The following is a 72,089-nucleotide window of genomic DNA, read 5'->3' on the forward strand; positions in this document are numbered from 1 at the left end:
GGTGCTTATTTAGGTGGGCATAGACTTTAGAATAAATTATATGTAAGAAAAGAATTAAATTGAATTGACTTGAACTTTCATACAATTGCATAACTTTTGATTTGATTGTTTTTTTAAATGAATTATTTTAAGTTAAAAAAAAGGAAATTTATTATTTGATCCTTGAGTTTTAACCAATATTACAACTTGATTCCTGTATTTTAGAAATTGAACGATTTAGTATCGCACTTATACTTCAGTCAAAATCTGAGGTTCTTTCTTCTAATATTGTCATTAGTTTAAGTGAAAAAATAAATATATTATTTATTTAATTAACAAAAATTTATTATTTGCCCTTTGAGATTTAACAGATTGTTTGAATTATGACTCAAAATCCTAGTAAGATTTGAAGAGACATTTTCCTAATTTGAGTAGGATAAATATTTCTCAATAGGACAGATGAATATTTCTTATATAAAGTAGAACTATTATTTTAGTATTATTCCTAAATTAAGTGGGATTCCTAATCAGATAAGAATTGAGGGAATTAACACTATAAATAGGAAAATGATGAAAAATATTATTTGGCTTTTGCTCATTGAAGAGAATGACTTTCAGCTCATGGAGTGAAGTTATCGCCCATTGTAGAGAGGGGCTTTGCCAATTGCTACGGATTTGGCTCTGCCCATTGATGAGGGGGCTTTTGCCCATTACAGTGGAGAGAGACTTCGGCCTAAGGTAGAGTAAGGACATAGAATTCAAGAGGAAGGAATTCTTGTCCATTGATAAGAGAGCTCTTACCCATATAGTTGAAGACACCCTTTATGGTGTAGTGTTGTAATAGTAAATATATTGGGTTATGTCTAGAGGAGACTGAGAGGGACTAACTAATATATTTACTATAAGCAGTTTAATGTTGTATGGGTTCTCTAAGGTGTAATTGGGTTGATGGGTAGTATAGCTTTGAGCTTGTAATGATGATTTATTATTGTTGATAGTGGAAGATGGCATGCCCATGGATGTACTCTTATGTTGAGAGGGTGAACCACGTAAATATTGATATTTTATGTATTTGCTTTATTTTTTTACAGTTTATACACTTCCGCAGTACACAACACAGATATTACGATTTGACCCCTAAATTATGAAAATTGAATGATTTAATCCCTCACTTATGTTTCCGTTCAATTAAAATTAATTGTTATCAAATAAATTAATTCTTTGTGTTCTATAAAAAGAAATCAAGAAAAATTTTAATAAGAACAAAGTTAATAAGAAAAAAAAAATTCTAATAATTTTGACAATTATTAAATACAAGGACTAAATCATTCAATTTTGAAAATATAAGGACCAAGTTGAAATATTGATCAAAATCTAGAGACAAAATAATAAATTTTTCTTAATTAAATAAAGGATATATTTATCTTTTTACTTAAACTAATAACGATATTAGGTGGAAAGACATTTGATTTTGATAGAAATATAAATGATGGGCTAAATCATTTAATTTTCAAAATATACAAGCCAAATAGTAAATTACCTTAAAAAAATGAATTGCTTTGGTTATTATATTTCTAAACTTGAGAAAATGACAAAAAAAAATTAATTAAATTAATTTTTTATAAATTTTTAGTTTCTAATAAGGTAAAACGCAAGAGAAATTCTTTTCATACAATTTTTCTTTTGGTTTATAGATTTCATTACAATAATATGTATAGAATTATTATTATTATTATTATTATTATTATTCAAATTTTAGATATAGAATAATTATTTTACTTATAGCTATCTCACAATTATTATGTCATTCAGATAAATTTTGTATCCTAAAAATATAAAGATAAGAAAAATTATACCAAAATAAAATTTATTTTATTTGAAAAATTAGAGAATGGATTATCATCTCTAATGTTATTCTTCTCCTTTAAAATAAAATAAATAAAAGCATGACTAACTTATTATTTTATAATCAGAATATAGATTTTGATCATGTTTGACAACAGCTTTTAAAGTAACATTTAGTACTTTGATCAGAATTAAAATATTGCTTCTCTTATTTATATTATTTAGTGACATAGTACTTATATTAGCTTTTAGAAATTAGGAGAGCGGTTCATAAAAAGCTATCCCTCCTAACTTTTAAACGTTAAGGGAGAGTTTTGACTTAGGTCAACAAAACTTTTTTTTTATATTTAACGGCTTATCTAACAGCTATTTTTATTAAAAACTTCTATTTTAATAGCCATATAAATAGCTAACCACTAACAATTAATGTCTAAAAGCTAACCACTAATAAAATAACTGCTAAAATAACTAACAAAAATTAAAACGGTTAATATTGCCGGATAGAGCCTTTATTATTTTAAGGGTTTAATTGATGATGTCAAACACAAAGAACTTTTGAAAGGGAAGAGAAATCAATCTCAAATTTTTTATTAATTCTCAATTTTCAATATTAATAACAGCAAGTTCTCTAATACAATATCTAAATGATATAAGTATTATTATATTATTAATCAGTGATGAATCAGAAATTATACTTGAGAGTCCATTATAAAAAAAATTATGAGAAATTAAATACATATATTTCGTCTTAAAAATAAAAATAATAAAAAATATTATCTTTTTCAAAAATAATTGAAATACATATATTTCCTCTCATAAAAATTAAAATTACAAGTTTTAAAAAAAATTGATAAAAATTTCTATTTTTTATGTTGATAAATTGATTACTGACTCAAAATTTTGAGCATTAACTATTTCTTTCAATTATCTCAATTTTACTATTAAGAAATTAAAGAGAATTTTGCATAAAATTATATATCCAAATCTCTAAATTTTTTACTAATTAAATTTTATTATTAGAAAAAATTCAACATGCTCAATAGAATGTTACAATAATTAAATGAGAGAAAAAGGATGCACTAAAATTGATCTCTCGTTATGAATTCACCAAGAAATCTAAGTATTAAATTGAAATTTCTAACTCTGTTATTCTAGAATATATTTGGTAGAATAACAACTCTAAAAATCTATAACATTAAAAATTTTCATTGATTTTTAGTGTAAATATTTTTTTTAAATATATATTGAGAAAATTATTAAACATATTAATAATTTACAAAATTCACACTTGCATACTCAGATTCTAAGAATTTAACTAAATTATTAGTTAAATTATATATATATATATATATATATATATATATATATATATATATAATTTAACCTTTTTATTACATTTTAATCCCTCACGTTGAATAAATTTTATTCTTTATTTTTCGGATAAAATAACATTTTAACCTTTTTATTACATTTTAATCCCTCACGTTGAATAAATTTTATTCTTTATTTTTCGGATAAAATAACATTTTAGTCACTTATCTTTGATTTTCCTAGAAATTAAAATTTAATTTTACCTAAAAATTTAAGAGCTAAAAATGCTATTTAAAGCAAAATCTTATAGATTAATTATATAATATTTTAATTATATATGTAAATTATTATAAAATTAAAAAAAAAAACTGAGTTCTACATTTCTAAAAAAGATAAAAATGTTAATTTTGTTGAAAGTAAGGTAACTTAAGGTAATTTAACTTTTATTTTTATATTAAAATTATTATACCCTTAATAATTTTTAAAATTTCAGGAGGCCAAATGTTGCCCTTGGCACCGTACCTATTATTAATTCGACTATTATTCGGATTAAAATTCTCAAAATTAAAATTATTAAATCGATCATACTAAAAATCTAATTAAAAAATTGTGAATAAGAGAATTTCTAACTAATTAAAATACTACTTTCTAATTAAATTTTCTAATTAATAGAAGTCTAAACTTGCTAATTATTATAGAAAATCATAATTTTATAATTAAACATTAAATAAAAATAATTTCTAATTCTAGTATTCCTTAACCTTCATTAATTGGATTGTTAAGACTATATAGATTTGTGATGTAAGGGATTAATAACCTTAATGCTTGTTCTTAATTAAAGATTTGCAACTCAAATGGATAATATCTCAATCTCAAGCTGAAGTTGAAACTTCAATTGATATGTGTCGCTTTTGCAAGAGGTGAACTAACGGAGGATAAAGTATACTCTCTTATTCATCAAATCTTAATTTTTTCTACACCCCAAATTGAATTATCTAAAGGGTACAGAGGTAGAAGTGAAATCTATTACTATTTTATTTTTTAACACCTTTTGAATTTATCCTTCTTTTACTTCTTTTCAAATATAAAAAAATATATATATATATATATAAATTTTACTTTTTCATTAATTCACTCATTTTCAAATATCATTTTTTTTATGATAATTTTTTTTATCCTTGTCCGTCCTTTACCCTTTCTTACTTTCCATTAATTACCCTTATTTCATTCCATTTAAATAGAGCTTAAGAATCACAACGAGACAACATTCTAAACTTGTAAAAAGAAAAAAAATACATATATATTCTAATAAGAAATTTTTTTCCGATTTCCTCTACGACAAAAAAGGTAACGGTATATTAAAGATATTTCGCCTCTCCTAAATGAGCCTGAGCTAGAGGAGAGGAGATGTGGAGAATAGATGAAAATTTATGTTGCTCAAAGAATATTGCAAAAGCAAAAGCAAGATTTATCTTTTCCCATGAATATAGCAAGATTTTTATGTTGCTCAACACCAAATGCCTGTGCTTTGGCTAGCCTTTTTGACTTGATGCAACAACAAAAGCAATTTACATATAGGGTTCACGAGAGCTTTTCTAAACAAGCATTCCCAATGGTTAAAATTCAAAAACACTCTTCTTGCTATGTGAAATGTCATTTGCCAACATTAAAAACAATTTTAATAACTAATTAACTAATCATAGTTCAGTAATATTAAAGTTATTTTTAAAACTATAAGATTTCGAATTTCACTCTCAATTAAAGTATTAAGCTAAATATAAAAAAAAAATAAAAAATAAAAAAAAAACTTAATAGTGACTAAGATTCATTGGTAATAATTCTGAAGCCCTATTCAATAATGTTAATTGTTCTAGTAGTTGTTAGCTATTTCAATATTAGTTGTTCGATAATACTAGCCGTTAGATATTAGTTATCAGTGATTAGTTGTTTATATAGCTTTTAAATAAAAATCTTCGATAAAAATAATTATTAAGTTGACTATTAAATATAAAAATACTAATATAATCTTATTAATTTTAGACAAAATACTCCTTCAACTTCTAAAAATTAGAGAATAGTTTTTCATTAACTACTCTCTTAATCTCTAAATACGAGTATAAATATTATGCCATAAAACAACATAAATAAGAGAGATAATATTTTAATTCTAAACAAAATACTAAACTCTACTTTAAAAGTTGTTGCCAAATAGAGCTGAATATCTAAATTTTTAACTAAATAAAATATTACTTTCTAATTAAATTTTCTAAATAATAGAGATCTAAACTTGTTAATTATAATAAAACAACATAATGAAATATCATAATTTGATAATAAAAATGAAAAGATTACTATTTAATCTATGTTTTTTAACGAAACTAACTATTTGATCTTTATATTTTAAAAAATATACTATTTATTCTTGTATTTTTCTTCTGTTAAATTATTGTCTTCGTCATTTTTTTTTTGTTAATAATGCTAATAAAATTACTATTTAATTCTTCTATTTTAGTGAAATAATTAGTTAATCTTATATTTTGAAAAATATATTAATTAATCCTTGTAACACATTAGTAAAACCATAAACACATACATAACTAATGAAACATTGAAAACAATTTTAATAATCAGTGAGCATAATTAATGATATTAAAGTCATCTTAAGGATTATAAAATTCTGAGTTATCTTAAGGATTATAAATTCCTGAGTTTAAGTCTAAATTTATTAAAAATAAAGATTTATTTTTGTTATATTATAGATGGTATATTGAACAACATCAAATATGACCAGAAAATGCAAAAATTAAAGTGCCCTTTAGAAAAAAATAATACAGAATAGACACCAATGTGGGGTGTGATAATTGCTGTCAAATCTACAGAGGCACCCAAACTAAAAAAAATGTTGTGATATTAATAATCAAGAATCAACAGCACAAAGAGGAAAATGACAAGTAAATGTGTCAGCTACACATATTTTACTCTGAAATCTGCACCGACCATTCAGCATTTTATCCATTACATGATTTTGCTTGAAATTTGCTTCAGCCATTAATTGATGTGTGAATTTATGGTTTGAAACTGTATATGATATAATCACTCCCATCATTTCACACCTTTTATTATATTTTTTTTTTAATTAATCGAAATGGATATATCATTGAAGATAAATCATAAAATTGGAAGAAAAGTTGTAATTGAAATAGAACAAAAACTAGAACTGAAATTGTGCCAAAATTGCTTAGAAACAAATGGTTTTAGTTTAATATCTGGTTCCCAAAAATCATAGAATCGAAAGTTTAATTCTAGTTATAGTGACTGGATAGAACCGTAATGAAACTAAACATCCTTAATGAATCCATTGAATATACATCAGTTTTCATTGAAAAAACCAAAAAAAAATTCACCTATTAGCCATTAAAAACACACACACACTAGCATAGTCCCAAAACTGTGCATAATGAATTTGTTTTATAGATATCTGCAATCTGATTGAAGAGGACAACCACACTAGAGGCCTGATAGAATGAGAGATTTGCCCACTCTGTTCTAGAAAGTCCAAACTAGAGAATTGTATTCCATTGGCTTATTGACTTGAAATTAGGCTGGGAAATATGTCTCTGTCAACTACAATATAAAGTTGAGTCCCAATAGGCAACAGGTTTTCAACTAGTAATCCTACACTGACATCCACTCTCTTAGAATCATCATGTGGTTGATTAATAGAGTCAGACACGAATCCATTCTAGTGTTAGAATAGATTGGATAATAAAAGAAGTTTAATACTTCTCATGGATGTTGGCAATGCTAGATGTGTCAATGCGAATGAAAACAGTGTTGGTTTCCATATCAGCAAACATTAATCAAACATGGATGCACGTCTCACCCATATCAAATGAACAAGTGTTGAACCTATAAACAGAAATGTAAATATAAAGCTGCTAATTGAACAAGCTAAAGGATATGAATATCAGGCCTCTGCCTGGAAAACCAAAATTTCAAAGGCCACTAAGTAATATATAATCAAACAATGTACAAAACTATTCAGGTTGTGTGATTAGAGACAACTCCATTAGCCAAGGTGTATATGTCAACACCAAGATCAGCAACTATAATTTCCCCTATCGTAACTGATGCAGTGCCTATAGACTCATCAGAACTGATACTAAGGCCTGAAATGATAATTCTACTAAAATGTTAATGTTGGTTAACAGCTAGCTACAAGTCACTATTCATTTAAGCATTTAGCTCATGAGTATGTGTTTTTTTACATTTGTAACATAGACACAGAGAGATCGGGGGCTGGATGAAGATAATATCCTCCATCAACTCAAAATGGAGGAAAGGAAAAATAAAAGGGACTAGCTGACTGCAAAATTGAGGGCATATTCCAAACAATTAGGGGAAAAACCAAAAAGATAATATCCCCCATCAGCTCAATTATTCTATTTAATGAAATAACAGAATGTGCTTCTAGATTTGAGGTTGAGGGAAAGCCATGACAGAATGGCAAAAGGAATTAAATAAATAATGTGCTTCACCTGTGGTACGACATTCAAACTTACAAATTTGTGGCATGGCAAATATGTATTTTACATTCATTATCAAAATAAACAAGTGAGAGAACTAGTATAAACAGTAAAAACCTAAAGTTCAGCATTTCTTTTTCACAGGAGTTGCATGCACTTGTGCCTTAATCCCATAAGTTCTCAACTGGAAATTTTCAAAAGTCTCAAAGACTGATGCTACCTGTTACAGTGTAGTTGTTAACAAATGTTCTTTGGGTAGAACATAAATGTTACTGGGAATATAACAAGGTTAGATATTGTCATGAAATCACTCAACCTAAAAATTCATGCTTGCAGTGAATAGTTTTGTATCTCTAACACACCCTTACACACGAATGTCTACTAATCTTGAAGCATAAACAAGTACAGACTCATTTTACCTTGTGCTGAAAAGTTTAACTAATAAATGGAAGTGGCCAAGATTCAAACTCTTAACCTTTTGGTATGAGAGACACTAATATCATGCTAGAATTTGATCAAGCCCAAACATTTAGAGGTTGCTAAACGTGTTTGGCCAAACACTTGTTGAAGTTTGCAGGCCCAGAGAGTGAATCCACAAAACAGATCGTATCTGATGAAGTTAGCCTTGAATTTGGGCATCCAATTATCTAAATGTCCTAAGCATTTGAATCTATAGACCACTTCGGGCTTCTCTAAGTAGACCATCACTATTATATCTTGATAAAATGTAGGTAGCAAGTGACTGATGTGATCATCAGGTATGGACAATTTCTCCTCACTTTTGTAATCCTAAACAGGAGAACAGCAAAGGACATACTAATCTCTGTACAAAATCTGAGAATAATAAGGATGCTAATTTAAGACACTATTATGGTCTGCTCTAAATAATCCTGAAAATTCTATTTGGGTGATTATTGTAAGATGTGAGGAACTCTTCCAGTAATAGCAAAGATGGATGGTAACAAAGGGCAAATGCCACCAACATATTTGAACTACTTTTGTCAAAGCTCATGAAAATCACATATCCTAGCAGAACCAAGCTCTCAGAGTATGGCTTGAAAAATTCATCTTGGAAACAACACATAACTCAAACATCAATAACAGTTAGTGTGATCACAACTCAGTATGTTGCCTAAATTTCTTCCTAAAATACATAGGCTCTAACTATGGCCACAGGTTGGTTCCATTTCAAGATTTAGGGGGAACCAAAGGGTTCCTCAGATTCCAGTTTCAGTTTCAGTTCTGGTTCTAATCAAATCCAACGGCTGAAATTTTTTTAAAATTTTTTTTTTTTTTTTTTTTTAAATCTGGTTTGGCCTAGAACTGAACCAGCCTGTTCCAGTCCAGTTCAACACCGATTTTAGTCAATCCAGTTTTGACCGTTCCGGTTCCGAACTGGCCCACAGCCGGTCTAACTCTAAAGTGGTCCCACATCACATTGAGCAATGCTATAAAAATGTCATCATTTTAGTAACTAGTTAATATTGAGGTAAGACTGAATACATAGTAGGTTCAGGTAAAGATAGTGAAATGTAGCAGTAATAGTACCTTGAAAAAGTTGATGCTGGAGAAGGAAGATACATGCACCCAGGTAAAAGAGGAAACAGAGATGGAAAAATATCAGTAGAATGCAATATTCAACCAAAATTACAAGAATAGGGGATGCACTGTTTAAATACAAAAAAAAAATGCCTCATAGTTCAAGTACCTATTTAGAGGATTATGCCTTCCACAAGTCAAATCAATCCTAACATTGCTTACTGCAATATCCTCTTCCTTCAGGAACACAACACCATTTTTCCGTGAATTTGAAGCCCTTAATACCCCAGATTATTGATTACAAACAGCAGGGGAAAACATTTTAAACACATGCACGCATATGTTTATAGGACCAAGTTTTTGTGACAACCAGGGAACAAACATTATTCTGTGAACTGTGAAGTGACATCTTTGAAATTCTCTACTTTGTCCCTAGGAACAGCATGCTCATTACAAACTGACATAGAGAAATGAAACACCTTTTACTATTATCAAGTGCATAATAAAAGGAGCACTAACATCACATACACTATAAAAACATAAGATTCATAATTTACATGCCTTCCATGAGACAATAGTAAGATTAAAATGGATGCCAGATGTTTTTAATTGAGAGGAAAATGTAGGTAAGCCATTAGCAAAGCTTCTTTACCTGGTACAAATATCTCCTGCGTATGCAGGGGATCATGTCCCTAGATACCCTTAGGTGGATTTGGACCGTCATACTATGAGAAACAAGGGCCACCTATATCCAGGACAATGCCAAATTAATAATTGTCCCCCTTCCTGCTAACCATTGGGGTATGCTGTTTTGTTAAATAAAAAGTAACGATCCATGTTTCTTCATTACATATGGATTTATGTTAAATATGTGAGAACACTTATAGGGACTAGATTCCAAGATAGAAGTTCATAGGAGAATATATAGAGGGCTCAAAATATGATCATGGCATGACTAAGCCAAAAAATTGGCATGGCAAGAGTAGACCTAATTGTTAGCATGACATGGTTGGAAATTTAGACTTCCACACAATGCCACGTAGAAAAACCCAGTGGAGATTCCGACCACAACATCGGAGCAATAATCATACCTTCTTTCCACACCAAATTTAAGTATCTTAAGCTAATATTATAAATACACAAAACATATAATATGTATAAATGCATATAAATATTTAAAAATACAAAGAAATACGCAAACTTAAATACATACATATAACATGTGTGAGATATCACACAAAATAAAGCAGTCAACATGAAGGTGCACAGCATCTACATATCAGTCATTTGACATGACTATCCAATACAATTCTGAGCTTTTTATTTTACTCTTCGTTTTTCTTTTTCCTTATTTTTTAGGGATAGTTATCATGTTAAGAAGCATCATGCGATGAAATAAAAGAAAAGCTTCCAAGCATGACCGCACAACTAAAACTTCTGAAGCAGCCAGTTGATGCAAAAATGTGAAATTTTACAAATGAATTAAGATTACCTTCTTGAATCACAGTTAAGCACAATGGTGTGATGGCCTTTTTCTTTCTTTTGTTTTTACATTCTAACATCTTTTGAATACAATAAGTAATACAATTGTTTGTGTCTAAAGCTCGCATAAGAATGCTATTGGTAGTCACCTAGTCACTAGAAATGATGTGGCATCATTTCAAATTCAGAGTCAATATCAATATCATGCTCTTCAAAATATGACCAGCCATTTTCGTGGACATTTGTTCATGAAACCTGGGAATACAATTACATCAAAAACAGATAAGGGAGATAACCTGCAAACTCATAAAAGCTTTGAAATCTTTTCTATTTATTGGGAAATAGCATTTTAGATAGCAAGATTTGAGAGAATCAAATTCATCTAAGAAAGATAACAAAACAAAAGCTCTAAGGCTCCTCCAACATTAGAGATCCACTGGTTGCACCAAAAAGTAACCTCTCAAACTACGACCTTAAGGAACCTGATAATTAAATTGCAATTTAAGTGAAAGACAAATGACCACATGCAGAAGTTCAAAAACTTGTTCCAAGTTCCAACTTCGAAGTACACGTATAGATCTTACATTCATGAAATGCATAAAGCATCAACTGCTATGAAAACATACTATTCAAGCAGAAACATGTATTCATGAAATTGGAGGCTGATGTTTCATTATGTTAACTGAAACTCTGAATGTAGTCCATCTAAGACATAAAAACATTATATTTTTCACCATTTATAACACTGGGGAGAAACTCGCATTCAAACAAGTGATAAAGGACCACGGCCCACATCATGCAGCAGAAGTCCTACAATTGGATGAACAGATAATAGGACTAAAAAACTAAAAACCAGTTTCATATAGAGGCAGTTCAAGTTAAACCCAATAAATCACCTGCAAGCTTCACTGTCTGAACATCAAAGTAATCGATGCCTAGCTCCAAACCCCCTGCAATTAAAGGGAGCAAACATAAACACAGAGCCGTATGTTAGAGAGAAATGAAATTGCCACATTTTTATTTTTCCCAGATCAGTTAAAGAAACTATCATAATTATGAGGATCAAAGCATGTTAAAGAAAGCTCAATAAAGTTTTTGAACCTGGTAATTTTTCAGCCTTTCCTCAGCATCACCAGCAAGCCAATATACCATGAAGGGAGGGCTCAAACCTAAAATACAGAGCCCCAGGATAAACCATGTGGGTTGCACCTAAAACACAACGAAAGTGTATTTTACCTACATGATGTAAACTGTATAATGACATTATCATTAAACCATTTAAAACCCAGAGTGTATTTGAGCAATTCCTTGACACTAAACACATCTAACCAGAAAAATAGTCTCAGACATCACTCTAAGCTATATTCAAACTAAATACCAAAGGACAATACATTTTATGATTTAATCATAATTTTATTTTAGTATTTTAAGCAAAGAACAGAAAAGACACCTTCACCTAGTTGCTTGAGCTCCCGAAGCCTGTTATACCAAAAAAAGAAAGAGCAAAAAATTATGGCAAAAAAAAAATTGAATTATAAAAATACATTATTCTACAAAGGATGAACTTGCCTCTCAAACAGCTCGGTATCCATAGACTTCAAACAGCACTGCAAGCAAGAACCCACAAAAAGAAATAAGTAACAGTTTAAATACAATCAAAATAATACCCAATAAAAAAATAATATAGCGAGAGAGAGAGAGAGAGAAATAAGTACGGGATCGAGATAGAAGTTGCCATTGACAATGTCATGAACTTGCTCGAGTAATTGGAGATTGTGAGCACTAACGGAGGCATCAAGGGGCCAAGGGGTGCATTGGCCCTGGATTTTGGAAAATATTAAGGGTAGTCCTTTGAATAAAAATAAAAATTAAATTATTTAGAATTTCCTTATTTTTAATAATTTTTTTTTCAAAAAATATACTACTTAATTTTTTTAATTTTATAACAATATACTTATATAATTAAAATATTATATAATTAATCTTTATGAATTTACTTTAAATAATATTTTAGTCCTTAAATTTTTAGATAAAATTAATTTTTAATTTTTGAAAAAATAAAAAATAAGAGACTAAAATATTATTTTATATAAAAAATAGATAATAAAAATTACTTAATATAAGTGAGGGATTGAAATATAATTAAAAGATTAAATTTTATATATATATTTTTAAGAATAAGAATAATTTATTTCAATTCTTAAAAATTAAGTATGTAAGTGTGAATTTTATTAATTATTAATAAATTTAATAATTTTTCTAATAGAAGAAAATTCGATCAATTTCTTTTTAAGTAAACGATGTGCTTAGAGTTTTAGTTTAAAATTTTTTTTTAGCTAAAATTTTTTTTTAAAAAAAAATCTATACTAAAAATTAATAAAAATTTCTAATGTCATAGATTTTTGGAGCTATTATAATATCAAATATGTTATAGAATAACAAAGTTAAAAATTTTAATTTAATGTTTTGATTTTTTAATAAATTAATAATTAAAAATTAATTTTAGTACATCCTTTCTATTGCTTTCGTTTAATCATTAAAACATTCTATTGAGTTTGGTAAATTTTTTTTAATAATAAAATTTAATGAGTTAATAAAAAATTATAGATATAAATATTTAATTTTATGTAAAATTTTCTATAATTTCTTTTTTTTTCCTAATATCAAAATTAAGATAATTAAGAGAAATAGTTAATACTCAAAATTTTTTAAGTTGGTAATAAATTTATTAATATAAAAAATAGAAAATTTTATTAATTTTTTAAAAAAGTTATAATTTTAATTTTTATAAAAAAAAAAATATATATATATATATATATTTATTTTTACATAATTATATAAAATGAGCCCTCTAAATAAAATTTCTGACGCCGTCACTTACTGTGAGAGCTCGAAAATTCAATGAGAGTAGGCAAAGAGGTCAAACTGTGAAAGTGGTTTTATAAGGGATTTTCGGTTTTCTTTGTACTTTAAAAAAAGGAAGATTATAACGCTGGTCATAATACGCATGGCAATGGACAAGTGCTCAACATATTGTGGGATATACTCCTCTCATTTTAATTTTTTATTCAATTTAATTGAAATTTTTTAATTTATATTTAATTTAACTTAAAAAATAAAAAATTAAGTTTCTTATTTTTAAGTTTAAAATAAAAAATTAAAAAATTTAATCTCAAAATTAAAAAATTAACCCTTTTAATTTTTAATTTAAATTAAAAAATTAAAAAATTTAATCCACAAATTTTAATTTTTAAACAAAATTAAGCGAATTAATTTAAACAAAAAATTAAAAATTAATTAAATTAAATTCTTCCCATAAATATAAGGTCTAAATTAAATATTTTATCAAAAAATTTTTTACAACATTGTAGTTTATCTTGCTTAAAAACTTATTACCTGACTTAGTCTAATTAGTTTACTATAGCATATTATTAAGTTGGTAAATAATTCGTCGGACTCCTCACTTTTTTAATCTTTCTATAAAAAAAAAATTAAATTTTACATAAAAATTAATATATTAAATATTTATATAAAAATTATAAATAATCAATACAAATATACGCATGTAAATATTTCATCTATGTTGTTCTACAATTAATAAGACTAAGTACTCAAAACTTTTTAATTCGAAGACATTAATAAATTTAAAAAATAAAAAATATATATTAACAAGAATTTAGAGAATATTAAAACAATACGTTTTTTCATATTGCAATTTATTGAGATTATGGGAAAAAAATTTTCGTTATGCTTATGGAGTGGAGAAAATTTTTTCGAAAATAATGCAATTTTTTAATTTTTTAATTATGCATGAATTTTTTTTAATTAAATAAAATTTTAAAATGAATTTTTTCAATTACTAATTAAATTTAGGGGAAAAAAAAGAAAGGGAAATTTATGTGGATGACAACATATAAATGTGAGGACAATATCTCAAACTACATAAGCTGCCACATTTCACAGCCATGGTGGTTGTGAGTCTTCTGAACCCATCTCTCCACACCCAAACCCTCGCTTCCTGCAACTTCATTTCACCATTTCTGCACCATTTCCACCAAATCTACACTAATTGCAGAAGACCCACTAGACAAGAAGTGCAGAACTCTAATGGGTTGCTTTCTGTTACAGCTTACATGGAGAACCCCAACTCCATTTCCAGTTTTGCCAGCAAAGTCATTGGTTCTCTCCCTGTAATTGGCCTTGTAGCTAGAATTTTCAGCGATGAAGGTGGTGTTGGTGGTGATATCATTGATTTCGCAGAGTTTAGGAGGAGAGTGGGCAAGAAGTGCACATTCAATGATTCTAGAGCTTTTTATGAGTTCCAGGATCGGAGAGGCAAGGTAAATTTGATTCCTTATGCTTTGATACATGTGTTTAGTTGGAATTAAACATTACAATTGGTTGATTGTGCTATTGATGGCCTGAAGCTTGTATGTATAATCAAATTTATTGTCACCATTTGGAGGGTTAAGCTACAATTAGCCTTGAGTTGCTGAATTGGGTTTCTGCTTTTATTGTAATTTTGTTGATTATAGTTGTTATTTTAGTGTGTGCTAGTTTAGAATTAACTTGTTGAAATTTTGTTTCTGGGTAGTCAGGGGATCCTTTGTATGTTCTATTGTGCTGTTGGCTAGCAGCTGTTGGTGCTGGTCTTCTCAAATCTGAAGAGCTTTTGGAAGGGGCAGCAAGGCTTCGGATATCAAATGATATTGAATTTGAAGAGCAGAATTTCATTTCATTGATGAATGAGGCAAGAGAGGTTGGAAATCTTTTCTAATCCTATTTACTTTCTCTTGTTTTTCTGACTTCCATGAATTCAAGCTGGCGAACCATTCAACTCTCGCTTTGAATGGCATCTGAAAGTGCTAAGCATCATGTGATCAACCGAGATTAGTTTCTAACTCAAATTATGTACAATTATTTTCTGTGCCTTAATTCATATGTCAACCTACTAATGTATTGGCAGCGTGAAAAGATTGAGGCCTCATGAAGTAAAAGATCTATCGTCTTCAAAGCCTAGGAAATGATTTAGTTTCCTTTTCAGATTGCAGTTTGCCTGGGAATAGGTGATAAATTCGTTCAAGCATACTAACAAATTTCTTAGACTGTCTAATTGGAAGTGGGATTGGAGTAACAAATTTCTTAGCAAGAAAAGGGGGAAATTGTGTAAACCAAGATCTAAGAGTTTGAATTGCGATGAATTTAACAGTGGCTGTTCAAAAATAATCTTTCAATCATTGAACATGGGGTATATGGATGCCTCACCAAAAGGAAATAGTAGCATTCAGTTCTGGCTACGCATTAGATGGTCGATTTGTTGGAATCCAAGTCCAGGTGGAATTAGGATTGAATATGAATTAGGAAGATTTGATTATAATTTAACTAGGAAGTTTAGTTAATTCGGTGTTTTAGTGGCCTACATATATGAGTTGCTGCTGTCCACATGAAGTGTGTGAGTGTGTGCTGACCATGGAGTGTTGGTACTATAGTAACGTGTGTGCAAAGTGTAGAAGGCCACATGTTGGAGCATGGATTTAAATTGCAGTCACATTCGTGGGCAACAAAAATAGACCTATCAAGGCTTAACATAACGATAACGGCTTATTGCTATGCAAATTTTTTTGGAAAATTTATAAAGTTCACGAAATTAATATATATATAAAGATATAATTAAAAGTAAGATACATAATTAAATAATAAGCATAAATATATGAAATAATGACATTAAATCCATCATTCTTAGACATTGTTAGTATTAATCAATCTAAAGCAAAAATAATTACGTAGAATGTAAAGAGTTAACTCTATAAATTAATATATATTTAAAGATATAAGTAAAAGTAAGATACATAACTAAATAATAAACATAAATACATCAAATAATGATATTAAATCCATCATTCTTAGACATTATTAGTATTAATCAATCTAAAGCAAAAATAACTATGTAGATAGTAAAGAGTTAACTATAACTATGTAGATAGTAAAGAGTTAACTTTATAACTATGTAGATTGAGCAAACTAATGGTTCATACCATTTAAAAACAAACCTAACATCAAACATGATTTTCTTCATTAAATAAGCAAAAAAACCAAAAAAAAAATAAATAACTCACCTTTTGCATGAAACAAATGTGTAGAACTAGAAAAATTGTTGATGATAACTCAAGAGAGGAGTAAAAGATTTGTAGAACGATAGAAAAGTAGGCGAAATTTTGAGAAAGGGAGAGATAACTAAAAACACTCAAGACGGAAAAAAAAAATGAGGAACAGTTGTTGGCATTTGGCTTAAAGTAATAAATGAATGGACCGTTACCGTTATTTAACGTTAAATAACAGCTTTTACTATTAAGTAACGGGTGTAACAATTGTTATAGGAATAAATTTTTTTGTGTATTTAAATAACGGGTGTCATAGTAACGGGACAGCAAAAAATCTATAAATAACCGCAGTTACGTAACGTGATGGCCTTTATTTAAAATCATGTGCTGAAGAGTAAAACCACCGGAATTTGTGAGTTTCTTTGTGAATGATTGAGGGTGAGAAAAATAATTAGTGATTGTAAATTATTTTTCCATCGATTAGTAGACTTGTTGTGGAGTAGGTTTATCCTTTGATTTTGTGTAGGTGAATTTTTTCAACATATGTCCTAGTAGTTTATGATAAATGCAGCTACATTTAAGATCGTTTTAAATCATGCAATTAGTGGACAGAAAGTATGCTAACAGCCTGAAGTGCATAGATTAAGGGCTGATAAAATATTTAGTACCATCTAGTCTTGTAAGTTATATTGCTCATGCCTGTTGATAGACTAGGATTACCTTCTTACCAGCATAGCGTTAATGTGATGGTAGGAAGATCATATTTAATAATGCCACAGAATTCGTATAATATCTTAATCATGGCTGTGTTTTAGTTCTTCATGAATGTGGATCTCTGCTTCAGTGATGCTCCGTATTTTGATTTACTGTTGGCTTAGGTTGAATGTTGTTCTTGAGTAGTCTTGCTGATAATGATATCCACATTGTAGAAACGAGCAAAATTAAATGTTGCAACCCCTAATATCCCCATGGACATACGAGCTGAGAAGGCACTTGAGGCAATTTATGTATGCTGCTTCGGGAGGAATCCTATAGAAAAGGAAGATGAGGAATTGCTGTGTGTCATGCTGAGTGCTGTTTTTCCATCGGTTGAGCAGGCAGAAATACAAAGGATTGTCAAAGACATGGCAAAGAAAGTGGCTGAAGGTAGTGATGAGGTCAATTTTCCAGAGCCAAAGAACTTGCCAAAAGAAGCTGTACAGTTGCAAATGAAAGACCTTCAATTCCTTAAACAAAATACAGAGACTTAAATGGAAATGCTATTGTTAATGCTACCACAACTCCTGAGTGAATGCATAATGAAGAATTCCAAGGCTATGTGCTTGAAGTTTTGTTGCTTATGTTGCATGTAAAATCATAAACTGTACTCAGAAGTCAGTAGAAGAAAAAGACAAAAGTCCCACAAATTCCATTGCCATTTTTAGAATGTGGCAGGGATGTGACCTGGTAGAAAACAGTTGCGAGTTGATTTCTTTCTTAAGCTGTTGTAGCTACACAACTAAAGTAACTAATGAAATTGACTGAATGTCTTATCCTGTTTATTCTCAAGTTATCTCCCTTTGTGAATTGAATTCAAGTTTACTCTTTGCCCTTCGCCTATTGGAGCAAAATTTCACTCAATTCCTTTATCCATACCAGCATCTTCTTCTTCTGGCTTGGGCTATAACTTGATCAGACAAGGGAAGAAGAAAGTGGTGGAAGGATTCTGAATGGAAAAGGATACCCCATGTCCAAGTCTTGAAGGAATTAGTAATTGCAAATGACTATCCTCCCCACCACACTTGAGGTCAGCCATAAGATCCGTTGCAGACTGCCAAATCCTGAGAAAAACTTCAGCAGGAACTTCTCAAAACACCAAATAAGCTGAGTTTGTTTTGACAATCACAGTCTGTCATGCTAAAAAGGCTCAACTGGAATTGTGATTCCACTTGCATATTAAAAGATTGTGCCTGCTGCCGCTCATCAACTTTTGTGGCAGCTGGGTTTCATTCATTTGTAAACCAATCCCAATCCGTCAACTATCCAGAAAAAAATATTCCAAAAAATGTATTACCACAAGATTCTCTATTGAAAAATTGAAATTAAATTGCAAGGAGAAAAGTGTCACGACCCAACCTATGGGCCGGACCGGCACTAGGACCTGGGCCAGCCTAAAGCCCCCGAGGCCCGTAGTAAGCCTAACTATTCATTAACCCAACTCTAAGGCCCATTTGGGCCCAATTTTAAGAAATCAACCGGACAGAGTCCGGCCATGAAATGGACCTTTCAACGGGGAGTTTTTGACTCACCCGACCTGTAAACACAATAAATACTCAATTGGGGAGCTCAGCTAATCCTCCACAAACTCATATCAACATAAAAATATATGGGAGCTCAGCTCCCTCATCCAGTCCATCAAACATGCATGAAATATTAAGTTTATAGGTCCAAAATAATAATTTATATTACAGACCCAAATCAAATAAACATTTCTAGCACATGCGGAAATTCTAGAAATTTATAGAATTACACAAACATGAATAAATAACTTGCGAGGGAGAAAGCAGGTTAACCTCAAAAATATCCTCCTGTGGCCTGGAAAAATATTGAACAGGAGTGAGCGTTCGACTCAGAGAGTAAAATATCAATTTTAACCATAATCTCTATAACTATCTAAAACTAATGCACCCTGTAACGTGAAATGCAACATCAGTAATAAATTCACATCATAACAGTAAAAAAGTAATTTGGAGCACTCACACACCCAGTAATATCAATCATAATATATATGGGAGTTGATCCCCTATACAGCTCTCTTAAATCCAACCTGTGCCAGCGAAGAACTCAGCTCGGACTTCCACTTAATAACCAAATCGGGGTCCCAACGAAGAACTCAAGCCGTATCTACCCCGAAGGACTGGGTCCCAGCGAAGATCTCAAGCCGTGTCTACCCGTCCTATCCATAGTCCACACCACATCACACGCACGCTAACGCACGCACACTGCTCCAAATTACCACAACAACATCCATGATACTTTAACAGTTATGAATGCAACATAAATCGTGCCTAAAGTTTAACTACATAGATATATACATATAAGTGATGCATGGGCATGCTTGAACATATAATAATATCGAAATTACAATTGAAATTAATATTTTACTCACAGACTTGACAACGGTCACTGTGGTGGCTAGGCGAAGGAAGAAGGCTGTCCCGGCTCACCTGACAATTACATTACAATCATTTAATAAATTTGACTCAATACAAATCAAGAAAAGACCAAATACGTCCTAAGTCGTGCTGAAAATCCGGCAGAGTCTTCCCTATAGCTAGGACCTACCTAACTTGCAAAAGGGCTCAAAACACACTTCTATATTCACAATCCATATATCCACAACTCAATCACATCACAGAGCCCCTCCTGGGCCCATCAAATCAGTCATCCATCACAATATGTAAAATTTCAATTTAGTCCTTATAATTAATCATTTTTGCAAAAACTGCCCAAATAAGCTCTAAAAATTCTAAAACTTTACCCCGCGGTCCTTAGCAATATTACTAGGCTATTGCAAAAAGAATCATAATTTTCTGAGCTACCACAAATATTTTATAAATTTTTAATCCTATTTAAACACTAGAAAATTACGAAAAAACTAGGTTCGGGTTTACCTTTGTCGATTCCGACTTCAGGAACACGCTCGGGATGTCTGACAATGGTGGGGTATCCAAAACCTAGATCCAATTTGGAGACTTTTCCGGTAGCGGGTCTGTCTAGCCGGAAATTCACAGACCCGGACAATTGTCGAATTTCCGCGAATTGAGGATACCTACACGAAGCCCACAACACGGGGGTTAGTATAAAATTTTTACGAAATTTTCTAAGCTCATTTAATGCTCGGAAAAACACTGCGAAGTTCTGTGGGACCCACCGAAAAATGGTGTCGAAAAAATTCGAATATTTCGCCGAAGCTCTCGACGAGTGGAGCGCTCTGGTACTCTCGGTTTTCTCATGGGGTTCACGGTTTGTGAGAAATCTAGCCCAAAAGTCAAAATGGGCTAAAACTTCTCGGGCAAAAATTGGACAAACCGCTCGATAGATTTCGGTGTTCTTGGTGTCTATGGAAAGCTCTCGACGAGTAGATGAGTTTGGAGACAAGACCCGATCCGATTGGTGGCCGGATCGGCCGGATTTCGGTCGGGAAGACAAAGCTGCGCACTTGTGCGTCGCGTCACTTCGGGCGCCGTTTTCCGGCGTTCGAGCGGCCAGGTGGGAGGGCAGTGAGGATGGCGGCCATGGCTGGGAGTGCGGGAGGCGGTGGCGCGGTAGGGGAGGAGGGAGGAGAGAGAAAACAGGAGAGGAAGAGAGGAGGGTCGGGACGCGCGCGGGGAGAAGAAGGAAGAAAAAGAAAAGGCCGGTCCTATTCGACCGGTCTGATCCGATCCGGTTCGATTCGGCCGGTTCGATTCAGGATACAAAATTTTAAATTTTTACTCTGCCTTGGGACCGAAAACGAGGTTCAAAAATTTCGAAAAAATTCTAAAAAACTCAGAAAAATTTGTAGACTCCAAATATATTTTTAGTTTTGCCACATGGTCTTTAAATAAATTTTTAAAAATCATCAAAGTTTATATTTTCAGAAAATCGAACTCGATTTTTAAAATCCGAAAAATCTCAAATAATTTCTTAAAATTTAAATAAAATTAAAATATCAATAATACTCATAAAATACTAAAAATTTAAAATTTTGGGGTGTTACATTCTTCCCCCCTTACAGAAAATTCGTCCTCGAATTTTACACAAGGCAGAATAAAGTACATGATTACACATTGAACAGATAAGGGTACTTACTACGCATGTCCCGTTCTGACTCCCAGGTGCACTCTTTCACTGACTGACTCCTCCACAAAACCTTAACCATAGGGATCTGTTTTGATCTCAGCTGTCTCACTTGGTAGTCCACTATGGCTACAGGTTGCTCCTCAAATGTCAAGTTCTCTTTTAGCTCTATTACATCCGGCTGTAGTACATGAGAAGGATCTGGAATGTATTTCCTGAGCATGGAGATGTGAAACATAGAATGAACATGAGAAAGGTTGGTTAGTAGCTCCAACCGGTAGGCAACTGCTCTAACTCTATCAGTGACCTCAAAAGGTCCGATATACCGAGGTGCCAACTTGCCCTTCTTTCCAAATCTCATGACTCCTTTCATTGGAGAAACCTTCAGGAATACATAGTCTCCTACTGTAAACTCCACATCCCTCCGTCTGGGGTCTGCATAACTCTTCTGCCTACTGAAAGCTGTTTTCAATCGTTCCCTGATTAATGGAACTACCTCTGAAGTGTACTGCTCTAGGTCTACATCATGCACCTTCGCTTCTCCCATTTCCGTCTAATATAGAGGAGACCTACACTTTCTTCCATATAGTGCCTCATAGGGTGCCATCCCTATGCTGGAATGGTAACTGTTGTTGTAGGCAAACTCCACCAAAGCTAGTTGATCATCCCATTGACCTCCAAAATCCAAGACACTCATGCGAAGCATGTCTTCCAGTGTTTGGATTGTCCTTTCGGACTGTCCGTCTGTCTGAGGGTGGAAAGCCGTACTAAAGTTCAACTGTGTGCCAAGTGCCTCCTGCAACTTTCTCCAAAACTGAGAAGTGAACTGGGGCCCTCTGTCAGATATTATGGAAGCCGAAACTCCATGTAATCTGACTATTTCTCGAATGTAGAGTCGGGCGTACTGTGCCACAGAATATGTAGTCTTCACAGGCAAGAAGTGAGCTGATTTGGTTAGACGGTCTACAATTACCCATATCAAATCATATCCTCGCGTGGTACGAGGCAACCCAGTCACAAAATCCATAGTAATCATTTCCCACTTCCATTCTGGGATAGGGAGCTTTTGCAGCTTTCCTGACGGTCTTTGATGTTCAAACTTCACCTTCTGACAAGTCAAGCACTTGGACACAAAGTCTGCTATGTCTCTCTTCATGCCATTCCACCAATAGCTATCCTTCACATCATGGTACATCTTGGTGGAGCCTGGGTGGACACTGTACAGTGTATAGTGTGCCTCTCGCATGATTTCATCTCTGAGATTGTCCACATTGGGCACACATATCCTAGAACCTTGCACTAGGGCGCTATCATTGGCAAATCCAAACTCACCACCTTCACCTTGCTGTACTCTTTCTGTGATCTTCATCAATTGTTGGTCTCTGTGCTGGGAAACTCTAACTTTGACTCGCAAGTCTGGCCTCACTGAAAAATGATCCAACAATACCCCCTCATCTGAAAAATCTAGGATTAAACCTTGATCCATCAACTCATGTATTTTCTGAATCAACGGTCTTTTCTCTGCTGAAATGTGCGCCAAACTGCCAGAAAATTTTCTGCTCAAAGCATCTGCTACTACATTGGCCTTCCCAGGGTGGTACTGGATGGTGCAATCATAGTCTTTCAGAAGCTCCATCCATCTCCTCTGTCTCAATTTTAAATCCCTCTGTTGGAAGATGTACTTCAAACTCTTGTGGTTGGTGTATATCTCGCACACTTCACCATACAGGTAGTGTCTCCAGATTTTTAGTGCAAAGACTACAGCCGCCATTTCCAAATCATGGGTGGGGTAGTTCTGCTCATGTCTCTTCAGCTGTCTTGAAGCATAAGCCATTACTTTTCCATTCTGCATCAAAACACACCCTAGGCCAACTCTGGAGGCGTCACAGTACACGGTGTATCCTTCACCACTCATAGGTAGTGTCAACACAGGGGCAGTGGTTAGACACTCCTTAAGCTTCTGGAAACTCTTCTCACAGTCATCTGTCCAAATGAATGGAACATTCTTCCGAGTCAACTTAGTTAGGGGAGCTGCTATCCTGGAAAAGTCCTGCACAAAACGCCTATAGTAGCCAGCTAGGCCCAGAAAACTTCGCACCTCAGTGACTGTTGTAGGCCTAAGCCAATCAGTTACAGCTTCAATTTTCTTGGGATCCACTTGAATACCTTCACTAGAAACCATGTGTCCCAAGAATGAGATGCTTTCTAGCCAAAATTCACATTTTAAAAATTTGGCATACAGCTGGTGCTCCCTCAAAGTATGCAACACCATCCTCAAGTGCCACACGTGTTCCTCCTCGGTCCGAGAGTATACCAAAATGTGATCTATGAATACGATGATAAAATGGTCCAAAAACGGCTTGAACACCCTATTCATCAAGTCCATGAAGGCTGCTGGTGCATTAGTGAGTCCAAAAGACATCACCAAGAACTCATAATGACCATATCTTGTCCTGAATGCCGTTTTGGACACGTCCTCATTCCTGATTCTCAACTGATGGTAGCCTGATCGCAGCTCTATCTTGGAAAAGAATCTAGCCCCTTGGAGCTGATCAAACAAATCATCGATCCGAGGAAGTGGATACTTGTTCTTCACAGTCACCTTGTTCAGCTGTCTGTAGTCAATACACAACCTCAATGACCCATATTTCTTTCTCACAAATAGAACAGGAGCACCCCAAAGTGAAGTGCTTGGACGTATAAAATCCTTGTCCAAAAGCTCCTGTAGTTGCTCCTTTAGCTCTTTCAATTCTGCTGGTGCCATCCTGTAAGGTGGCATGGATATGGGATTTGTACCTTGAACAACATCAATGCAGAACTCTATTTCCCTTTCTGGTGGCAACCCTGGAAGCTCCTCAGGGAAGACATCCATAAATTCTCTGACAATAGGAATATTTTTCATATTGACACCTTCTACAGAGGTATCTCTTACCAATGCCAAATACACTTGACATCCACACCTCAACATTTTTCTAGCACTAATTGCTGACACCAAATTATATGGAGCCACGCTCCTGTCACCATCAAAGCTAAACTCTTCCACACCAGGTATGTGAAAATGCACCTTTTTGTTCCTGCAGTCTAAAGTGGCATAATGAGTTGCCAACCAATCCATCCCCAAGATTACATCAAAATCTATTACTGGTAGAGGAACCAAGTCTGCTGGGAGGATCTTTCCATCCACTACTACTGGGCTACCCGGAAAAACCATATCTACATCTATGTTGTCACTAAGTGGGGTAGCTACCGACAAAGGGCATTCTAAAGTTATAGGGTTTCTACCCAACCTCATGTCAAACACAGGGGAGACAAATGAGTGCGTAGCACCCGGATCTATTAAAACACGAGCCTCATAGGAACAGACCAGAAGAATACCTGCCACAACTGCATTTGAAGCCTGAGCATCCTGATGGGTCAGGGTGAAAACCCGAGCTTGACCCCTACCCTGAGTGGCAGAACCCTGATACTGACTTCTACCTCCTGATCTGCCTCCAAATCCACATCCCCCTTGTCCTCGGCCCTGTTGGCCACTGAACTGACTACCTGCCATGCTGGAAGCACCTAGATACAGCTGACGAGGAACATTTGCAATAGAACCCTGTGACCCCATCTGTGGCTCGCTGAACATGGGGCATTCCCTAGCAAAGTGACCTAGTTGGCCACACCTGAAGCATACTCCTAAACCCATCATACAAGGTCCTGAATGTCCTCTTCCACACTGTGCACAAGGTGCCAAGGAGGATCCCGAACCAGACCCAGAACTGCTGTACCCTGAACTGTGACCACTGCTGGATCCGTACCATGGTCTGAACCCTCGGGATTTGTATCTAAAACCACTCCTCTTATTCCTGCTTCTTCCTCTGTAAGTAGTTTGGCCACCACTATCCATAGTACCCATGTGGGGAACACCTGAAGAACCCTCTGCTCTGTTTTTCTTTGCTTTTTCGCTGTCATCTACAGCATAGCTAATCTCTATCTGTCTGGCTCGATCAACTACCACATCAAAAGACTAATCAGACATCATGGCCAGGTTTGCATACCTCCTGTCTAGCCCCTTTAGGAATCTCTTCACCTTCATAGTTTCTGTAGATACTGCTGTAGAGGCATACTTGCTCAATTCCAGAAATTCTGTAGCATACTCATTTACAGACCTGCCATTCTGTCTTAAGGCCTCAAAGGCCCACTGCTTCTGATCCCTGAAGCTTTCTGGCACAAACCGATTGATGAACAGTTCCACAAACTGAGTCCACGACAAACCCTCCATCCGAGGTAATATGTAGTCATTCATCCATTGTCTAGGCATAGGCCCCATGACATGCTGCATACACTCTATAAGTCTTCTATCAGTCAACTGCAATTCTGTTCCTGCCTGTTTGCAGGAATCCAAAAACCGATATGCATCATTTGACACATCATAAGTACCAGGCACCAACTTCTTAAAATTGATTATCTGTTTATAAGGTTCCCCTCTTGGTGCGATGGACTGCTGCTGCTGTGGAGGGTGGACCATATACTGCGCCATCATGTCGATGGTTCTCTGCAACCTAGCTAGAGTAGCTGCCATTGGGTCCATGGGACCCTGTGCCATAAAAGACTGATCCTGAACTGTTGGCAGCTGCTCTTCTACTTGAGCAGCTCTAGGCCTCCTACCCCGCCTCCTCGGGGCAGGCGTCTCACCCTGTGCTGACACCTCGTCAGGCACATCTGGTTCTGGTGCAGTGGTAGCTCTCCTGCTTCTACGCATTTTCCTGAAATTCAGCAGCACTAGCCCACAAAATTCAAAACTACACATTACACAGCTCTATAGACTCATATTTACACACAATATATATGAAGCAGAAACTAGAAGCAAAGATGATAATGCAAGACGAATGTGGACCCTATTTTCCGCATGTGACTCCTAGTAGACTCTTTCCAACACTTAAACAATTTTTCCCTATGAATCTAGAGCCTAAGCTCTGATACCACATTTGTCATGACCCAACCTATGGGCCGGACCGGCACTAGGACCTGGACCAGCCTAAAGCCTCCGAGGCCCGTAGTAAGCCTAACTATTCATTAACCCAACTCTAAGGCCCATTTGGGCCCAATTTCAAGAAATCAACCGGACAAAGTCCGGCCATGAAATGGACCTTTCAACGGGGAGTTTTTGACTCACCCAACCTGTAAACACAATAAATACTCAATTGGGGAGCTCAGCTCACCCTCCACAAACTCATATCAACATAAAAATATATGGGAGCTCAGCTCCCTCATCCAGTCCATCAAACATGCATGAAATATTAAGTTTACAGGTCCAAAATAATAATTTATATTACAGACCCAAATCAAATAAACATTTCTAGCACATGCGAAAATTCTAGAAATTTATAGAATTACACAAACATGAATAACTAACCTGCGAGGGAGAAAACAGGTTAACCTCAAAAATATCCTCCTGTGGCCTAGAAAAATATTGAACAGGAGTGAGCGTTCGACTCAGAGAGTAAAATATCAATTTTAACCATAATCTCTATAACTATCTAAAACTAATGCACCCTGTAACGTGAAATGCAACATCAGCAATAAATTCACATCATAACAGCAAAAAGGTAATTTGGAGCACTCACACACCCAGTAATATCAATCATAATATATATGGGAGCTGATCCCCTATACAGCTCTCTTAAATCCAACCTGTGCCAGCGAAGAACTCAGCTCGGACTTCCACTTAATAACCAAATCGGGGTCCCAGCGAAGAACTCAAGCCGTGTCTACTCCGAAGGACTAGGTCCCAGCAAAGATCTCAAGCCGTGTCTACCCGTCCTATCCATAGTCCACACCACATCACACGCACGCTAACGCACGCACACTGCTCCAAATTACCACAACAACATCCATGGCACTTTAACAGTTATGAATGCAACATAAATCGTGCCTAAAGTTTAACTACATAGATATATACATATAAGTGATGCATGGGCATACTTGAACATATAATAATATCGAAATTACAATTAAAATTAATATTTTACTCACAGACTTGACAACGGTCACTGTGGCGGCTGGGCGAAGGAAGAAGGCTGTCCTGGCTCACCTGACAATTACATTACAATCATTTAATAAATTTGACTCAATACAAATCAAGAAAAGACCAAATACGTCCTAAGTCGTGCCGAAAATCCGGCAGAGTCTCCTCTATACCTAGGACCTACCCAACCTGCAAAATGGCTCAAAACACACTTCTATATTCACAATCCATATATCCACAATTCAATCACATCACACAGCCCCTCCTGGGCCCATCAAATCAGTCATCCATCACAATATATAAAATTTCAATTTAGTCCTTATAATTGATCATTTTTGCAAAAACTACCCAAATAAGCTCTAAAAATTCTAAAACTTTACCCCGCTGTCCTTAGCAATATTACTAGACTATTGCAAAAAGAATCATAATTTTCTGAGCTACCACGAATATTTTATAAATTTTTAATCCTATTTAAGCACTAGAAAATTATGAAAAAACTAGGTTTGGGTTTACCTTTGCCGATTCCGACTTCGAGAACGTGCTCGAGATGTCTGACAATGGTGGGGTAGCCAAAACCTCTATCTAATTCGGAGACTTTTTCGGTAGCGGGTCTGTTTAGCCGGAAATTCACAGACCCAGACAACTGTCGAATTTCCGCGAATTGAGGATACCTACACGAAGCCCACAACACGGGGGTTAGTATAAAATTTTTACGAAATTTTCTAAGCTCATTTAATGCTCGGAAAAACACTGCGAAGTTTCATGGGACCCACCGAAAAACGGTATCGAAAAAATTCGAATATGTCGCCGCGAAGCTCTTGACGAGTGGAGCGCTCTGGTACTCTCGATTTTCTCGTGGGGTTCACGGTTTGCGAGAAATCTAGCCCAAAAATCGAAAAGGGGTAAAACTTCCCGGGCAAAAATTAGACAAACCGCTGAATAGATTTCGGTGTTCTTGGTGTCTATGGAAAGCTCTCGATGAGTAGATGAGTTTAGACACAAGACCCGGTCCGATTGATGGCCGGATCGGCCGGGAAGAAGAAGCGGCGCACTTGCACGTCGCGTTGCTTCGGGCGCCGTTTTCTGGTGTTCCAGGCGGCGGCCGTGGCCGGGCAGTGAGGATGGCGCCGCGGTGGGGTGGCAGGAGAGGCGGCGGTGCGGCAAGGGGAGGAGGGAGGAGAGAGAAAACGGGAGAGGAAGAGAGGAGGGTCGGGACGTGTGCGGGGAGAAGAAGGAAGAAAAAGGTAAGGTCGGTCCGATTCGATCGGTTCGATCCGGTCCGGTTCGATCCGGCCGGTTCGATTCAGGATACAAAATTTTAAATTTTTACTTCGCCTTGAGACCAAAAACGAGGTTCAAAAATTTCGAAAAAATTCTAAAAAACTCAGAAAAATTTGTAGACTCCAAATATATTTTTAGTTTTATCACGTGGTCTTTAAATAAATTTTTAAAAATCATCAAAGTTTATATTTTTGGAAAATCGAACCCGATTTTTAAAATCTGAAAAATCTCAAATAATTTCTTAAAATTTAAATAAAATTAAAATATCAATAATACTCATAAAATAATAAAAATTTAAAATTTTGGGGTGTTACAAAAAGCTATTAATTATTTAAAAAAAATAATTTTGTAATTATAAAAATCAAAATCACAAAATTCATGTTCAAACCCCTTGTCCAAGATAAATTTGGAACATTTTTAGAATATAAATTATTAATAAAAATATATTTTATGCAAGTTTTTAATTAAAATATGTAAATTTAAATGTGTTCAATTGTTCTTGATATTTCTTGATTTGTTAGGTTTGTTTATTCAATGAAATTATCTGGGTTTATTCGGGATTTGAGAATTTGAGTTTGCTTATTTAATTAGGGATTTTCTAGGTTGGTTTGGGGTTTGAGGCATTCTTTAGGATTTGAGGATTTTTTTTTCAATTTGATATAATTAATTTTTAAAATATAGAAATATATTTTTATTATTTAAATATTAATAATTTTTATTTTATTATTTTTTTAAGATATTAGATTTAGTTAAGTTAAAAATTAATAAATTTATAATAATTTGGCCATAAAATTTAAATTGGGCGCAAATGAACATTGTAAGGCTAATTTCAACTTTATTCTATTTTTAAAGTGAAGGAAAAGTGCAAAAATTCCAAATCTTCGTTGTGTAACAGTTACAGGAGCAAAGAACGTAATTTTTCTCCTCAAATTCTCTCTCCTTTTTTTCTCTCTCTCTTCTTCTCTCCCTTGTGTGGGCTTTTCTCACTGGGACAGCCACGGATGAGCATTTTCAAATTATATATAAAACTAGCATATTGCTTATGCCGGATAATTTATAATTTTTATTTATAATTTAATTTTTAATTATATTTTAAATAAAAATGATTTATTATTATTAAATTAATTTTTTATTAATTTTTTATTAAATTTTTATCAATTATAATAATAATTTTTTAATTAATGTATGATATAATTAATTAAAATACTTATTTAATTTTTTTATGTATATATTAATAATAGTTTTCATGATTAATTTATTTAAAATATAATAAACTTATTTTTTAAAAAATATAATTTAAATTTTATAAAATTTTTATATTTTATCTCATAATTTTAAACAAATTGATATTTATTTTTTTAGATTATCGCAAAGTTTATTAGGTTAATAATAAGTTAAATTTCTATTATATTTTATTTTTATAACTTCTGATGTAAAATATACTCTGTATCTCTCAAATTTTTTAATAAAAATAATAAAAAATATAATAATATAATAAAAATATTTATTAAATATATAAAATAATTTAAATTTGATAAAATTATATAATTATTTTTATTATTTTAAAATACCAAACATTTTATCCTTTTAATATATTAAAAAAATAAAATATTTTGAAATACTATTTTTATTTAATAATATTAATATTATTCTAAAAAATATTTCAAATTATAAAAAAGCATTAAAGTAATGCAAAAAGAAAGAATAAATAATTTATCACTTGTAATGCGGCATGGTAGGCTTTTGAAAGAGTGTAATTTTAGCACTTGTAAGCGCCTATAATGTCACATGTAAAGCCCTTTTATTAGAATACTAAGTGGCAATCTCTTAAAGGAGTTTAGCATATATATATATATATATATATATATATATATATATATATATATATATTTAAATGCTAATAAAAATCATTTTATCCTAATACACATCTAAATTTGATCTAGATCTAACAATGAATATTATTCATCAAACTTAAATCATTTTCAAACTCCTTTCAAAATTGATTATATATTTCAGTCTCTAATAACTAGACTTGTTACCGTCCCTGCTCCCAAATCACAAACCAGATTGCAATTTCAGCATCAAGATTCAATCTACATTCCTAAGTGACCAAAGAGATCCCAAAAGTTCAAATTAATGGAATTAACACGTCCAAACACACACCAGTTATGACCAAAGGAGGGGGGAATTTTTATCACACATAATCAGATGCTGATATACACAGATCACAAAGTTGCAGATGGATTATAACCATCCTAAGTTCACTCCATACAGCATAGTCATTGTTTTCTCATGGAAAACTGGGAACCTCTACGAAGGTAAATTATTCTGGGACCTTGAAAATTACACTTTTAGACAACTCACAGATATTGACTTGCTATTTTGCCTTCCTTGACAATGTAATTCTGTAGAGGAAATTCTTCTCCCTTGAAGTATCGATCAAGCATGTCCTTCACTCCAGCTGCATATCGCAACTGCACAAATTCAATTCAATTTGAGTCCAAATAGAACTAATGAAGTGAAGACAGTTAATGGCAAAAGAAGATGAGGATAAAACTGGAAGAGGGACATGTACCTGTGCATCAATGGTGGTTCCAGAAATATGAGGGGTCATAGCTTGATTTGGCATATAACGCCATGGATGGTCCTTCGGTGCTGGTTGTGGGTACCAGACATCCCCACTATAACCTGCAATTATCAACAAGAAAAAAAATCACCACACATCATTATTGAAGCTGTCAATTGATATCACAATAAAAGATGCAAATCCAGAACTTATTAAGCAGCAACAACTATTTATTCTCAAGGCATGTTTAATAGTTCGGCCAGGCCAAAAAAGGCCTTGCTCAGACCAAGTGCCAAAAATTTTTTTAAAAATTAAAAAATATTTATACAAAAATTATTAAATATTAAATTATATATACATCTCATTTGAGTTGGACCCTAGCCTATAATCAAGCCCGTGAATCTTCTAACAACTAACAATCCATATAGTTCATGTCGATTTGCCCTGTATAATTTCTTGTGGAGACCCAGAAAAATTTAAATGATAGGTAACAACATTCAGATAGGGTAGCACGCACGAAGAAAACAGGTTTCAACAATATCAACCATTCCAGTTACAAAGAAAATGAGAGAAAACACATTTTTAGCAATTAAGTTTCAGCTAACTATTTTGTTACCTCCAATCTGTCCGCTAGAGCAAGCATCGACAACTGCTTGTGTATCCATAATTGCTCCTCGAGCATTATTAACAATGAGCACACCTTTCTTCATTTTTGCAATCTTATCTTTGTTAAACAATCCCCTGAACCGCAAAGAAAAATGTAAGTGCTCAATAAAATTGATACAACATATTAATTACAAAAGCCTATTTAAGCGATCTGAAGACACAATGTTATTCACAAAGTTGATTTTGTACTAATTATAATACTCTATTCAAGCTATGCGAAGAAAAGAAAAATAGCTGTTAAGAGTTTTATGACCTCCAAATGGCCAAATAGTAATTGGACATGTAATCTTTACATGTATATACTTGGCTTAAGGAAAGCGGCTAAACGAAAGCCCTTAGCATAAGTGAAAAAGGAAAACATATAATTGGGGAAAAGTAATCAAAACTTATATACCTTGTCTGCTCTGTAAGAGGTGTGTTGATGACAACTATGTCACATTTGGGAAGCATTGCATCGAGATCCTCTTCAAATTTTGCCCCAGTTTGATTCTCCAATTCAGGGTCCATCTTAAGTCGATCATGATAGAGGAGATTACAATTGAAAGGTTTCAACCGTTGGAGCAAAAGCCTACCAATGCGTCCAGCACCAACAGTTCCAACAGTCTTTCCTTCCAGATCATAGGCTCTGTAAGCAATACCTGCTACATTCCACTCCCCAGTAATAACTTGATGATATCCAGGTAAGAAATTCCGGACAAGAATAAGAATTCTCATGAGCTCATCTTCTGCAACTGAGACAACATTGCTTCCTGTGACCTCTGCAACAGTTAACCCAGCCGCAGCTGCTGCCTTCAAATCTATATGATCAGACCCAACTCCAGCTGTCAGAAGCAGTTGCAAGTTTTTGGCCCTTTTGATCCTTTCTTCCGTAACATAGGCAGGGTGGAAGGGTGTACTTATGAGGACATGGAGATCAGGGATATGCTTTTCAAGTTCTGTGACATGGAAAAAAGAAAGTGGAAGATGAAAATAAAAATGATGTTAAAGTTAGTTAAATTAAATAATTAATAAATTATAAGTTAATGAATTCCACTTATTTTAACCTTTTCAAAATCTACTATTTTCCATGAACAAGTTTTAGGTTGTAGCTATGCTTAGTTGGCTGCTCCCTAATGTGTTAGTTGAGAACCAATGAACAACTGAATTGATGATTATACCTTATATCAGTGAATGTTTATTCTCTATTCTCCAATAAATGGAGGAAAATTAACTAAAGAAAAAAGTTAAAATTTTCATTCTACAGCAAACAAAATTCATATTTAATGACAGTGCATTGATGGTTTTTTATATTTGCAGCCTCTTGAATGCATCACCATTTCAAGGTCACAAGAATCTTGCTTTGCATGAACGAAATCAAAAATGAAGGCATCCATGTAAACGCCTGTTTTATGTCCTATGCATGTGTAGTACACTACGTGAAGGTTAATAGCGGTACAAATTAATACACTTACCACAGTTTGGTCCTTCTTTGTCATCGGTGACAATGTATTGGTGGCCCTGTGATTCCAACCACTCACGTATGCCTAAAGCTCCCTCTGCACACCCCAAGAAATTAGGATTCTTTGCAGCGTACTCATTGGCCTTGTAGAAAACCCCTACAATCTTTTTGCTCCCTGCAGAAGCCTATGTACACACAAGCCATACCAGGAAAATTTCAGATTATACATATGTAAGCCAAAACAAAGATTCATTCATTCACCATTTTCGTTTTGTTTCTGACTTCATATTTATTTATTTATTTTATTATTTGAGCATATTTTATACCATAAAATCAGACCATTAACCAATAATTCAGTGATCTAATTAGACGGAGGTCAGTTTTGAACCGAACCAGTCTAATTCACAACTAAAACTGGGCCAAAAACAATCAAAATTGTTTTGATTAAAATTGACAATGAATCGGACTAGACCAGAACTATCCGAATTGGGTTAGTTCAAATCAAAATTCTTATATTTTAAAAAAATTGAAAATAAATTTCACTTGCAATCCTGATATTCCAGTTTCAATACCCTAGATCTTAAACCCCAACTGTCTGACCAATCTGGCCCAATGAACAACACTCCTATACGAATTAATTTAAACACAGTAAATAAAAATTAAAATCAATCCCTGTAGACAAATTTTTTTTTTTTTAATTTGACGTTTAACAATAATGAATCAAATATATTGGCTAATGTGGACCCCAACAACTCACTAACTAGCAATCTCAAATAAGCTGAAATTTCAGGACTCTGCCAACGCCGTCGATTAAAAGTTAGGTGGGGACCACACTACAAAGGCGTTCGGTGATAACCGACAAGTCAGAATGGAGTGGCATATGGGCACAACGTCACGTGAAAATGTCTCACTATCCACTTTTATTTTGCCAAACGTTATCGCCGTTAAACACGAAACAATATTTTAATAAAAGATAAATAATTAAATAAAAATAAATTCTATATGTTTATAATTATTCATTTTTATTTTTTTTCTATATAAATAGTTAATAAATATTTTTTAAATTTATTTTTTAAAAAATAATTACAAATATATAAGGCTCACTTTTGCCAATCTTTTATTGAATTATAATTAGTCGCCGTTAACGCTTTGGTTTTGACGTCACCAACGTATCCAGTAATCAGTAAAGCCATACAAGACTCAATCCAGACCGTTGAATTGAAGACAATAAAATTTCCAAAAATTTTGACCATCGCAAGGCAACAGAGTTTATGATCAGCGCGAGCTAATTACACTGCGATCAGTGATCATAGCTATGAGATCGTGGTTTTTACTCAGCATATAATCTACAAATTAAATTAAAAATTAAAAGAAGACGAAGAAGTAATGGTGGATTTGCTTACATGTAAGCATCTAGCAAAAGCTGAAGAGCCAGAAATCCCAGAAGATGAAGCGAAAGAGCGAATTGCAGAGGTAGCAGCAAGCTTCATCGCCATTTTTCGAGCTGGAGAGCTACAGTTGAATTGAAGGAAACAAAATGAAGAACAAATTGAGGCGTAATTTGGATGGAAAAGAGAAATGACGTGTCTTCTTGTGTAAAAAATCTCCACTGGAAAGTGTTTATATAGGCCGGACACCAGAGTCCATGACGTCATGACGCGGGCAACCTTTTTTTTTGGACGTCCGTTCGCTTTGTTAATCTATTAAAAGCCATTAGATAAGCATTGGGCTTAATTGAGAAAGGATAAAATTATGTGAACACTTGCTTATAACATTTTCTTTTACAGCATCACTAGCAAAAAAATCATTTCCAATTAAAGAATTTAATTTAATTTTTATATAATTATATTTTTTATGTTATTTTTTTAAATAATATTTTTAATTAAAAAATTAATTTTTTATTTATTGACAAATTAGTTGTCATATAAGTTATGAAGTCCACGCGATGTTGGGTATCATTTTTTAAAAATAAAATTATTATCTATAATTTATTGCAAAATTATTTATTTTTTTATTTTTTATATTAGTAAAATACATTCATTTATAGTATGTCAGCAAAAAATTATAATATTATGATTTTATAAACTAATAGGGCAAAGTAAACAATTATGGATAATTTTTTAATAAAAGAAAATTTTGTCTCAACTCCCATATTGATTCAGTGTAATTGTGGTATTTTTTTTTTATACATTTTTTTCCTTTAGAGGTAATCTATTATGATCGAGATAAATGTAATAATTTAATAGCTAAAAGCTATTAAAATTACATAAAATTTCAAAAATAGATATTTCAATAAAAAAAAATATTAAAGATAGAATTAAAAAGGGTTGGACCGATTGAAATAAGAAGGAAAAGAGGAGAAAATACCAAATAAAAATTTTATAATATTGTTATTAAAATTTTAACTCAAAATTGAGTGTTAGTATTATTGTGCATTGCGAAAACATGTAAACTATAAAGAAATAAAACAAACATATAAAATATCAATATTTATGTGGTTCATATAATATTCTCACTTTACGTAGTCCGTATGTCCACTGTTCCGACGGCTAATGTCTGCTCCGGAAAGTCAAAATGTCTGGAACTACACTTTGGTGATAGTAAACATGCATAAAATGATGAAATAAATAAAAAGAAAATACAAGAAAAATTAAGAAAAAATAAAAGAGAGAAAACGAAACTAGGTTAAACAAGCCGGCACCGTAGCGATGGATGACCGCATCGGAAAGTTACGGCTAAGGCAATTGCCGACCCCAGGACCACGAGAAACCCTCGGAATTAAATTTCGAGACATAAATAAAGGCTTATTGAGGTATATTAACATTAAAAATGTCAAAGAAAAATTAATGAATTAGTACAAAGAAAAATGAAAAATTGAGAAACTGACAAAAATCGGTGTTACCGAAAAATCGAAAATACAACCCGAAGAGGGACATTTTGGTCAATTGACACCAAAAGTTGCCTTTTGACCTCAATGTCTATTAAAAATAAGTGGTATTACACTTTGAAAAAGTCATAAAAAATAAAAATATGGTACATTATATGAATAGTGAAAGAATTAAGGTAAATGTACAATTTGTGAAACTTTGAATAATTAAACATTAAAAATTTCTTAAGTGCTCCACTAATTCAGATTGGGACACCTATAAAAGCCACCTAGCACAGCAGATAATCCTCTTCAACCTCAAGAACAAGAACCAACTGAAATTCCTCCATTAAAGTTCCACCATGGCCGAAACCTCCACACATCATGCAACCTTGATTTAGGTCTCCTTTCCACTTGGTTTCTTCATTAAAGCTTGCACACTCAACTAGAGGAAGCATTTGGGAGCAAAAAGGGAAGCATTTGATGAAGTTTGATCAAGTACAAATAAAGGTTAGTGCTAGTTTTCTTATCTTCCTTAATTAAACTTTGTATTAAGGTTGAAACAAATTGAATGGTTAAAAAAAAAAGTGAAGAAATGGTTGAGTTATGGGACTGTCCATTTTCGGCAGCCATGAGAGGTGAGTTTGCTTGAGTTTTTCCTATATTTAATTGATAGGAATTAGGATTGATTTGGTTAAATTGATGTATTAGCAACTTACTTCCCATATATGTATATTGAGCACTTGAATTTAGGGGTTTGGAAAGTATATTTGAAAGCCTTAGCAAACTGTCATTTTTGGCAACCTTGAAGTACATGGATTAGTGCTTGATTTCATGAATTAAATTGATGAATTATAGTAATTATGGTTTAAGGGCAGTGTATGTGAAGTGATAGTGGAATTGTATGTAAGAACTTAAGTGATTCATGTATATGTGTATGTTGAATTAAACTTTGAGAATTAGGGTTGTAATATGTGCATTTAGCACTTGTGTATTCTGCCCAAATTGACATAATTGAGTTGTGATTAATGAGTATTAGAAGTACCATGTATGCTTATTTAGAGTTTGGAAGAAGGAGGAGATGAAAATTGGGAGTGCTTATTGCTTGCAGGTTGAGTTGTTGTTGAATCTAGTAGCTTGTTATTGCTATATCTCCCTTTGTGTTGCCCCAATTGGTATGAGGCCAATTGGAGGTGTTTTGGGACATCCAAACCTTCATTTTTCAAGAAGAAATCCTGCCCAAATTTCATTCATAGGTTGGTCAAATTTTGGCTTGAATACGAGTAGCTTGCTGGATTAGGCTCAGAATTGACCATATGAATAGTATGTGTTCATATGGCCATAACTTGCCCTAAGAAGGTCAGAATGACTTGAATTTGGAACCATTGAAAAGCTTAGACATAGGGCTACAATTTTGGTGCAGATCACAGAACCCAAAAATGTCATTTACTAAGTCAAATTGCTTGCACAAGTTGAGGTATCAAAACTGTCCAGAACCATTGCAAACCCAGAATTTGACCATATTAACAGTAGTCATTAAAATGACCATAACTCACTCAAAACAGGTCCAAATAACCTGAAATTTATATCAATGAAAGATTTAGACATAGAGCTATAACTCTTATGAAGACACCAAAGCCCATAAATGACCAAAACCAAGTCAAATTGATTGCCTAAGTTAGGGTGCTAAATCTGCCACAATTGAAATTGACCTAAAAATGATCTAAATTTGTAATGAGAATGCAATTTGTCCAGCTTTAATAAATTGACCATATCTTGGTCTATACAACTCAGAATGACATGAAATCAGTAGCAAAAATTCAATAAGACATAGACCTATAAATTTGCTTCTTTGATCAGAATCTAAAAATCAAGGAAAAAAGGACATATAGCTAGATCAATCTAGCATACCAAAACTGAAAAATTGACAATACTATACAATAAAATCTAGAAATAAATTGACAATAAATGCCAATTTGTGATAAATGTATATTGGCATCATATTGAAATGCAAATTGTGACATGTTGATACGAGAATTAACTTATCCATGATGTATAAAAAGGTCAACATGTTCGTTGACCAGTGAAAGACATAATGACGTATAAACCCTAAAAATAAAGAATTAAATATGTAATATTGTAATATGCCCTAATTTGCCTAGTTGACTAGTTTGGATAGGTTGACATACCAATAGAATTCTGACAGCTGTATTGTAAATGGCTTCACGCCACACTATATTTTATGGCTCATTATGCCACACTATGATTTTAATAGCCTATGGCTATACGGATTATGTTATAATACTCGGCTTATTGCCTTACTGACTGATTATATGACTTCTTAGCCACACTGTTTGCACACCGGGAGATACTTTATGACCGATGGTGTGACGGCTCGAGGTACTAGGTACCCAGTGCTATTTTATCCACTTTTGCACACCGGGAGATATTTTGTAACCGATGGTGTGACGGCCCGAGGTACTAGGTACCCAGTGCTATATCCGTTTATCCAGTTTGGCCAATGTGTAGGCTACACGGGCAGTTAATTAAAACATTATTCAATTTAGGTAGTTAAGTATAATGAAATTTCAGTACAATTAAATTAAGTATTGAATGAAATGAGCAAAAGAGATTAGCAATAGAAACATAATAAAAATACAATTTGCAGAATCGTAGAGACTTAAAATACAATATAGTGAGAATAATTTATATACTGAGTATATTTACTGAAAGGTTATAAACTAAGCACTTCCCAAGAGGAAAAAACTAGTATATAAGATAGTTGATACTAGAAATACCATACCAAATTAAATTGATTCCTGAGTATCCAAATTATGATTTATTTTTTTCTTTATTGGTATATATTATTTCTTGTTATACTATTGCACCACTAAGCAGAAATGCTTAGCGCGATAGAATTGTTTTCCTCACGCAGGTACTTCAACTAAAATTTTGGAGTCCAGATCTGCAGAAGTGTCAGAAGAGTTCAAAATTGTCACCTCCTCAGCAATGCATGTAGATAGGGCTCACATTAAGCATATAATGTATTTTGTATAATTTAATTATTTCTTATGTTGTAATTCAATTTAAGAATTTGTATTGAATAAGTCTGTGATTTACTTAAACTGTATAATATGCAGACTGTGAACTTATGTATTTAGTTGACAAATTATGTTACTTAATGGAATTGAACATTTTGATATGTGAGTTGATTCTGATTATGAATGAGATTGAAATTGTGAATATGGAAAATATGTGATATATACTACACTAGTCAGATTTAATAAACAACTTTAGTGCCTAAACCATTTTTGAACAAATAAAGTTTTGAAATTAACAGTCAACAGGACAGCATAAGATAAGGTGCTTAGGCACCGAATGTGCATTCCTTGTTCGGCTATACTATAGACGGGTGAGGGGTATTACAGTTCACCCTCTCAACAAAGAGTTACATCCACGGACATGCCATCTTTCACTATCATCAATAAATAAATCATCATTACAAGCTCATAGCTATACTATCCATCAACCCAATTACACCCAAGAAAATCCATACAACATCAAACTATTTATAGTAAATATATTAGTTATCCCTCTTAGTCTCCTCTAGACATAACCAAATATATTTACTATTATAACACTACACCACAAAGGGTATCTTCAACTATATGGGCAAGAGTCCTCTTGAATTCTATGTCCTTTCTCCACCTTAGGCCGAAACTTCTCTTCACTGCAATTGGCAAAAGCTTCTCATCAATGGGCAGAGCCAAATCCGCAGCAATTGACAAGGCCCCTCTCTACAATGGGCAACAGTCTCACTCCATTAGCTGAAAGCCACTCTCTTTAATGGGCAAAAGCTACTCTCTTCAATGGACAAAAGCCACTCTCTTCAAATTCCATTAGGATTTTGAATCATAATTCTAACAATCTCTGCCTTGATTCAAAATTCATCAACAATTGCATACCTCAGATTCTTGGGTGTCATCAAGTCATCAAATCATCAAATCTCCATGCTTGAGCTTGAACCCTTCAAATCATCAATTCTTCAATCTTCATCTTGGGTGTAGCTTGCTTTATTCTTCAAAAAATCTTCACATCATCAACCATCTTGATTTTGCATCAAGAGCTGCTCATAGTAAATATATTAGTTAATCTCTTTCAGTCTCCTCTAGACATAATCCAATATATTTACTATTACAACACTACACCACAAAGGGTGTCTTCAATTATATGGGCAAGAGCCCTCTCACTAATGGACAGGAATCCCTTCTTTTTTAATTCTATGTCCTTTCTTCACCTTAGGCCGAAGCCTCTTTTTACTGCAATGGGCAAAAGCCTCTCACCAATGGGCAAAAGCCTCTCACCAATGGACAGAGCCAAATCCGCAGCAATTGGCAAGGCCCCTCTCTACAATGGATAACAGCCTGACTTCATGAGCTAAAAGCCACTCTCTTTAATGGGCAAAAGCCACTCTCTTCAAATCCCATTAGGATTTTGAATCATAATTCTAACAAGTATATATAAACAAGATTAATTATGTAATATATGTGTGTGTGTATGAGTAGAGTGCACTCATGTATGTTTGTATGGCCCATTTTAGCCCATAAAATATTTTCAAATAATCAATTGAGCTCCTAAATAAAATTTGAGATCAATTTTTAAATGGATTATACAAATCTTAAAGCTATTGAAAATAATGTAATTAGGCCCAATTTTGAGTCACCTGATCATGTGACTCAAACAGCCATTTAACTCTATTAAATCATATTTATCTATGCCATTGTTCTCATCCAAGTCACACTTACATTCTCAAATAGGGTCTCCACATCAATCCTCTCTATTAAATCATATTCATCTATGCCATTGTTCTCACCCAAGTCACACCTACATTCTCAAATTGGGTCTCCACATCAAACCTCTGTAAGTTCACTTCAATGTCCTCTAATCTCTACACACTATTCTTCTTCTTTCTTACTTTCACCAAAATGGATACAACCTTGAAGGCAAGTAGCTTGTGAGCTATGTTGGATCACAAATCCAGTCTCTATGGCTTAATGGGCAAGATTGATCGCCACATCTACTAAGAGATCCAAGCTGACTGTTGAAATAATTGTTGATTTTCTCCTAAGAGCTGCATAAATTGCTAGTATGTTGCAGCGTAAGCGTGAGAAGGCTTCCCTGAAAAGTTTGTAGAGCAATAAGGAAATTTCAGAGCCCTAATATCAAGTTGAAACTTTTGCAACTCGATTTTCAATGACAGGTTTAACTTGTGAATAGATTTTAAGATTGCAATTTTCAATTTCATTTGCACTTTTCAAATTCATACTTTAGCATTAGGTGGTTGTTAATTGAATCAACAACAGAATTGGATTTTAAGAAAATTCTTATTTATTTATAATTTTATATATTTATTTATTTTACTTTTGTGATATTTCTTTTCAACTAACTCGTTTTGGGATTATCATGTAAACAATACATTTAACGATTGTATTGGGATGTCAAATGATTATTCGCTTAGTCATGCGTCATATTCTTATTTATTTAAGTATTCTACATTTGTTATTTGCTAATTGATATATGTTTTGTGCTTACGGTAGTTTATATATCATTATTAATAATCTGTATGTTATTGCATTAGTGCATTTGCTATTCTTTTTTTTTTTTAAATTTGTTGCACACAATGTGTTTGATGATATGCAAAAATAAATTTTGTTGTAGGACTTATTGGAATTTTGGTTGGCTTCATCTTGAAACTCACATTGTCATTGTTGTCTACATAATGACTCAAACCATAGGATCTCAAGCAATAAAATTTCTCCATGTACAATTTGTTTGGATGAAAAGGGCATCTATTCTTTTCTTCCTTCTATATAATGATTACTACAATTGTTAGGCTTGTCAAATATATTTTTATTTTATTTGAAAAAAAATATTAAAGTTAAGGGAAGAAAACTTTGGTTAGCTTTGTAGCTATTGAGTCTATTTAAAATTTTCAATGTTCCAATTAACTCCAAATTTTGTTTAGAAGCTCAGTTGACTATTTGAAAACACTTTAGGTTGAAATGGACTTTTGACCTAAAATTAATTTTGTAATATTATAATTTGTATTTTTTTAATGATAATAGTGTAGATTGTTTTTAGTTTATTGTTAATTAAAAATATATATTTTATAAATTTATATTGTTAAAGTATTTTAATTATGAAAAGGATAAAATTATTATAATTTAATTAAATTTTGTTTAAATTATATAAACATATTTAAATAATATTATCTTTTTACGTAAATGTTAAATAAATTTGGTTATAAGAAAAAATTTAAAAAGAAAAAAAAAAGCAAAGTGAAAAGACCAAAAGAGCAAATAAATAATACTTTAATTGTTTTTATTGTTTTTATCAACAGTAAAAGTGTTTTCCCATTTAATATAAGTATAATCATAGTAATATTGGAGAGAAAAAAAAAAGGATTTCTGTTTCAAAATTATCGTTCTTGTGGACAGTATTTTAAAGTAGATGTAAAGATCGGGCTCCAACCACTAGAAGAATTGTCCGCTTTGGCCATAAACCTCACAGTTTTGTCCCATAGGTGAAATGGAGAACTTCCCAGGAGGTCACCCATCCTAGGATTTCTCTCAAACGAGCATGTTTAACCCTGGGGTTTTTCCAACTCTCCAGGACATTTCACCAGAAGGCGCCTCTAGTGATTAGTTTCTCTATTTTATAGATCATTACTTTTTGAACTCAAGACCATTTCCGTGCTTTGCCGATGTGGGATTTATCTAAGGGACCTTTAATATAAATAGATTTAAATTTATTTTTGGACTTATGATAAATTATAATACTGAAACACAGTAAAATTGTGTATTTCAGTAAAAAATAATACCGGGAAAGAACCCGAGGCATCGAGTCAATGCCAAGAGGCGATTCGCATAAAGTTTGTGCACAACATAAATATTCTTTAAAATTCCTTTGCAAATTGCATGAAATGAATTGTGATTTACTTATATTGCAAAATGGTGATTGAAATGTACATTATGCTTTTGACATAAATTGTTGAAAGTTTAATTGTATGTGTTTGAATTGGCAATAAATGTTTAGTAAATTGCTAAGACAGTTTTGAAACCACAGTGTCATGACCATACATTTAAATGCCTCACTAACATGAATAGTGGGAGGAATTAGTTTTGAATTTTGATTCCCTCTCTGGCTGAAGTGTTGAGATGTGTGCCAGTAGAGGAAGAAATTGAATGGGTACCCATAGATTGAGCTAGCTAGCCTTGTGATTCCTCATAAGCCTCTAGCTATTGAGATGAATATTGTTCTGATGGCATGATATAACTCTGTGTTTTTATGAAATTTGTTTTGAGACTTCCGAAATGAGACTGTTTGACTAAAATTATAAATTGTATTTTGTATATGTTTTTCATTTTCAGTACAATATTTGAAGAAATGTGATTTGATTTATGCATAAATTGTATTTTCGTATGTTGTGCACCACTGAGTCATAGTACTCAGCAATGGTTATTTATTGCTATCACAGATAGAGAGACTAGGAGAACAGCAGAGTGAGTTGCTGAGGATCTCGGAGCTACATCCTTGAGATTTTGTCGGGTATAATTTTATACCCTGATTGCAATGTTTATTTTGGTATATATAAATGTATGTACATGTATAAACTGGTCTTGAGCAGTTGTATAAATTTTGTAATAATATTATTTTGGATTTTCTAATGTAAATTTTGGGATGATGAATGTAAATTGATTTTTCTTTAATAAAATATAAATGAAGTTATTTAGTATTATTTTTAAAGACAATTGAATTGAGAATTGTTTTGAATTATGGAGTTGGGAGAAATGATGTTGATTTGTGTTGTGGTAGTGATTGATTTTGATGAAATAAATTATTGGAAGTGTTTTTACAGGTGTTTGAAGAATTGTTTTTCTCAAATATAGACGGCACTCTGTTGAAATTTTTTCAAAATTTGCGTAAAAATAAAAAATAGACAAAAATCTTAACTAGTTTTTAAACTTCAATTAAATGTTTTTAATACCTGCTATAAAAGCTCACCACTTTCAAAAAGTAAGAAAATTGTTTTAAAATCTTTTGTAATGTATTTATGGGTTATCGGTAGATGGAGTCGGTAATTCATTAGGTGTACGAGATCATGTTATGCCTTACAGAGGGATAAGGTGTGACATGTTTTAGTGGTATTAGATAATCCCACATCGGCAAAGCACGGAGATGGTATTGGGTTCAAAAAGTAATGATATATAAAATGGGGAACTAATCACTAGAGACGTCTTTTAGTGGAATGACCTGGAGAGTTGGAAGAATTCCAGGGTTAAGCGTGCTCGCTTGAGAGAAATCCTAGGATGGGTGATCTCCTGGGAAGTTTTCCATTTCATCTATGGGACAAAACCATGAGGCTTATAGCCAAAGCAGACAATTCCTCTAGTGGCTAGAGCCCGATCATTACAATTAGTATTAGAGCTGCTCGCATGTCCTCTTGGGCGATGGTGGGGCAAATCTCAGCAAGGACGCTGAGTCCCGAAAGGGGGGGGAGAAAGGTCTCTTAGGCAAATCCCAAATCAGCAAAGCACGGAAATGATCTTGGATTCAAAAAGTAATGATATATAAAATGAGAGAACTAATCACTAGATGCACCTTTTGGTGGAATGATCTGGAGAGTAGGAAGAACTTCAGGGTTAAGCGTGCTTGATTAAGAGTAATCCTAGGATGGGTGACCTCTTGAGAAGTTCTCCATTTCATCTATGGGACAAAACCGTGAGACTTATAGCCAAAGCGGACAATTCCTCTAGTGATTGGAGCCAGATCGTTACATTAGAGTTTGTAAAAAAAATTATAAAAATAAAGTCCTAGTTATTGTTAAAATTTAAATTTTATTAAAAGAATTTATGTAGCACGCAGAATTAAAATATGTTTCAGATTCTAGTCAGTAGATCGCCATGTCAGCGTGATTGTAGTTCACCCTCGATTTTAAGGATATTTTAATTCTACTGTATAGGAGTTTGAAGTGTGTTGTGGAATATTTTAAAAGTTTAGGATGCTAGGAGATTTTTTGATAAAGTTAAGGTGTGAAATGACATATTTAGCTTATATATAAAAAACGTAAACTACAATTTAATTTTTGGGGCTTGACAAAACTTACAATTTAGTTTATATATTTTCAAAACTAAACAATTTAGTTTATGAAATTTGATAAAATTTATAATTTAGTCCCCACCAAAAGTTATTGGTAATTTAAACAAAAATAACTAAAATGCTTTTATCTTTATTTTTAATTTAAAAATAGTTTAGTCCCTAAAGCTTTATTTTTTTAATAATTTAGTCCCTAAAATTTTGTTTTATTAACATTTGAGTCCCTATATTTTTAAAATGTGTGTCCCATTAGATTAAAAAAATTTAATTATTAAAATATAAATTAATTATTTTAAGGTTTTTAAAAATTTTGGTTCATTACAAAATCATCGATAGATTTTACAAATTGATTCTTAAATATTATAACAATTTATAAATAAACCCTTATAATTTTGTAAAATTCTATTTGTCATTATTATTTTAATGATATATATATGTGTCAATTTATTATATTTTCATATATTATATTATATTGTTATATATAAAAAAAGAAAAAAAAATGAATATAGATGCAATTTGTTATTAAAATAAAATTTCAAAGACCATTGTTTTTATATTGAAAATAGTTAAAAATATTTTAGTATTTTTACTAAATTTAATGGGGAATTAGCTATAATTCTAATGATAATGATTAGCTTGTAGATTTATTAAAATGTTAAGAATTAAATTATTTGATTTTAAAATTATAATGAATAATTTGTAGGTTTAATTAAATTTTAAGGATTAAATTTTTAATAAATAAAATTTTAGAGACTAAATTATTTTTATATTAAAATAAAGTTAATGTCATTTTGCTTATTTTTGCTAAGATTAGCAATAACTTAATTAAAATTCTAATGATAAAGGCTAAATTATAAATTTTATTAAATTTAAAAAATTAAATTATTGAATTTTAAAAATATAAATACTAAATTTTGTCAAATCTTACTAAATTACAGGTTATCTAAAAAAACAATACTTATAGCTTACTGCTCCAACAATTTAGTTGGTTGAATGTTTAAAAGTATTGGGCTTTCCTTGAGTTAATGGGCTCTATAAATTATCTCGAGAAAAATGCCGAAAAAAAAAAGAATTATTATTATTATTTTTGAAAACAGTAAAATAATATTTTTTTATTAATTAATTCTTGAAACGAGTAATTTGATATTTTTACTTATTAAATGAGATCGAATATTTAATTTTCATGAATAGAAAAAATATTAATTAATTAACTGAGAATCAGTCTGATCTATTGAGTTATTAAATAAAAAAAATAAAAATATTAAACTTATATAAATTAATACATAATCAGCATAATTAAAAAAAAAAAAAACTTTATTCATAGATGATTGAAAAAGTAAAATCCATGACGCAAAGCCAGTTGTGAATTGCGAGTGATCGACTCAGACACCAGAGTCAAAGCAGTTTTACTGTGCAGCTCTCAAGGAGTGGTCAGAACGAATGGACTCAGCGGAATCGTCGAATCAACGTCGGGCGACGGTGACCCAACACGAGCAATGGATGGTTCAGGATCAAGTTTTCCAGATCTACGATATCTTCGCTAATATCCCTACCAAGGCTCAAAACTTAATGTAACAATTCTCACTATTGATTGATCATCGATTGAATAAAATTTATTATTATTATTATTATTATTGTTATTATTATTGTTGTTGTTGTTGTTGTTGTCGTCGTTGTTGTTGTTGTTTTCACTTCAAGGTGAAATTGTGAATTTGATTTGGTTTTACAGGTTAGAGCTTCAACGTGACAGTCATATAGAGTATCTAAACAAAGGACTAATGCAACTCAGTTCTTCCTTTGTGGTATTGGATGCTAAGTGCGTCTCTCTATCTTCTTTAGTTTATAGTTTTCTACCTGATTGAACTTGTAACTTCTGCTGAAATTTCAATTTCTTTGTGTTTGGGGTTGCTTGCTCAGTGATGTTAGCCGCTCATACTGGCAAGTAGTGCTGTTATACAGTTATACTTTGTGGGTTTAGTGCATAAGAACTGTTTGAAATCTGATCCCTAGATCAAAATACTTTTTTCTCCTTATGTTGGGTATTTGGATTCAAAAATGTTGTGTTTTATTAGATTGGGTAATAATGGCTCAGTACCTATTATCCGTGTGAGATTCCTATTTGTATGCATGTAAAGTGAAAGACTTTTCACTCTATGCTCAATGAAAGTTCGTTTCATATCAAAGAGGTAGTGTCATGGTAAGTCCTATTTGTATGAAAGCCCTAATCCTGTATGCACATAATGAAGATATTAAGTTTTTTAAAAATAAAATTACTTCCTAAACAAAGTTGATATTTGGTTTAATTGGAAATTTACATGTACTTTGCAATTCAATTGCTTTAGTAGTCGCCATGAATCCTTCCAGGATGAAAAAACCGAGTTTCTGAGGCTACCACACCATTTCATTATGGCATAGATATTTTATGGCTTCATGGGTTCTTGAATAGAGTAAGTGAACATGGAAAGGAAAATACTTGAAAACTGCATGAAGTTGGCTTTTTTCCCTTTTAAACCTTTTTCCACCTGTCTTCTTAAAAGTATTTAAAAGCAATTTTTCGTATTTTATTTCAATATAAATGTTTTAATTGTTTGCTACATTTAGAAAGGAAAACGTTCAATCTTTTCTTTCTTTGTCTTCTAGAACTTCATGTCGACTATCTGCCAAAATTGAGTAGTGACGGGGTATGATTTCATAAGCATAGATGATGGTGCAAATTAATATAAGTGACCCATTTTATAATTTGGGAAAAGTGGTCTTAAGTTTTTCTATGTATGATTTACTTTAGCTAGTTTAATTGAGGAAGATTTAATTATGGAAAATGATATTTTATCTTTGACTGCAGTGACACATAATGGACCTGCTTTTGTTTACATGTGATGCTCAACTATGTTGAAAAGTTACTCATATGCTAAAGTTGATTTTATTTCATTTCTTGGTACACAATTTTGCTTTGTGCAGTCGACCTTGGCTTTGCTACTGGATTCTGCACTCAATTGCTTTATTGGGGGAGTCTATCGATTATGAACTAGAAAATAATGCCATTGACTTTCTTAAGCATTGTCAGGTATCATGTTCAAATAGATTCTCATAGAAACTTAATTTGCTTAACTATCATTAGAATTCTTAAATTTATATTTGGCTACAGCAAATTATTTCTATATTCCTATGTAAATGCATAGTTATGTGCGCAATATTTGAATGCAGAGAAGTTATAAATATTTACATTGGCATTCTGATATAACTAAAGGGCTATATTGATATGATACATATAATATATGTGCACATGTGCAATTGCAATGCACATAGAGGCAATATCAAACTTACTTCATCTTTGCTGCAACTCACATTATCAATCTTTTTGCCTTTGATTTTGTTTTGTGCTTCTATCATTCATGGAGAAGATCAGGAGAAGGCCTATGCCCTTATCTTGGATTGGTAAATGTTTGTAAAATATAGCATTCAATGAGATATCAGAGGACACAATTGTTTCAATTATTAATGCACATTCCCCTCTTTGAAGAGCAGCCAAAGCCACTGCTACAGCTCTTACCCCCCCTTCCCTCCTCCTTCCCCTTTTTCTTTCTGTTTTTTTTTTTTTTTTTTGGTGGGTGAGGGGGGTGGGGTTGAAGATTTCTGATTCAGTTGAAATAAATGACATTATCTAATTTGCTTTACTTTTCTTTTTGGGCTTATATTTATGCTCTTTAAGGATGAGGCTTAGTTGAGCTAATAATTCATATTTATTGTATTTTTGGGTATCTGGTATTGGCAGGATCCGAATGGTGGATATGGTGGTGGACCTGGACAGGCAAGTGTTTCAGTATTTGGCAAGGAAACTTCTTGTTGTCAATTATTATTTTTGATATTTCCTTCATTTCATCATAATTTTTGTGTGAACTAAATTTACCCAATCTTTAGCCCTGAAACCTTCTCATCCTCCGGTCTGATTTGTTTCTGCCTTCTAAACAGTGACAATTAATATGTTAGACTAGGTACCCTTTCTGTAGGCTAATAAAATTAATAGCTATGTCCAATGTAACTTTCATTGCATTTTTTTCCTGAGAAATGGGGACGATCTGTTGTCATATTGGGTGGTTTGGGAACTGTGTTATTTTTGTTACATGCGAATGGATACACTGTTGATGTATTGATGTGTCATGGCTACATATATATAGAAAATGGCTATATTTCTTTATGTGGCCTTCTTGAGCTAATATAAAATTGTCATTAATAGTTCCTTGTGTCTTGAAGAACACTAGGGCTTTTGCTTGTGCAGATCTAAAGGATTTTCAAACTTTTCTATTTCTTTGTGATTTTGTCATTTTCCCATTAAATTGTTCATTGCTATCCAGTCAACATTAACGTATATTTTTCTGTCTCAGATGCCTCACCTTGCAACAACTTATGCTGCAGTTAATTCACTTATTACTTTGGGCGGACGTAGAGCTTTGTCGTCTATTAATAGGTGGTCAGTTTTTGCTACTTTTGAAGAATTCATCAATGTTGCAATATTATATTGTATCCCTTTTGAATTGATTTTAAATATTTCAGAGAAAAATTGTATGCTTTTTTGCGGCGAATGAAAGACTCAAGTGGGGCATTCAGGTGTGATTTCATCTTCCTTTCTGCAGTTACAAGTAATTGACTTTGCACAAGTGCCACACTTGCATATGCTTGCATGCATTGTGTATATGTTTTAGAGGAGGATGACGTTGTGTCTGAAGCTCTCTTGTTTCAAATAGTCTATCCCTTAAATAAATTTTCAATGTTGCACATTGTTTTTTTTTTCTGAATCTGAGTTACTATTCACAGTCCTTGCAATATGCCAATTGTCCATGCAGACCGGTTTTTTTTGCTTTTATTCATTTCCATGTAGACATGTTTGTTCATAAAAAGTTCTGACTTTCACCCATCTTTTTAACCATATAGGATGCATGATGCTGGGGAAATTGATGTGCGGGCTTGCTACACAGCCATTTCAGTAAGTCAGCTATAACAGCTTCTTTCTAGGAATCCATCATGTACATACGTGTACACTGGTATTCATAAGACAATACCCTCAAGTTGCCTTGATATCTTTTAGTTTAAACATGTTTTTCTGTGACCTGAACATCATATGCAATTTATTAACAGAATTGAAAGCACTTTGTTATCATCTATGGTATTATTTGGTTCAACCATACAATTACGTCAAAAGGGTTGTCTATCACTCTTTCTACCTTCAAATTGCAAAAGATTTTCTGCATATAAGATAACATGGGAAAGCAATGATTGAAACAAAAGAGAAGGAAAAGCGGAGAAGGTTAAGCCATAGAGCTACTGCAATTCCACTATGTTTCACCTAAGTTCTTCTGAAGTTTTGTCTATCTGTTGATGCTTGCACCTTATACGGTTTCATTCATAAGTTCTGTCATTGCATCTGTGTGTGTGTGTGCCCGCGTGCGCGCACGCGCTCCGCTGTCTTGCTTTCTGAATTTATTTTAATTTGGCTTCTACAATGTTGCTTTGCTTTGTAATATGTCAATCTTCCTGTTCTAACCAGGTTGCAAGTATTCTCAACATTTTGGATGATGAGCTGATTGAGGATGTTGGTAATTACATCTTAAGGTTGGTTTTTGTTGGCCTTGGTCATTGTTGTGGAACCATACCTGTTTATTCTCTTTCATTTGTGTGGTGATTTTTTCAGGCTTTGTTGGTTTACTTTCTGGAATAACTCTTACGATGCATGTAGTGAACTGTGCTTACAACCCATAAAACCATCACATTATTGTACTATAAACTTTTAGATGTGCATTTACATTTTACAATAAGAAATTATTGCATATTAAGGAAGCATGCTCCCACTATGCATGCTTTGACGTGTGGGGTCCACCACTTTCCACTTTCTGTCTACAGGGAGTATAATTCCTGCCCTAGACAATGATTTCCCATATAAAATATTTGATATTGCCTACATGTTCTAGAAGCTTATTCTTGAAGTTATGGAAACATGGAAGAATAGTATAGAAGGAAGGAAAAACTATAAACATAAATTGAGAAGCAGAAAAGATAAATTACGCAGGGAAAATAACACTAAAGAAGATAAGAAATCTTAGAGAACATTTTTTTTGGGGGGAAAAAAAAAAACTCTTAGTGTTTCTTGATACCATATGAATGTTACTTATGAATAATTCTCTATTACTGATAGGAGAAACATCCATTGATATTTATGGTGTAAATAGAACTGAAAGATTACATGCCAATCTATAGAATCATATTCAAATACAGAGACAATTAGATTAACTCTCAAGCCTAATATTCAAAATGTTTCATATGAAGTAAATTTATGTTTTCTTCTGTAGAGTCTGTTTGTGTGCATTACCACCAGCTATACTTTATACTGCTTTGGTTGGAAAGTATAGTTCTATTAGTGTTTATTTTTCCTTGTAATGGCTCTTGTCCTGTTTTGTCCTATGTGAAGATACCGTCTATTTGTTCATGAATTTCTCTCATCTTATGTTGCATAAAAATGTGCCTACTCAAGCCTTTATTTTCGGAATTGGTTTCTGGTTCTTTTGTCCTTTTCGCTGCAAAATTTTTAGCTTTCACTTGAGAGAGCATGCTTAAGGATTTATTCCAAGAATTTGCTGGGTATTGCTGTGGGAAGATTAGATGAAAGTTTCATCATTGGTTTCCTTTCCTTGGCATAATTTAGGTCATGCAAATGACCATGTGTATAAGTTTGCTAGAATGCCTAGCCAATGTTCAATTGGCTTGTTATTAACTTGACCAGATTATGAGGTAGAATACGAGTAAGGTAATTTGGGAAGGTCTGAACTTAATGTGGAATTATTTTGTTATCATGTTATCAAGAGTTGGATTCATGAGTTTCTTTGAAAAACCATTTCTAAAAAACCACCTGCAGCTCTTATCTATGGCTGTGCTTAGTTACCATTTGTAACTTAACTGATCTAAGCTTCTCATTTACAATGTGGACTAGTAATATCTGACAGTGATTGTGGATGACTTGTTGAAAGCTCAATGTATACAATGGAACATGAACATCATAGGCTTATGAAACTATCCGTAAAATCCTCTGATTTCAAAAAATGACATGATCATAGATAGGAGTTCATGAGGAACATATGATGTTGCAATACATGATGTTATCATAGATAGGAATTCATCTGTAAATAGGAATTGAGTCTTGTGAGGCTGCCACTATGTACAGGCAGATAGGGATTCATGCAATTAGTTGGCTGCCTTGCAATGGGCATTGCTTTCTAAAGCTCTTGTCTGCATTGTGACTGTTTAACTATGTTTATAGATATTCTTATGAGGTTTAGTTTCCGCTTGGTTTTCTGAAGTTGCTTTGTCTTTTCTCCTTCTCCTTCTTCTTCTTCTTCTCCTCTTTTAAGCTATTACATTCACCAAATGGAGCCTTAGCAGAACTTTTCTTTGCATACAAATTAATTTCATGATATTGCATTTGCCTTGATATATGTTTCCTGATATGCGAGCAACTAAAAGCATTTCTTTCTTGTATGCTGCTTCAGCTGTCAGACTTATGAAGGTGGTATTGCAGGAGAACCTGGCTCTGAAGCTCATGGTGGGTATGTTTCTTTATTCTTATCTCCCTTCCTTTCTCTCTTCCCCTCGACCATATTACTTTTAAGAGATAATATTATCCCATGTTAAGGTACATGTTAATGTCCTTTAAATGTTCTGGCCTCTGTTTTCGTTTTATCCCATGCATTGCCTCTCACAGATCTAATGATTTTACCATCAGATACACATTTTGTGGACTGGCAGCAATGATTTTGATCAATGAGGCCAATCGTTTGGACTTGGCTGGTTTACTTGTAAGATCATGTTGCCTTCATTGATAATTCATGGCTGTTATTTATCTGGTTGTGTAAATTACTGTGCATTGTGCTTTTGTTTGTTGAATGTAACCTTGAAGGTAAAGTTTTGCTTGTAACTTTCATTAGCTCGTGTATTTTGATTGTTGGATTTTGTATTAGGATTGGGTAGTATTTCGACAAGGAGTAGAGTGTGGATTTCAGGGGAGAACAAACAAATTGGTTGATGGCTGCTACTCCTTCTGGCAGGTGATGTTATATCTTATTGTCAGTTATCAGTGTTTCTTCAGATTTATGGTTCATTAACAATGAGAATTAATCAGGGAAGTGTATTTGCACTATTGCAAAGATTACATTCAGTTAATGGTAAACGTGTGGCTTTTTCCGATGCTGAAGGAGATTGTGCTACAGATAGCACTTCTGAAGGAGAACTTACAGATGGAAATTCATCAGAGACGGATGAGACTTGCCATATGAAACAGGGAGGTAAGTTCATTTAGAAATGGTAAAGGCATCTTTATTCCCATTTTCTTCTAATAATGGCGTTCTGCTCTTGTTCATGTTGTATTCTCTCTTGAACTTGCACAACTAATCATAGGATTTCTTTATCATTTTATTATTTGTTTACATGTCTGTGGTGCCTTTTCAGTAGGACATGGAGAAATGGAGCCCCTTTTTCACAGCATAGCCTTGCAGCAGTACATAATTCTTTGCTCACAGGTATATATTAGAAAATTAGTTCTATCAATGATAATAAGGGGAAAAAAGAAGAAGGGGAGAAGAGAAGGCAGGGGAGGGGTTGGTGTGTGGGTGGAAGGGCGGTGGAAGGAAACATAATTCGATAATTAATAGCTTTTTATGCCTGCTTGACTATTTCTCATATCACATTATTGCTTTATGTGATGTTCTGAAAAAGCCTGAAGTGCTACCTTTTTGGCTTGAAACTTCTGGCATCTTTTGCTTCACGTGCTGAGAAATGCTGCATTTAATGTTATGTTTTTATGAGAGAACAGATTTTAACATACGAAAAGCAAAATTAAAAGAAAGGCTTTACCCGGAAAAACCATAGACTAATATGTCCTTATTTGTGACTTTTTGCTTTTCATCATGGCTAAACAAAAAGTTAATGGCCTTTACCATCGTTGTCATCGGTGTTACGTTGCCATCATTGTAACTATTCCACTAAAGGACCACAGCCACCACCACTATTTCAACCACCATCATTAACCATCACAAATTCATTGGTGGATCTCCACTGTCACTTTCACCGTTCCTGCTGTCACTACAATTACTTCTGGTGACAATGTCATCACTAGCATTCCTGCATGCGATTAGCTAATCATCACCACAAGTACCGCAAGCAGTGAACCAATATTGCTGATACCAACCCCTCTTGAAGACCATTGTCGTTACTTGCATTGCTGATATTTGAATATTTATGTAATTTAGAAAATTTGTGACGTAATAGATTCTTGCATAATGTTGCCATTGCAGGAACAGGGGGGTGGATTCAGAGACAAACCTGGGAAGGCCAAGGACTATTATCACACGTGCTATTGTTTAAGTGGCCTCTCTGTATGTCAGTATAGCTGGTCGAAGGATGAGAATTCTCCACCTCTGCCAAAGGCGGTGTTAGGTCCCTACTCGAATCTTTTGGAACCCGTCCATCCTCTACATAATGTGGTCTTAAAGCAGTACCATGAGGCTCATGAATTCTTTTCCTCCCAAAGCACATCTTAGTTAAGTTATTCTAAAGTTGAGATGTGATGCAAATTTTTTATAGTACTGTGAAACTTCAATCCATTTCATAGATTGTAGGAAAGAGCTTAATTGTGTACCATAGTGATGGTATTTTCTAGGTTGCAGCATGTGCATTGTATAATTTGACTTCTGATCAATAATTAATATTCTCCATTCATAAATATGTTTTATCTCCCCAAGATGTGGAGTGAAAGAAGGGCATGCCATCGAGGGTTGGTTGGTGGCATATCTAGTATCTACTGTTTTATATTTGTGAAGGCATTAAATTTTGCTTTTGATATAGCAATCTTTTTGGAACGTGTGGAGTAGTCTAATGACTGTAACATAACGGCTTGTTTATTTGTATTGTTGGATACAATCGATAATTGTTACTATTAGTGATAGCTAATGACGAAAAGTTGATTGTAGCTAATTTATGTTAATTATTTTGTAAAATCATGTCTACTAATAAAGATACATCATATAATTTATATATTTATTGAAATAAATATTCAATTATTGATTTGTTACATAATTTATTTTATTATTAGAATAAACATATAATTATCAATTTATTATATCATAACATTTATTTATTATTGAAATAGATAAATAAATAATTTAAAGAAATTGTAATTCAATAATATAAGAAATAAAAAAAATAAAAATTATGATTCTATTTAGTATTGATATTCACAATATATATATATATTGAAAACATTATTGTAAATATTGATAAAAAATTATTTTAATATTTTAAAATTAAAGTATCAAATTTTATTTAATTTATAATACTTTTTAATTAATATATTTAAAAAACATTTTAATAATAATACCAAATATCATTTTATCTTTTACTGTTATAAAAATTTGGAAAAAGAATTGAGAAATAATAAAAAATAATTGTATATATATATATATATATATATATATATATATATGTATATATATATATGTTTGTTTAAATTATCATATGGTACCGAGCATTATAAAGTGCATGAACACTAATTGCTAGTCTGAATTAAGGGCCAACGTCTAAACTCGTGATTTGAGGTAAGCTGTTCGACTGAATGAGCTACTGACCGAAGGACCTCGTTGGAGGAATAAAAATAGTCAACCCGATCAAACAAAGCTTTGAACCGATTAGGTTATCTTTGTCAAATAATAAAAAATTAGTATGGCAGTTCATGAGCAAATATATTTGTTTAGCTGATCAAAAAAGCAGTTGATAGGTCGTCTAGCGGCTGCCGTTCTAAAGAGTTGACCCAATAGATGGGTTCAGCTGTGTGAATATTTATTATTCACTAGTTACATTGAACAGTTGAATCAAATATACTCTTATAGCTTTAGGTGCACCTCTCACTTATGCAAAGCATTTAATAATTCTCTCTGTACACTGCCGAACAGAGTATTATAGTCCAATTGGCAGTCCAAGATGTTTTGATTTAGACACTAATTTCATACTCTGTTGTAAGAATTCAGCTTGTTATTATCATTATGGAAGTGGAAAAACTTAATCATAGGCTGGTTCTCTGGTTGTTCTTGAACAATATTGAACATCTTCAAATGGATGAGTATCTTTTATATGGTGATTTATGATTTAGTCCCTGAGTGTTGTTATTATTAACAAGTCAGTCCCCATATTTTCAAAAACTCATTTCATTGTCCCTAACGTTTTTCTCCTGTAACATATAGGTCCTTTCATCCATTATCAACCCATTTTCTCGTTAGAATCTTTAGTAAAAGAGAGAGAATAGTTTTAAAACCCTAAACTGCCTCCGTCATTCCATATCAACAGAATCCCTTGCTCTCCAAGTCTCAAGTTTCTTTAATCTTGCACACGTTTCATCTCTCTACTGTTTCACTTTCACAAAGTTTTCTTCACTCGAGTGAAGTGATGTCTACTTCTGGTGATGTTGACTAGCCAGGCTTGTGGTATGGAAGGAAAATTGGCTTAAAAAAAGATGGGATTTGAGGGGAGGACATCCCTCTTGATTGCTGCCTTATATGGCAGCAAAGATGTCTTGAATTATATCTTGGAAATGGACTGTGTTGATGCTAATAGGCGTGTTGTTCTGATGGGGCCACGACACTTCATTGTGCTGCTGCTGGTGGCTTTGCTTCTCTTGAGGTTGTTAAGCTCTTAGCTTGATGCCTCCACTGATCTTAATACTGTTGATGGAAATGGAAATCATGCTGGTGACTTGCTTGTTCCATTTGTTAGTTCTGGCTCCAAGGCATGGGCATAGCCAGGATTGGTGCCAATATTTTATGCGCTCCACATGCTTGTCCTCGAGAAAAGAGTCTAGGATTTGGATTTTTTTTTCCTGACCATTTTTTTTGGTTTTTTGCCTTGGCTGGGTTTTTTAAGAGATGGAGGAATGTCAAATGAATGAGAAAACAAATCCAACGGAGAATTTCTTGTCTGCTTCACCAGTTCTTGCCCCCAACTCTTCTCCTTATGGCACAGCAATGAGCAATCAGCAGACCCATATGCCTTTTTAAGTCCTTTGAATGTTTTCATGGGAGCTTGAAGGTAGTGGCTCCTGGGTCCTAAGCGTATTTTTAAAATAAGGGTATTTATCTCTAATTATGGTTCTTTTACTGCAAAAATAAAAGAATTTGGATGAGAGGACTAGGTAATTCGGTTCAATTCAATTTATTTTTTTTAAATTTTATTTTATACAATTCAGTTGAGAAGAAAAAATTAATTAAAATATATAATTTATTTAATTATGTCATGTGAAATTATAATTTATTTAACACTTGTGATGTTTTAAGCAATTATGAGTAATGACTATTAGTTACTATGGTACCAAGAAAATCTTTATAAATGTTTTTATTATTATTTGCAAATTTAAATAAGAATAATGATATAAAAACTAATTAATAATACCCAGATTTACATTAAAAAAAGTGAAATTAAATGAAATTACCAGTAAAATTAAATGATTAGTAAAATTAAATGAAATTAACAAAAAAATATGTTCAATTTTATTTTAATTTTGGAGGTAAAGAAATTTGAGAAATTAAAATGATTAGACTTTTATGTTATTTTCTTAACTGTTGGTTATGAAGTAGTGAAATTTACAATTAATTCTATATAAAGATTTAAAGAAAAAGGTAAAAATTTGAGTATTTCTTTGACATTATGGTTAAAGATTTTAAGATTTATTTTTCTTATACATTTAAAATTTAAAAATAAATGAAATTTAAACGTATTTATAATTAATTAATTAAATAAATATATATATATATATATATATATTAAATAAATTATTTATTTGAAATAAAAAAAATTATTTTATTTATTTTATTATTTTAATTATATTTATTCAATAAAAGTATATAAATTCTATTTATTATAATAGAAATAATTATATATATAATATTAGCCAATGCTCGTCAGATTATTAATATTTTTTTAATAATAATATTGATATTATTTAATAAAAATAATATTTAAATATATTATATTAAGAGAATATAAAAAAATGTTAATATTTTAATATCAAATTATTTTATATTTTTAATATATATTTCTATTTTATTGTTATATTTTTTTATTATTTTTATCAATAATTTTTTTTTTATTTTTATAATATTATGAAATATGAAATGTTTATTCAAAGAATTGTAAGATAAAAGTTAACTAATAATAAATTTAGAATATTATTTTATTTTCATATAATGAAAATGAAAATTAAATATATTAATCAAATTTATTAATAGCTATATTTTTTGCCTAGTTAATATTATAATGGATAATAATATCACTAAATGGGTAAGAGAGAAAAGTAAGAAAATGAGTAATTCAGGGTACAAACTGTGGTCTACAGGAAAGGAGAAAAACAAGAACTGAGTGGGCATAATCATAGATAGGACATTGAAAAAGGCAGTAATAGTTGTGAAAAGAGTAGGAGATAGAATTATACTAGTAAAGCTAGTACTAGAAGGAGAAACAATAAATATAGTTAGTGCTTATACCCCACAAATAGGACTAGACAGTGAGAGTAAATAAATGTTTTGGGAAGATATGGATGATTTAATGCAAAGCATACCGAATAAAGAGAATGTTTTCATTGGTGGAGATTTGAATGGGCATGTAGGAAGTGATAGACAAGGCTATGAGAATGTTCATGAAGGTTTTGGTTTTGGCAGTCGAAATGAGGAGGGGAAAAACATCTTGGATTTTGCTATGGCATACGACCTAATACTAGCAAATATCTACTTTATAAAAAAAGAGTCACATTTAGTGACTTTCAAAAGTGGGCAACATAGAAACCAAATCGACTTCATCTTAACTAGGAAGACAAATAGAGCTCTATGCAAGGATTGCAAGTTCATTCCAGGAGAAGCTTTAATAAGTCAACATCGATTGGTAGTCTTGGATGTCAAGTTTAGGAACAATTCAAGTAAGGTCAGAAGAAATAGTGTAGCTCGAACAAAGTGGTGGGAGTTCAAAGGAGTAAAGCAAGTGAAGTTCAAAAATGAGCTTCTTGAGTCCGAAGTATGGAAGTTGGATATGGAAGCCAATGATATGTGGATACAGATGGCATCAAAGATTAGAGAAGTAGCTAGAAAAGTACTTGGAGAGTCTAAAGGACATGGACCACCCTCAAAAGAGAGATGGTGGTGGAATGAGGAAGTACAAAAGGCAGTGAAGAGAAAAAGGGAATGGTATAAGAAATTACCTAAATGTGATAATAATGAGGCATATGAACAGTACAAGATAGCAGAGAAAGAGGCAAAAAAGGCAGTTAGTCAAGTAAGAGCACAAGCCTTTGAAAAGTTATATGAGAAACTTGGAACTAAAGAAGGGGAGAAAGATATTTATAGATTAGCAAGGAGGAGAGAAAGGAAATGTCAAGATCTCAATCAAGTTAGGTGCATTAAGGATAAAGAAGGAAAAATATTGGTGAAAGATGAGGACATTAAAGAAAGATGGAGAAATCCTTTTAATGATCTCTTTAATAATAGTCAAAATGGTAATAGCGTGAATATAGATTATAGAACAATAGAAAAGAATGTGAATTATACTAGAAGGATTAGATCTTTAGAAGTAAAGGAAGCACTTAAGAGAATGAAAGTGGGTAAAGCCTATGGACCCGATAAAATACCAATTGAAGTGTGGAAGTATTTGGGAGATATGGGAGTGGCATGGTTAACTAAATTATTTAATAAGATTTTAAACTCAAAGAAAATGCCTGATGAATGGAGGAAGAGTATTTTAGTACCTATTTTTAAAAATAAGGGAGACATACGGAGTTGCTCAAACTATAGGGAAATTAAACTCATGAGCTATACTATGAAGTTGTGGGAGAGAGTTGTGGAGCATCGACTACGTCATGATACTTCTCTCTCAATCAATTTGGTTTCATGCCCGGTCGTTCAACCATTGAAGCGATCTTTCTCATTAAAAGCTTGATGGAGAAATATAGAGATGTGAAGAAAGATCTACACATGGTTTTTATTGATTTGGAGAAGGCTTATGATAGTGTTCCAAGAGAGATCTTATGGAATGTGTTAGAACAAAAAAGGGTATCTATTAGGTACATACAAGTATTGAAAGATATGTATGAAGGAGCAACTACTATTGTGCGTACAGTGGGAGGGGACACAAGAGATTTTCCGATTTCAATTGGATTACACCATGGATCAGCCATAAGCCCTTACCTTTTTACATTAGTTTTAGATGAACTGACGAAACATATACAAGAGAGTATTCCTTGGTGCATGATGTTTGCGGATGATATTGTTCTGATAGATGAGACACGAGAAGGAGTCAATAGAAAGCTGAAACTTTAGAGAAGTACTCTAGAGTCAAAGGGTTTTAAGTTAAGTAGAACGAAGATAGAATACATGCATTGCAAGTTCAGTGAAGGCCAAACTGGTGATAGGGAAGGAGTTAGTTTGAATGAAGTGATACTGCCCCAAAGTAATCACTTTAAATATCTAGGCTCAGTCCTTCAAGTAGATGGGGGATGTGAGGAGGATGTTAGTAATAGGATTAAAGCTGGAGACTTGCCACGGGAGTTTTATGTGATCGTAAGATTCCCAATAAATTGAAAGGAAAGTTTTACCGTACAGCCATACAACCGGCTATGTTATATGGTAGTGAGTGTTGGGCACTGAAAGAGTCATATGCATCTAAGATAAGAGTTGCAGAGATGAGAATGTTAAGGTGGATGAGTGGCCATACTAGACTAGATAAAGTCCGTAATAAAAATATTAGAGAAAAGGCAGGGGTGGTGCCAATTGAAGATAAGTTGAGAGAAGGGAGATTGAGGTGGTTTGGTGATGTGAAGCGTAGACATACGGAGGTTCCAGTTAGACAAGTAGAGCACATTAGGTTAGAGGATAGAAAGAAAAAAAAAAGGGATAGACCTAAATTGACTTGGAGGAGAGTAGTACAACATTACCTACATTACGTATGCATTACACATTTCTGAGAATTTAACCCAAAATCGTTCAGAGTGGAGAAAGCGAATCCATATAGCCGACCCCAAATTTTTGAGATAAAAGCTTAGTTGAGTTAAGTTGAGTTGAGTTGAATTTAAATTTAAATTGCTTAGAATTAAAAATTTAATTACGATAATGTATATAATTTAATCTGAAACTAATTCAATTAATTTATTGATAAAATAAATAATTTTTATAAAAATTAATATAAAATAATTCAAAATTCATAAATTAATTTAAAATTTTAAAATATTTTTTCATAACTAAAAAACGATTAATTTAAAAAAATGTAAAATAACATACAATTCGAAATAAATCGGATCCAAATTATCCGAATTCATACCCGCCCGACCAAACCGGTTGCCACTCTCTTACTAGTTACCATAGGTTCTTTGACTCGTCTAGCGCCTACTTTCCTTCTGCGTCAAGTCTACACAGGGCACTGTCAGGATTCAACATTGGCAATACCAGAAGCAATCTCCATATTCACTTCAATACTAAACTTTGATTGCTAATTTCAGAACTGTATCTCTAAATCCAAGAAACCATGAAAACCCAGGAAGATGCCCAGCAACAGCACCCCCACGTCCAAGAAAATGAGCATAATCAACGACTACCAGGAGAAGAAGAAGAAGAGCCGCAGCTCCAAGAAGTAGATGAACAACGTAATCACTCCATCTCAAATTCACCACCACTCACCATGCACTACTCTTGGTCTTCACCACCTCCTAAACCCCCTCCTACACTCTCTTCCTCACGCTTTGATTCTCCACCCGATTCCACTTGTTCCTTAGATCATTCCTCTATGTCTCATTGCTATGCATTATCTCCTCCACAAATCAAACAATCCAAGTACAAATCTCCCCCGGAAGATCAAATCTCTCACAGTTATGTATTCTCATCATCGCCAGATGTCAAATCCGCAAAGCCTCCGTCTCCTCCTCCCCCGGCGGCAGCGGCAGCAGCTGCAGTGCATGTTTCCAAGGTCGGGTCTGACGCCCAAGATGATGAGGTTGTTAAATCAGCTGAAGATGGTATTACTGGTGGCGGTGGCAGTAGCAGGAGAAGGGCGAATTTGTCAATTTCAGGGAGGAAGAGGGAAATTGTGAAGAGAAAGACTTTGCTGGGTTTTAGGTTTTTTGGTTTGGTTTTTTGTTTGGCTTCGTTCTCGATCATGGCTGCTGATAAGAATGAGGGTTGGGCTCTTGACTCTTTCTATCGCTACAAGGAGTTCAGGTCTGTTACCATTTCAGTGATGAGTCATTTAAATCACTTGCTTTCATAGTTCTTATTTCTTGCTGTTTTATTGACCAGATAAAATAAAAATTATTACCCTTCTGGTTTTAGGAATCATTTAACTTGTGCAAGTAACAGAGATGAAAAGAAAATAAATATCAGAGATTTGATTTGCAGTTCTTGCTATGTGGATGCAGGTACTGTATGTCAGTGAACGTGATGGGTTTTGTGTACTCAGGCCTGCAAGCATATGATCTTGCCTACTCTTTGGCTACCGGGAAGCTTGTTTCCCAGAATCAGCTCCGTTACTACCTGGATTTCTCTCTAGATCAGGCAAGTCCCTTTCTTTGGGTCATTATTTTATTAAATGCTGTTACCTAACCTAAGGCGCCTTGTTCATGTCGCTCTAATTTTGTGGGCAGGCAGTGGTTTCAATTGTAGTAATTATAGAAATTAGGGACCACTATAATCCTGTAAAGGTGAGTGCACTATGGGCCATGGACGGTGGATTTATCTCCAATTGCTCATGTCATGTTTGCTAAAAACTCTCAATTAACTAATAATATGAGTCTTTGTGGGTCATTGTCCCGTACTGAGTTGCTTAGGATTGAAGTGTTGGGCCCACATGTCCCATTGTTCATGGTGATTCTTGGACTACTACTGTTTAGCAATATCTAACTTTTCCCCTGTATGATGCTGCCTTTTACTTTCAGATTCTATGGCTTGTATTTGTATTGGTGTTGAGGAGATACTCAATTGACTGGCGAAGGGGATTACTTTCACTAGTTGGCATTGTCGAAATGCTTAATGTCCAAGCAATATTTGCTGCAACTAAAGTGAGGAATAAAGACACCTTTCACTTTTTCACTACAAACGTGGATTAAGAAAGGTGTATTTAAAGTGGCTTAGGATGCAACTTCAGGCCCTTAACTTTATAGGATCAAGGTTTAGCAATATGCCACTTTTTGATGCTTCAAAATACAAAGCAAAAGATACAGAAAAGGAACGTACTTTGAATAGAACATTTAAAGTATGTTTCTGATTGCTTAAAAGAGGCAAAGTTATTGTATCCCATAGAATGGAATTCTGGGACCCTTGACTCTGAAAAAACATGGTTTCTGACGGGATAAAAGTTCTGAAAGTATTTAAGAGGGATAATGAGGTATCAAAGAAGTAAAGAGAGAACCTGGTGAATTGTGGCATATAGGAGAAAGATTTCCGTGAGCGTATGGTGAAGGGTTTGCAAATGGTGAAGGCTCTGTTTTCTCTTTTTTGAAGCATGTGTGCTTCTTGAGACTTTGGTCGTCAAATAAGACCGCGTGCTGAAAGTGAAAAATAGAGTTTGATGGAGAAATGAGTAGGCCAAGATGGCCCAGTCCTGAAGCCCATCAATGATTTTTGCAGTAATGCTGAAGCCATTCCCATCCCCCATTTATTAAATAAATAATAAATAAGGGCAGGTTAGTTTGACTTTGTAGGCTTGTAGCAGTTAAGATGTATATGCAAATGCAATAAATCAGGTGCTTTAAATTTTCTTCTCCCTGATTTGTAATTTTCACCATTTTGTAAGCTACTTTTAATGGCAACTTATAGTTAAGCTCCTGCTCAACTGCAGAGGTGAAGCCTTGAGCTCACCCTTGAAACTCTCAAATGAAGAGAAGGACAAAGGGCCACTTTATAAGTTCTACACTGTCATTACTTGATTCCACGGCTTATTATGTTGATTGCTTGAGTAAAATTGAGCTCTTTGTTTAATATTGCAGTTGTTGACATATCTTCTCTTATCATCATCATCATCAGCTACTTTCCGTGTTGAGGACTGGGAGTCCAATTGGGGTAAGGACAAGTTCCCGGCAATGGCAAGATCATCTGTGGTATTGTCCTACCTGGCATTTATAGCCTTTGCTTTATGTTCTCTTGTAACTGGTCATACCCTTTTTACACCCTTACGTAGTTTGTAATAGTTGCATACTATGATTTGTAATAGATTCTTATATTGGCAAGTAATCTTTATGCTTAGAAAATATTTCAAAATATGTACAGAAAAATGCCAGTGTGTCATCAATTGACATGTGGTTGCTATACTCTTGAGCAAGGGCAATCTTCGCAATTTTTCTGGAGATTTTAGCCTGATTATTGTTTCCTATGGTAAGATGGATCCACGTTCAGGTGGATGACTTGGGTTGAGTGAATGATCAAATGCTTGGAGAACTATACGTTTGTTGAAATAATTGGGTTGGTTCAATCAGTTTGCAGCAAAAGATGTTGTGAATTTTATCTTATCTAATCTTGTGGAATTTTTTTTTTTTGAAATATCATATATAAGAATACTTGCTGAAACTTTTTATTAATGGAACATAATACGGATATTATGATTTTCTCTCCTCTTTTTGATTCAAATTTGAATAATATTATATTCAATTTGGTTTGGCTTGTTTAATGAACAGGTCAAGTTCGTGCCAAAGTTTATAGCTCATCTTACGAATGAGCTTAATACTGAAAAAAATGCAGAAGAAAATCTACTGTTGAAAAGGAATTAGCGTAGAAGGAGCTGCAATTTTGTTTCGCAGATGACATGACGCCATGGTGAGGGGGAAGTGATTCTGCTTAGAAATGGAATTTAGCAATTTACCAAAGCAAGCATCATTGGTTGGTGGCAACTTTGCTTTGATGCAGATAGTGAGACATGTCAATTTCAACCCATTTACTAATCATAACATTTATCAGATGTTAACTACTGGATTAAGCAACTACTAATACTAGCAACTGGTGAGGAGAGGGTGGAAGTAGTTCACTTGCTGCCTGGTCAAATTCATAAACCCAATTGCAGGATAGTTGCAAAAACCATCTTCAAACCTGTGCTTATTTATAGCACTTTAGTGAGATTTAAGTGATTAAATTTAAAGCAGAAAGGAGAATCTTGTCACTGGTAGTTCACATTATAAGCAGAATGGTGTGGTGGTTAAAGTGGGAAGCCAAATGATGAATCTAAGTGGCGAGCATGAATAATGATTATTTCTGTCATGTTACTGTAAAGGAATAACAAATTTTTTTTATTAATTCCATCAAATTAAAAATTTTTTAAATTAAAAAAAAACTTAAAAATCTAATAAAGCAATTTTAAAAAAGTAATACAATTTAATTTCTGAGAAAGGAAAAAGGGTACAATTTAATTATATTTTTTTATGAGAAATAAATTAATCTTTAAATTATGTTTATGTTGATAAAATAGTCTTTTTATTAAAATTATTCATTAGTGAAGAAAACTATAAGAGTTTGATCATCACATTTTACTGTCTTAATAATTTAGTATTTATAGTTTAATATTTATATTAATTTAATATTTTAAATTTGAATTGACTATTTGAATTATAGTTGACTAATCATAAATTTTAATAGAATGAATATTTTATAAACTGATAATGAGCTCTTAAAAAATCCCATCAACAAGAACTTTCCTTCTTGGTGTTTTATATATATATATATATATATATATATATATATATATATATACGTATTGGATGATTTATTTTTCCTTTGCTATATTTTGATGTTGGCCAATTTGATAATATCAACTATTTTAGTAGTGGTTAGTTATTAGATATTAATTGTTAATAGATAGTTATTTATATAGTGATTTAAAGAAGAAGTATTTAGTAAAATTTTTTATTAAATTAATTGTTAAACCTACAAATAATAGTATCATATTATTAACTAGGGGTGAGCATTCGGTTCAAATAGAATCGAAACTGAATCGAATTAAATTATCAAAATTAAATTACTATATTTTAAAATCGAACCGAATCAAAATAAATGAAAAATTGAATTCAAACGAATCGCTCTTTTGATTCGGTTCAGTTCAAACCGATCGGTTTTGAATTTTACTTATTTTTTAATTTAGACTTGATTTTCAAGTTATTTGGTTTGATTTTAACCTTAGTTTGAACCTAATAACATTAATTAATGAAATTAAGCAATTTATATGTATAAAATTACATATAGTTCATAAATTTTTCATAAAAATAAATTAATTCAAAAAAAATATTCGGCTCGATTCAGTTCAAATCGATTTTTTTAAAAATTAAACCGAACCAAAATAATCGAAATTTTTATATACAAAATCGAACTGAATTATATCAAAAATCAAACCGAATTACTAAATTAAGACGGTTCTGTTTTTCTGTTTAAACTGAATAGTGCTTACCCCTATTATTAACACAGTCAAATTACTCTTTCAATCTCTAAAAATTAAGAAGAGTAATATTTTATAAATCAATTTTTCAACTTCTAAACATATACAACTAAATAGTATAAATAAGATAATAATATTTTAATTAGATGAAAATACTAAATATCAAGCGTTTATGATGGTTTGAATATCAAGCGTTTTTGCTTTTAGAGATCAATAAATCAATTTTTACTTGACAGAAGATTCTGTAGTTTTTTTTTTGTTTTTTTTTACTTATATACAAACTAGCAAACTTCTGTTCTTTGAACATGATTATTATTAATATTCTGTTTTATATTTAAATTTTTAATTATATTTTACATATTTTCCAATATTTATATTTATAAATATATTGTAAAATCATTTTACACATATTAATTAAATTTCTTCTTAAAAAGTTTTAAAGAATAAACTTTAAATTTTTGTAACAGTAATAAAGTGGAACTCATAAATTATAAAATAAAACAATATTTAAGAATTTTATTTTCATAAATTGTTTTTTTATATATATTTAAATTTTTATGCTAGTACAATAATTAATTAATTATTTTATATATTCAATTCCAATTATTGTATTATTTAGATATACATTAACATATGTAATGAATATTATTTTATTTTTAATTAATTGCTCCAAATCTTATTTTTATGACCTATTTTATCCATATCAAAATAGTATATTCTATATTTATAAAAAAAAGAAAATAATGTTAATAATGATTATGTGAAATGTAAAAAGATAATAAAATAATGATTAATGTTCAATTTTCTTTTCCGAAGAAATGGTTAATTTCAAATTAACTTCATATTAATTACAATAAATGATATTCCTTATGCATATAGTAAATCAATTTTTTTCTATTAACAAATGTAAGAAAACTTATTAAAAAAAATTAAATAAGATATTTTTTATATAATCACATCTGTTTATGAAAACAATTAAAGAAAATATTTTCTACAAATATGACAATTAATTTATTAATTAAGAAAAAAAAATGAAATCAGCTAAAATTAGTTAAGGAATTCCTCATTAAAATGGATGGAAATTAATTTATTAATTAACAAAGGAAAGGAAATGAGTTAAGAATTAGTCAAGAAATTATCTATTAAAAAGGGCGAAAAATAATTTATTCATTAAGAAAGGGAAAATGATTAAAAAATTGCTGAGTAATTTTCTATAAAATGTGAGTGGAAAATTTTTATTAATTGTTACACAAAAGATAATATATATGAAATTTTTAATCAATTTAAATAATAATTAATTTACTATTATTTTGATAAATTAATTTCTTTTTATAGCATGTCATATGATTATATTAGAAAAAAATTTACATACTCTATATATATATATATATATATATATATATATATATATATATATATATATATAGATTTATATGATTTATAATGAGAATTCAAACGATTCTGAAAGCGATTTTATATTAAAAATTATTTAACATTTTTATTTACAATTATATAATATTTTTAATATTTAATAAAAATATAATTATTTAATTTCTATAATTAGTAAAGGTATGGATGTAATTTGTATGTAGTTTAATTTTTTATTATATTTTATAAAATTAAAAAATTTTAATATTCTTTTAGAAAAAATAATTATATATTTATAAATTTTAAAAATTTTATAAAGTCCAAGTATGAAAGGTTGTAGGCGAAAAAAGAGGGCAAAGAATATTTGATTGCCATATAAAAAGTTTGTCACATGATGCGATATTTTTCTAAAATGGTGACAGCTGAGCTAATCCATGGAGATTCCAATGAACTTGAGACCAAACCTTGTCTTCATACATGCTGAAAAAATAGAACTTTACCTACCACTCTCATCAATTTGCGTATTCTTTTTCACTTCCCATACGCATGCATATAGACTGGTCCATAATGCAAATTTCGATTCAGAGCAAGAACAATCAGATTAGTGATTTTTGAGTACCCAAAAGAAACTCTGTTTTCAATTCTCATGGCGGATTCTATTCCCTCTAAAATGAAGGCTTGGGTTTATAGTGAATATGGGAAACCTGACAATGTCTTAAGATTTGACTCAGAAGTTGTGGTCCCTGAAGTGAAAGAAGATCAGGTCCTGATCAAGGTTGTGGCTGCTGCACTTAATCCAGTTGATGCTAAGAGAATGGCTGGGTTGATCAAAGCCGCTGACTCACCTCAACCTGTAAGAACTCTTTTCCTTTCCTTCTTTGGTTTGGGGTCCTTAGACTTTTGTGTTATGTTTTTTCAGTCTGATCTGCTGTGTTTGGGTTTTGTAGACTGTTCCAGGGTATGATGTTGCTGGTGTTGTGGTGAAAGTGGGAAACCAGGTCAACAAGTTTAAGATAGGAGATGAAGTGTATGGTAACGTCAACGAGCTCCCTCTGAACCCGAAACAATTTGGGACATTAGCTGAATACACTGCTGTTGAAGAGAAGCTACTGTCTCTTAAGCCCAAGAAACTCAATTTTGCAGAAGCATCTGGCATACCCTTAGCCATTGAGACTGCTTATGAAGGCCTTGAAAAAGCAGGGTTCTCAGCTGGTAAATCTATTCTTGTCTTGGGAGGTGCTGGTGGAGTTGGAACCCTAACAATTCAGGTACACACACAATTACAACGTCCTGTTCTACTTGTGCCCTTCTCTTTTCTTTTCTTCATTGCGGCACTACTTCTATTGGCTTTTATAATTTTCTTTTTTGCTTGTGACAGGTAGCAAAGCATGTGTTTGGTGCATCTAGAATAGCTGCAACTGCTAGCACTGGAAAATTAGAGTTGTTGAAAAGCTTGGGAGTGGACTTAGCAATAGATTACGCCAAGGAAAAATATGAACACCTCCCAGAGAAGTTTGATGTAGTGTATGATGCTGTTGGTATGATTCTAAATTCCTTGCTCCTTTTCAAAAGGGTTTATGACAAAACAATCTAAAGCTTTAAAGCCTTGTTTGGTTCAAATTCTCTACTTGAAGGAAATTACTTCATCTGTAAAAAATTGAGATAAAATGTCAACAAAATAACGATATCTCCAACTAATTTACCTCCAATCAAACAAAACCTTAGTCTAAGGAACACTTAAAATTTTGTTATTTATATATATGTTTTAAGAATAAGCCAATTATTGCTTAAACTTGAAAGGATATGTATTAAAACATTCACAAATATGAATTTGGTTATAAATATAATATATATATATAAAATTTATAAGTGAAATTCACATATTTATATAAATATTTTAAATTTATTGTGAATGAATCAAGCAGATATTGACAAGTTTTTCTTATATTATGTCTGTTGAATGATTAGTCATTGCAATTAATTGAAGGACTAATGCCAGTGCAAAAAATGGAAAACAGGGGAGTGTGACAGGGCAGTGAAGGCAGTGAAAGATGGTGGGAGCGTAGTGGAAATAGTTGGCCCAACAAATCCTCCTCCTCCGGCATTTTTATTTTTGGAAACTTCAGATGGGGCAGTGTTGGACAAAATCAACCCATACTTGGAGTCTGGAAAGGTGAAGCCAGTTCTTGATCCTAAAGGCCCATTCCCATTTTCACAAGCTAAGGAAGCATTTTCCTACCTTGAAACTACAAGAGCCATTGGAAAGGTGGTCGTGCATCCCATCCCATGAGCAGGACAGAAAGAAAATAAATTGCTCATAAGTTATAAATATAATAATCTCAATATTCAGGGGCGTCCGATAAAGTGTAATAAATCAAAGAATAAATTGATAATTTCTATTATACTTGATTGAATGTAATTTGCTAAGTTTCCTGTCACATAAGTTACTTTCCTGCACAAAAGAAATAGCACTTTTCGAAAAGTTAGTTTGATAATATAAATTAATTTAAAATCTAAAAAATAATAATAATAAAAAATAATAATAACCAAACTAACCCAAAACCCAAAAAAAAAAAAATTCAACTTAGAAATTGAAACCATAAAACATATATGAATCCGAAAAAAAAAATTCTATATTTTGTTTTCTTCATTGTCTTCCTCTCCAAATTAAATTCACAACCAAAAACTAAAAAACAAAAAATATTCATGTATGTTGTATGAAATATTCTATTACTTATATAATAAAGATTTTTGATAAATTTATTTTATTATTTTATTTAATGTTCTTATTATATTTTTATAAAAAAAAGAAAAAAAAATTTTGAAAAGCCACCCTAAATGTTTGAGACATTTCAAAACATATAATAATAACAATAATAATAATAATAATAATAATAATAATAATAATAATAATAATAATAATAATAATAATAATAATAAATTTCAAATATCTCAACTAATCCCAAATATAATAATAAAATAAATTTATTTAAAATCTTTATTATATAATTAATAAAATAACACTAAGCCTAAAAATGTCTTTTATTAAATTAAAATGCAATAATAATAATAATAATAATAATAATAATAATAATAATAATAATAATAATAATAATAATAATAATAATAAATTATTTCGATTCATTCCTCCCAATTACCAATAAATAGTATTACATTAATGTACCCAAATTCAGTAGTAAAAAATTTTAAATTTAAAACTTTTAAAGCAAATCTCAAAATGTGTTAAAAATATTAAAATACTTAAGTTAATAAATTTTCTTAAATTTCTAAAATATTACATTATGTGATTAGTGTAAATATACTGTTATTAGTATAAATATTTGAAATTTACTAAATTTTTATTAGAAAAGGTGAAATTATGAGAGATGTGAGGAAAGAGAAATATTTTTTTTTTTTCAATTTTTTGTAACCTATAAATCTATAATTACAGGTAGCAGAAATTTTATGTTTACTTAAACTGAAGTTGAGTGATTGTGAGTAAAATTTAGCCCAAATTAATATAAAAATTTACATATTTAATTACAATAACTTTAATGGTACGCATTTGAAATTAAATGATTAAAAAAAAAGTGACTTGATTAGAATAACCTATGAAGTTTAGTGCCAGTGAATAATCCTATGTTTAAGTGAAGGTTGCTTTGA

General features: G+C 32.3%; 5 protein-coding genes and 1 long non-coding RNA gene across 14 annotated transcripts; 4 read left to right on the forward strand and 2 right to left on the reverse strand.

Annotated features, from left to right (window-relative positions):
* Positions 1–7,617: 7,617 nt before the first annotated feature.
* On the reverse strand, positions 7,618–12,199 carry LOC110632829 (uncharacterized). 6 transcript variants are annotated; one of them, XR_009146134.1, is made up of 5 exons: positions 12,133–12,199; positions 11,784–11,891; positions 9,370–11,632; positions 9,210–9,225; positions 7,618–7,881 (listed from the first exon to the last, which is right to left on the reverse strand). It is a non-coding gene; the product is annotated as an uncharacterized LOC110632829 (long non-coding RNA). The 6 variants fall into 6 exon arrangements; XR_009146136.1 differs by having other exon boundaries at positions 7,618–9,657; positions 9,853–11,632; XR_009146135.1 differs by having other exon boundaries at positions 7,618–9,225.
* A 2,411-nt stretch (positions 12,200–14,610) lies between these two features.
* On the forward strand, positions 14,611–18,318 carry LOC110657574 (photosystem I assembly factor PSA3, chloroplastic). Its single transcript, XM_021814817.2, has 3 exons — positions 14,611–15,022; positions 15,277–15,441; positions 17,713–18,318. The coding sequence occupies exons 1-3, from the start codon at positions 14,648–14,650 to the stop codon at positions 18,031–18,033; spliced, it is 861 nt and encodes a 286-aa protein (XP_021670509.2). The 5' UTR covers positions 14,611–14,647; the 3' UTR covers positions 18,034–18,318.
* Positions 18,319–31,001: 12,683 nt separating this feature from the next.
* Positions 31,002–35,243, reverse strand: LOC110657570 (formate dehydrogenase, mitochondrial). The gene is made up of 6 exons (XM_021814812.2): positions 34,969–35,243; positions 33,579–33,750; positions 32,522–33,062; positions 32,078–32,202; positions 31,471–31,583; positions 31,002–31,369 (listed from the first exon to the last, which is right to left on the reverse strand). Exons 1-6 carry the CDS (start codon positions 35,218–35,220, stop codon positions 31,256–31,258), a joined length of 1,317 nt encoding a protein of 438 aa, XP_021670504.2. The 5' UTR covers positions 35,221–35,243; the 3' UTR covers positions 31,002–31,255.
* Positions 35,244–46,887: 11,644 nt separating this feature from the next.
* Positions 46,888–55,348, forward strand: LOC110657557 (protein farnesyltransferase subunit beta). Of its 2 annotated transcripts, none has more exons than XM_021814803.2 (14): positions 46,888–47,158; positions 47,317–47,403; positions 48,546–48,651; positions 49,360–49,395; positions 49,970–50,052; positions 50,139–50,192; positions 50,517–50,568; positions 51,130–51,194; positions 53,123–53,179; positions 53,356–53,428; positions 53,591–53,677; positions 53,752–53,914; positions 54,081–54,148; positions 54,923–55,348. In XM_021814803.2, the coding sequence occupies exons 1-14, from the start codon at positions 47,028–47,030 to the stop codon at positions 55,166–55,168; spliced, it is 1,308 nt and encodes a 435-aa protein (XP_021670495.2). In that variant the 5' UTR covers positions 46,888–47,027; the 3' UTR covers positions 55,169–55,348. The 2 variants fall into 2 exon arrangements, with proteins under 2 accessions (XP_021670495.2, XP_021670487.2); XM_021814795.2 differs by having other exon boundaries at positions 46,892–47,158; positions 54,078–54,148.
* Positions 55,349–62,009: 6,661 nt separating this feature from the next.
* LOC110657536 (CASP-like protein 4A1) lies at positions 62,010–64,976 on the forward strand. 3 transcript variants are annotated; one of them, XM_058140879.1, is made up of 4 exons: positions 62,010–62,866; positions 63,064–63,203; positions 63,293–63,345; positions 64,630–64,976. In XM_058140879.1, the coding sequence occupies exons 1-4, from the start codon at positions 62,178–62,180 to the stop codon at positions 64,825–64,827; spliced, it is 1,080 nt and encodes a 359-aa protein (XP_057996862.1). In that variant the 5' UTR covers positions 62,010–62,177; the 3' UTR covers positions 64,828–64,976. The 3 variants fall into 3 exon arrangements, with proteins under 3 accessions (XP_057996862.1, XP_021670481.2, XP_021670476.2); XM_021814789.2 differs by lacking the exons at positions 63,293–63,345; positions 64,630–64,976 and adding an exon at positions 63,580–64,622 and having other exon boundaries at positions 63,064–63,199; XM_021814784.2 differs by lacking the exon at positions 63,293–63,345 and having other exon boundaries at positions 62,016–62,866; positions 63,064–63,199.
* Positions 64,977–68,925: 3,949 nt separating this feature from the next.
* Positions 68,926–70,850, forward strand: LOC110657526 (2-methylene-furan-3-one reductase). The gene is made up of 4 exons (XM_021814770.2): positions 68,926–69,279; positions 69,374–69,694; positions 69,805–69,964; positions 70,445–70,850. Exons 1-4 carry the CDS (start codon positions 69,073–69,075, stop codon positions 70,714–70,716), a joined length of 960 nt encoding a protein of 319 aa, XP_021670462.2. The 5' UTR covers positions 68,926–69,072; the 3' UTR covers positions 70,717–70,850.
* Positions 70,851–72,089: the final 1,239 nt, after the last annotated feature.

Source organism: Hevea brasiliensis, chromosome 18 (assembly GCF_030052815.1).
Source record: "Hevea brasiliensis isolate MT/VB/25A 57/8 chromosome 18, ASM3005281v1, whole genome shotgun sequence".
In the NCBI taxonomy this organism is placed as follows: domain Eukaryota; kingdom Viridiplantae; phylum Streptophyta; class Magnoliopsida; order Malpighiales; family Euphorbiaceae; genus Hevea; species Hevea brasiliensis.

Excerpts from the sequence above, each read along its gene's own strand:
- LOC110657526 (XM_021814770.2), top strand. The coding sequence starts at position 69,073 with ATGGCGGATTCTATTCCCTCTAAAATGAAGGCTTGGGTTTATAGTGAA. Across the intron at positions 69,280-69,373 it reads CCGCTGACTCACCTCAACCT|ACTGTTCCAGGGTATGATGT; the intron begins GTAAGAACTCTT and ends TGGGTTTTGTAG. Across the intron at positions 69,695-69,804 it reads TTGGAACCCTAACAATTCAG|GTAGCAAAGCATGTGTTTGG; the intron begins GTACACACACAA and ends TGCTTGTGACAG.
- LOC110657536 (XM_058140879.1), top strand. The coding sequence starts at position 62,178 with ATGAAAACCCAGGAAGATGCCCAGCAACAGCACCCCCACGTCCAAGAA. Across the intron at positions 63,204-63,292 it reads TTTCTCTCTAGATCAGGCAA|TGGTTTCAATTGTAGTAATT; the intron begins GTCCCTTTCTTT and ends GTGGGCAGGCAG. Across the intron at positions 63,346-64,629 it reads ACCACTATAATCCTGTAAAG|TTGTTGACATATCTTCTCTT; the intron begins GTGAGTGCACTA and ends TTAATATTGCAG.
- LOC110657574 (XM_021814817.2), top strand. The coding sequence starts at position 14,648 with ATGGTGGTTGTGAGTCTTCTGAACCCATCTCTCCACACCCAAACCCTC. Across the intron at positions 15,023-15,276 it reads TCCAGGATCGGAGAGGCAAG|TCAGGGGATCCTTTGTATGT; the intron begins GTAAATTTGATT and ends GTTTCTGGGTAG. Across the intron at positions 15,442-17,712 it reads TGATGAATGAGGCAAGAGAG|AAACGAGCAAAATTAAATGT; the intron begins GTTGGAAATCTT and ends TCCACATTGTAG.
- LOC110657570 (XM_021814812.2), bottom strand. The coding sequence starts at position 35,220 with ATGACGTCATGGACTCTGGTGTCCGGCCTATATAAACACTTTCCAGTG. Across the intron at positions 33,063-33,578 it reads CAAAGAAGGACCAAACTGTG|AACTTGAAAAGCATATCCCT; the intron begins GTAAGTGTATTA and ends TCCATGTCACAG. Across the intron at positions 31,370-31,470 it reads GAACCACCATTGATGCACAG|TTGCGATATGCAGCTGGAGT; the intron begins GTACATGTCCCT and ends GAATTTGTGCAG.
- LOC110657557 (XM_021814795.2), top strand. The coding sequence starts at position 47,028 with ATGGACTCAGCGGAATCGTCGAATCAACGTCGGGCGACGGTGACCCAA. Across the intron at positions 47,404-48,545 it reads TTTGTGGTATTGGATGCTAA|TCGACCTTGGCTTTGCTACT; the intron begins GTGCGTCTCTCT and ends TGCTTTGTGCAG. Across the intron at positions 48,652-49,359 it reads ACTTTCTTAAGCATTGTCAG|GATCCGAATGGTGGATATGG; the intron begins GTATCATGTTCA and ends TGGTATTGGCAG.